The sequence below is a fragment of the Neoarius graeffei genome, chromosome 2 (assembly GCF_027579695.1).
Source record: "Neoarius graeffei isolate fNeoGra1 chromosome 2, fNeoGra1.pri, whole genome shotgun sequence".
Lineage (NCBI taxonomy): Eukaryota > Metazoa > Chordata > Actinopteri > Siluriformes > Ariidae > Neoarius > Neoarius graeffei.
The window spans coordinates 39,955,567-40,016,514 of NC_083570.1; the positions used below are offsets into that span (position 1 = coordinate 39,955,567).

The window sequence follows — 60,948 nt, forward strand, 5'->3', positions numbered from 1 at the left end:
GTCTGGACAGTGCTTTTCCTTTGAACATAGACATGACTAAGATAAGTATGTGTAAGCAAGAAGATGGAGAAGGTGTGTCAGCATTTCTCGCCCGTCTCACTGCCGCGCATGAGAAAAAAACACAGTGGCCTGACCAGGCCCGTGAACCTGGCTGCAGTGGAGGGCACTCCTGAGCCTCGCCAAGGTCGAGCAGTATGCTGTGCATGCAGAAAGCTGCTGAAAGGGAAGGAGAAGACAAAGGCAACACAAAGAGGCCAAGACCTACACGCCGCCACTCTCACTCTTCTCCAGACTGCTCAGCCTGGACCTAGAGGAAGAGGTCGAGGTAGGGGCCGAGACAGGACGACCTGGAGTGACTTGTCCTGGATAAAAGGTGCAACCTGCTACAACTGCAATCAGAAGGGACACATTGCTTGAGATTGTCTCCACAGTAGCAGGCAGAAGCCCCGTGAGGAGTACAGCAAAGCAGACTGACGGGCGGACTCCGGGAATGGGCCCCACACAGAGAACAGGGGAGGTAACACACACACACACCTGATGATACACATACACATAGACAGGAGCATTCACATAAGGTTAAACATATTAGTAGCAGCACCTGCATGCAACAGCAAGACTACACAGAAATGCCCGATACACCAGCCCAAACCGATACACCTGAAGTTGCATTAAGTTTGTTAAAATACACAACTACTCCCTTTTCTAAACTCCCTTGTATGCCCCTCACTGTATGTGGGCATGTGTTAACCTTTTTAGTAGATTCTGGAGCAGGACACTCAGTGATACAACATGGGGTACTTCCAGTAGACCCACCGCTCAGCTCAAATTCTATTCAGACAGTGGGCATCTCAGGACAACCTGTAACTGAAACTTTCTCAGTCAACCTACCGTGTGAAAGCGAGGGAGGAATAGTTACGTCCCACTGATTCCTCATCTCACATACATGTCCAGTAAATTTGTTAGCATGTGGTTTAATGTGCAAATTAGGAGTAAATCTCACGTCCACTCCAGATGGACTAACTATTGAAGTAAGTGAAATGTGCGGTGTGCAGTATGGGTTTGGAAGCCCTCTGTATGTGTATGTCTGGCGGCTCTGCTCAGATCAACTCACACAAACTCCAAAACACCTTGTACAGCTCGCATACTTGAACACCTCATCAGTTGACACAGATTATATGAAAGAGGAAGATTTGCGTTGCACAGCACATGTTCACCAAGGTTAAGATGTAGAGTTTGAAAAGACTTGGTTTGCAGACCCCCATGTACGTGAAAGATTGACCCTCAAAACTACATATTGGTCTAAACATTATTGCGCTGTGCAGGTCCATTTTACTCGTTGTCCAAACAGCTGCATCAATGTTCACCGCAGTGTTCTCAAACATGTTATACGCAGCCTCATGTCAGAGGACTCTGAGGTCGACTGCTGCCAGCATGATTTCTTTGACATCATTAATTCTATACCCCATGTCTCATTAGCAAAACCGCGAGCCGCCCATTGGAAAGACGTGGGGAAGTGGGTCAGGAAGTGTGCAGCCAATGACAATGAACGGTCCTGAACAGAGGACCCTAGTGTGTTGTTTTGTCAAAGGCTTGGGGTCTACAAGCAAAGTCAGGCTATGTGTGTGCATGTTAAGCACAGCGTAATATTAGCCACTGATGACCAGGGTCTTGGGGACCCCGGCCATAGTGGCCTGTTTGTCTCTGTTTCCACAGGCATAACTCCAGCAGAGGTGCACCCCAAATTGGCGGGAGTTCCAAATTCCGTTTGGGCAAAGGGTAAACATGATGTGGGCCTAATAAAGAATGCTGAACCAGTGGTGATCACCCCCAAATAGACCCAGTACCCACTCAAACCAAAAGCAATCGCAGGTACAAGACCGGTCTTTGATTTGTTGCTGAAGGCAGATGTAATTGTCCCTTGCCAGGACTCTCCAGTGCGCACTCCTATTTTTCCAGTTAAGAAGGCAAGAAAACCGTCCCAGCCCGATGAGTGGAGGTTTGTCCAAGATCTGCAAGCAGTCAATGCTGCGGCTGTCCCGCGTGCGCCTGACGTCCCTAAAGAGTGCTCTGCAGACCACACCCACTCTGGGACTGCCTGACCCCAATAAACCATTTTGTTCAAAGTGTAGATGAAAGGAAGGGTTTTATGACCTCTGTTCTTTTGCAGAAACACGGGGATAGATTGAGAACTGTAGCCTACTTCTCCAGCAGGCTGGATCCAGTGGCGGCTGGACTTCCTGTTTGCCTGCGTGCAGTTGCTGCAGCTGAAAAGGCGGTAACTGCCTCCAGAAATATTGTGGGGTATTCTAACCTCACCCTTTTGGTCCCACATGCTGTCTCCCTGCTTCTGTTGGAGAAAAGACGTCACATTTGTCAGCACAGAGATGGTTGAAGTATAACACCGTCATACTTGATATGCCTAACATGATTGTGAAACGTTGTTCTGTTCTGAATTCTGCCTCTCTTCTCCCTACAGAGGATGATGGAGAGCCACATGACTGTGTTGCTCTCACTAACAATTTTTGTTCCCCCAGGGCAGATTTAAAGAGCGACCCTTTGGAAAATCCAGACATGATCCTCTATGTGGATGGTTCAGCCTCCAGAGACCCAGAGACAGGAAAGAACAAAGTAGGTTTTGCCGTAGTCTCAGATCATGAGGTCCTCAAGGCGTCGTGTCTGCCCTCAAACCTGTCGGCGCAGGCCGCAGAGCTCTGTGCCCTTATTGAGGCATGCAAATTGGCTGCAGGGCAATCTGTCAATATTTTTACAGACAGTAGGTATGCATTTGGCGTTGTGCATGATTTTGGCACCATTTGGAAACACAGAAATTTTCTCACTAGCACAGGATCTCCCATTGCACATCATAAACTGTTCTCTGAGTTGTTGGATGCTATTCTACTCCCTAGAGCCATTGCTGTGTGTAAGTGTGCTGCCCATACTAACAATACTGATCTTGTGTCTCAAGGGAATGCCAGGGCGGACGCGGCAGCTAAGTGTGCAGCCTCGGCTTCCAGTTCACCCTCTAACCTTGCTTTTCCTCAGGTTTCTACCCCTTGTTTACAGCTAGCGGACCTTCAGAGCACTGCCACTCAGGACGAGAGACAAGTCTGGAAACAGGCAGGCTGTATCTTTGCAAACTTGGTCTGGGTTTGTCCCTTGGGCCGTCCCTGTCTACCAAAATACATGTTCCCTTTCTATGCAAAATTGGCACATGGGCTCACCCATGTGTCAAAAGGGGGGATGGTAGCAGAAGTAACAAAGAGATGGTTCACAAAGGGGTTTTCAAATTATGCTGCGAAATTTTGCAAGCAATGCTTGATATGTGCTCAACATAATGCAGGTCAAGGTATCAGACTAACTCAAGCAGCACACTCAATACCAGACAAACCATTTGATCACCTCCAAATGGACTTTATTGAACTGACACCTAGTGAAGGGAAAAGGTATTGCCTGGTAATAGTTGACGTTTTCAAAATGGGTTTGTGGCAGCGGGGGCGTGGTCAAGCGCCGGTCTGTGACAGGAGGGTGGAGCCAGGGAAGGTGAGTGGCAGAATCGCTACACCTGACAGTAATTAACCTGTGTTTTGTGTGTGTTTTCCCCAGTAAACCGCTCCCTATTTAAGGAGGCTGAGATAGAGCAGAGGGAGCGCAACCCGGGACCAGACGGAGAGAGTGTGTGTGTGTGTGTATGGGCTTACTCCGACTGAAAAGTGGTGTAAATAAATAGCCTTATCTGCCTCAAAACGTTGTCCTGCCGTCCTCTGTGCTCCACCCACACAGTATTCGCGCTACAGGGTTGAAGTATTCCCCACAGCTAAACAAGACTCAGAGGCGGTAGTCAAAGCACTCCTGAGAGATGTAATTCCTAGGTGGGGTATACCTAGCAAAATCTCAAGTGACAATGGAACACCCTTTGTTAATGCAGCCCTAAAGAAAATAGGAGCATTCCTAGGGATAGACCTGAAACAACATTGTGCCTATCATCCTGCCAGTGCGGGAGCAGTAGAGAGGGAAAATGGGTCACTTAAAAATAAACTAAGCAAAGCTTGTGCAGAAACAGGGCTAGGATGGACAAAGGTCCTCCCTGTAGTACTCACACAAATGAGGATGCAAACTAGACCTAAACATGGGTTAAGCCCATTTTGAAATTCTGTTTGGACGAGTACCCAACACGGGGATAGGGCCAGCTCAAGGAACACTGCCGGACACCACACTGTGTGATGATGCAATGTTGAATTACTGTGCAACGTTGTCCTCTGCTTTGAAATCTATCCACAAACAGGTAAAAGAAGCACTTCCCAAACCCGCTGAGGGACCTCTGCACGATCTACAACCAGGGGATTGGATTGTGGTGAAGGACTTCCGACGAACCAAGTGGAACAAGCCACGGTGGAATGGCCCATTCCAGGTCCTGCTCACGACCCCAACGGCAGTGAAGGTCACAGGCAGAGTGATGTGGATCCACGCTAGCCACTGCAGAAGGGTTCCTGAACTGGCTGAGCAGGAGGAAGAGGAAGGCCTAAGTGACCAGATGCTGACTAAAGCTCTTGAGGAAGAAAGGCATCACTACATGGAACAGTGCAAGTATCACATCAATCACGTACGCACCCTCAATAGGGAAGAGTATTTCAGTGTCTAGCCGATAGACAAGTCTTAGGGTTTCGAGTTTCCTCCAAGTCCCGGTGAGGTGGGACGAGGGCTGATAGGGCGTGCCCGCCCTCTGAGCACCAATACACATCAAGAAGGGCAAGGGTTAACTCGATAACATTACTGAGGCACTGAACAAGATGCGCAAGGTTGCTGAACAATTACGAGCAGATGAACATGGAGGAGTTGAAGACAGCTGATCGTGTTAGTTCAGTGGATGGAAGACTCTGATTCTATCTACCATACCGGTCCTGGGCTTAGTGATTGTGATGCTATGTTTGCTACCTGTTTTCTATCAATGTTGTATGTCTGTGTTTCAGAGGCAGCTGACAAATATTGGTTACCAGATGGTGAAAATAGACTCAGACGACTTGCCTGACTGGCCTCCAAACCCACATGAAGACTATAACCCACCGTTTGATGACATCAGCACAGTTGACATGAATTAGTCCTAACTTAAAACACTTTCATTTATGGTTGTTTCCTGTTCTATTATTCCTGATCTATGTATATAGCTTGCTAGCGTTAACTTAAGACATCTACGTCTTACAAAACAGCCTTAGCATTATCCCTGTACACTCAATGACGTGTTAAGTCGAATCTCTCTGAGAACTCTTATCACTGAAACTGTGTACAGTTATTTTCTTTCCTTTTAGCAATTATTATCCTATAGGATAAAAAGGGGGGAGAATGTGAGGGAAATTTAATGGACAAACATTATTATTCTCTGTGTTTCTGTATGTTGAGCTCAAGTGACTTAATGGATGAACATTATTATTCTCTGTGTTTCTGTATGTTGAACTAAAGTGGCTTAGTTACTGAGAAGAGATGTTTTCCACATGCTGTAATCACTTTTCTGTGGCCTTGGTGGTAATGAGCAGGGTGCTTGAGTTCGTCCTAACTACGCATCTTTTCATGATGTAACCACCTTTCCTGACCTCGGTGGTGATAAGCAGGGAGCTTGAGCTCTCCCTAACTCACATCCGCCTGCACATACCAGAGCACGCCAGGTGCACGCTTTAACAAAGCTTCATAGAAAATCTTGAGCCAATCATGTGAAGACACAAGCAGTGAGCGAATGCTTTCAGAGTATAATAGATAACATTCCTAAAACACAACTCAGAGTGCACATACTCTTGGCATCATCAGAAGTGGTGTCTTCTTCTATTCTTCTCTTTCCTTTCCTATTTTATATATCTGTTATATCAGGGCTTTTCAAAGTGTGGGGTGCGCCCCCCCTGGGGGGCGCCAGAGTTCTTCAGGGGGGGCGCAACGTGAGGAAAAATAAACCAGAATAAGTTACTATTGCGGACATTTAGCGAACTTCAGCTAGCCTTTACCAGAGACAAAATGGATCGATTTTTAGTACCTAAAGCTACAGTGAGTGAGAAGGCAGAGTCTGGGCCAAGCAAAAAAAACAGACCCTCCAGGATGTTGCAATTTGCAACTTCAATGCAAATTCAACCAATCCCCGCGAATTCAGGGCAGTATTGCAATTATATCCAATCACCGCAACTTTCCCGCAAATTTGACCAATCGTTGGCGTCGTCTTGAGGTGACGTCGACAAACTACCTTCCGCCTTACTTCCGTGTATACGTTCAAGGGAAGCAGCATGCGCAGTGTTGCCAGATTGGGCGGTTTCAAGTGCATTTTGGCGGGTTTTGAACATATTTTGGGCTGGAAAACGTCAGCAGTATCTGGCAACATTGCATGATGTGAGAGTCAGTGTTTATGTAGGCTTAAATTCTGTTACTGAAAGTGTGTTATGTTTACAGTGAAGGACTGTGTGCACTTTACATTATTTTTTTACTTAATACAAGAAATTAATGGATGCCAACATTTTTGCCAAAATGGTATTTTATTTTCCATTGTTTAGGCAGCTTCAGCATCATACTGTGAGATTCTGTTCAATTTTTTTTTTCTTCTATGAAGCCTGAGCCATTTATTTTATTAGTTTATAATTATTGTTTAATTTAGTCTTCAGGAGAGACTGCCTGCACACAGCACTAGTATTAATAGTTTTTTTTTTCTTACATGAAAGCTGAGGCATTTATATTATATTTTAAGGTAACTTCATGTTGTGCTGTGAGGTTCTCTGCACTTTAACTTTTGAACCAACAGGTGCATTTGGATAAGTAAAGCCTATTTTTCTGCATTTTTGTAGTCCTGGTCATCTTTTATATTGGTAAAGTTGTTTATAGGACCATTTCTCAGTGTCTTTGTTTTTTTTTAATCAATAGTTTTTCAGTAATAACTTAATATTTAAGATATCACTCAATTTTAATCACAAAAAGAGAAAATCGCAACAATTTCTCGCAACTTTCACTTCCTCCCGCAATATAATCGCAACAAAAACCTAAAAAACACCGCAACTTTCATCGCAATTTTTTTGGAAAAAACCCCGCAACATCAGACATTTTAGCCTGCAACAATCACAAAAAAGGCCCGCGGAATCCTGGGGGACTGAAAAAAGAAGGAAGTATGACCACGATTATTTAAAGTTTGGATTTTCATGGACTGGATCTGAAGATGCTCCACTGCCACAGTGTGTTGTCTGCCAAGAGGTGCTAGCTAATGATGCTATGAGATGTTTAAAATGTGTAAAACAAGATGATTTAAAATGCACAGATGTTTAAAATGTGAAAGAAAAAAATAAAAATGTGTACAACAACCATTTTTTAAAAACACGAATGGAACATTAAGTATAGCAACAACAAAAATTGTAAGGGGGGTCGCTGTTGTTTATTTGCTCTCCGAGGGGGGGGCTGACTCTCCCACACTTTGAAAACCCCTGTGTTATATGATCTACTGAAAAGACAACAAATGACTGAAAAGACAACTGTTAGCATTCTGAAGTGTTTATTAGAAATTTCCATTACATCCCTCACGCCATCAGACTGTACAACTCCTCTCTAGGGGTGAGGAGGGGTAACAGGAGGACAGAGGATGGGAAGGAGCAGTAGCCTAGCCTAACAATAAGCAATACTGGACAATGTGCAATATCTCTTCTGAGATCGTTGTGTCGTCTACATATTTCCACATGTCAATCGGTGCATAGAGGTCTCATCTCATCTCATTATCTCTAGCCGCTTTATCCTTCTACAGGGTCGCAGGCAAGCTGGAGCCTATCCCAGCCGACTACGGGCGAAAGGCGGGGTACACCCTGGACAAGTCGCCAGGTCATCACAGGGCTGACACATAGACACAGACAACCATTCACACTCACATTCACACCTACGGTCAATTTAGAGTCACCAGTTAACCTAACCTGTATGTCTTTGGGGGAAACCGGAGCACCCGGAGGAAACCCACACGGAAACCCACATGCAAACGCCGCACAGAAAGGCCCTTGCCGGCCACGGGGCTCGAACCCGGACCTTCTTGCTGTGAGGCGATAGCGCTAACCACTACACCACCATGCCACCTCTCCACATATCTTATTTTTTTATATTCGTATATGTAAATAATTTATTTTAATTTATCTAGAAGTTTTCCTCTATTTCTTTTCTCTGTTTATCTGTAATGATGCTGCTGGAATCTTAATTTCCCTGAGGAAACCCTCCCAAAGGGATCAATAAAGTTTTACCTAATCTAATCTAATGTGGAATAAAACAATCGGTGCTTTGGATATTGGATTTTGGTAACTAAAGGTTGATATGTACGTCTTTGTGTATGCTGCTTGAGTGTACTGTTTGATGCACATTGATTTGGAGGGAAACAAACCCACTCTGGTATTCGAAAAAGTCCAACCCTTTCCGGTGAAACATCACCAGTGACGTGGTGTCCTTGTTTAAACGAGCTTCGACACACTGTATCGAATCACTTGGGCTTTGATGCTTCTCTGTGTGTCAACCGTCCCATTGAAGGAAACGCTATATATCACGCCACACCGCGTCATCACGGAGTTTCCTTATGCCGGGCTGGGAGTCAGAGCGGAGAATAATGCAGGGCTCATGCCTTTCTTAGCGCCCGGTTTAACTCCCGCACTACTGGATGAGCTGAGATCGATTCCCGGATGTTACAATGACGCGCGCGTGTTTAACTTCTGCTTTTTAAACAGGCACTACTGGATGAGCTGAGATCCACTCTTAAAACACGTGTTGAAAATAACATAACTTGCGTTGTTTTTTAACACATCTCTATGTCCAGATTGGGACAACAGAACTTTTGTTCATTTTAACACATTATTTGTTATTTGTGCAATTTTGGTGTTAAACATTTCTGAAATATAACACACCTCTTGTTGAAATTAAACTTGCACAAAAGATGTGTTGATTTCCAACACATTCGTTTTAAGAGTGTCGATTCCCTTATGTTACAAAGACGCGCGTGTTTAACTCCTGCTTTTTAAACACGCACTACTGGATGAGCTGAGATCGATTCCCGGATGTTACAGAGAAGCGCGTGAGAGAGAGAGAGCATCATAATGGTGGCGGGTGAGTTGATTCAGGAAGCAGTGAGGCATGGAGACACACCGGCTTCCCCGGATGAATACGACAGTGTAACGGAGTGCAGCGCTGTCAAAGTCACCGTGAAGGAGGAGGAGAACGAGTCGGAGAGCCGCGCCATGCTTCCTGCGGAACAGAACCCTCCTCCTTCTCCTCCTCTTCTCCAGGCCAGACTGTACCGCAGGCGCTTTGCCGTGCTCCTCATCTTCAGCCTGTACTCTCTGCTCAACGCCTTCCAGTGGATCCAGTACAGCATCATCACCAACATCCTCACGCACTTCTACGGCGTGACGAGTGTGATGATCGACTGGCTGTCAGTGGTGTACATGGTGACCTACATCCCGCTCATCTTCCCCGTCACTTGGCTGCTGGACTGCAAAGGGCTGCGCATCACGGCGCTGCTCGGCTCCGGCCTCAACTGCGCAGGCGCGTGGCTGAAGTGTGCGAGTGCCGCACCCGGGCTCTTCTGGGTTACCATGACGGCTCAGGTGGTCTGTTCTGTGGCTCAGGTGTTCATCCTCGGCCTGCCCTCCAGGATCGCGTCTGTGTGGTTCGGGCCCAGAGAGGTGTCCACTGCCTGCGCTGTAGCCGTACTGGGAAACCAGGTGATGACGTCATAGCGTTCATGTCAATGATCCCTGTCCAGGACGCAATAAACTAAGCTCAAACAACTCCTCATATGTGATGGTGCAGTGATTATCATTATTAACTCACAGCAAGAAGGTTCTAGGTTCGAATCTCACACTTTTCTGTGCTCATGTTCTCCCTGTGTCTGCACAGGTTTCCTCCCATTCCAAAAGTTGTCTGGAGCTGGTCAAGCCCAGAAAGTAATCTCATCTCATCTCATTATCTCTAGCCGCTTTATCCTGTCCTACAGGGTCGCAGGCAAGCTGGAGCCTATCCCAGCTGACTACGGGCGAAAGGCGGGATACACCCTGGACAAGTCGCCAGGTCATCACATGGCTGACACATAGACACAGACAACCATTCACACTCACATTCACACCTATGGTCAATTTAGAGTCACCAGTTAACCTAACCTGCATGTCTTTGGACTGTGGGGGAAACCGGAGCACCCGGAGGAAACCCACGGGGACACGGGGAGAACATGCAAACTCCGCACAGAAAGGCCCTCGCCGGCCACGGGGCTTGAACCCGGACCTTCTTGCTGTGAGGCGACAGCGCTAACCACTACACCACCGTGCCGCCCCCCAGAAAGTAATTACTAAAGTAAATCAATCAGTATGTTTTATGGCCAGAATTTCCATGTATCTGGATAAGAAGGCTATGTTGACCTTAGCAGGCGCTATAATTCAGCCCTACTATGATTATGCCTGTTGTTCTTGGTATAATGGCCTTACTAGGTATTTCAAGAAGAAGCTCCAGACCTCACAAAATAAATTAGTAAGGACCATTTTGGATTTGCCCTCAAGAACTCACCTTGATCCTCATCATTTTAAGAGGCTGGGATGGTTAAGGGTAGAGGATAGAGTCTCTCAAATTGAATTGAGCATGGTATATAAGATTGTGGCGGCACGGTGGTGTAGTGGTTAGCGCTGTCGCCTCACAGCAAGAAGGTCCTGGGTTCGAGCCCCGGGGCCGGCGAGGGCCTTTCTGTGTGGAGTTTGCATGTTCTCCCCGTGTCCGCGTGGGTTTCCTCCGGGTGCTCCGGTTTCCCCCACAGTCCAAAGACATGCAGGTTAGGTTAACTGGTGACTCTAAAATTGACCGTAGGTGTGAATGTGAGTGTGAATGGTTGTCTGTGTCTATGTGTCAGCCCTGTGATGACCTGGCGACTTGTCCAGGGTGTACCCCGCCTTTCGCCCGTAGTCAGCTGGGATAGGCTCCAGCTTGCCTGCGACCCTGTAGAAGGATAAAGCGGCTAGAGATAATGAGATGAGATGAGATATAAGATTGTAAATGGAGATGTCCCTAAATATTTAAATAATTTCTTTAGTAGAGTGAGGGACGTTCATAGTTACTTTACTAGGGGGTGTTCCACAGATTTTGTTCCTCCACGAGTGCAAACTAAAATAGGGAAGGATTCCTTTTTATATGTTGCAACTAGTTTGTGGAATAAGTTACCAGGTAATACTAAGGTAATTATTAGTTTGGATGGGTTTAAATGTGCTGTGAAAACATGGCTTAGAGATCAGATAATGTAGGGCTTGTACTTATATAGTATGTATACAATGTTAATCTGATGTGTATACTATGTAATTTTGTTTTACAATTTTAGTAATGTCACAACGCCACTCTTGTCATTTTTACATCTGCTGCCATCCAACATCAAAGGACCACAATGGAAATAAACTTTCGAGCTTTATTGTGTTATCCTGACACTCTGTTTTTAGTTTAAGTATGTGGTGTGGTTTATTTGAAACTAAATCATGTATTTTATTTTTTATATAAATAAATAAAATAAAAAAATAAAATCAATCAATCAAAAAGGCATGCAGGTTACGAAAAATACACAGCCACGAGCCAGTGCATGCTTAGTGCCAGTCCCAAGCCCGGATAGTTTAGGAAGGGTTGTGTCAGGAAGGGCTTCGGATAGTTTGCACTTTAGCAGGCGCTGTACTTTACCGAGCCTAGAAGGGGTTCGGGGGCTGTATTATCCATTATCTGTAGCCGCTTTATCCTGATCTACAGGGTCGCAGGCAAGCTGGAGCCTATCCCAGCTGACCATGGGTGAGAGGCGGGGTACACTCTGGACAAGTCGCCAGGTTCTAGATAGATGGATACTTTAGTTACTAAAACATTGCAGCCATATTGGATGAATTACATTTGTTAACAAATGAAAAATAAATAAATGAATATAAAATTATTAATTTAAAATTTGACTAGAATTGAAATATTAAGATGTAAATGCAAAACAAACTATTCTTAAAATGTTCAGTCTTGCAAGGAGAGCAGGCAAACTTCCTAGAGTTCCTTAATGTGTAAGTGCAATTGTTCCTTGCACGGAGGAGCTTGTAAATCCTATGTCGCGGGTTAGAAATAATCTCACCAAACAGTTTGGATGCCATTGCTTCTCTTCTTTCAACAAGTGTGCAAAGACCGGATTGCCCAAGGGCTTCTCTGTAAGACAAACCAGGGTAGATGATTTTAAAAGCCCGTTTCTGCAACCTTTCTAGGTCGTCACTTAGGTACTCCGGTAGGGCACGGTGATATCCTTGGCAGGTGTATTCAAGGATTGATCGTATACAAGTGACGTAAAACAGTATTAACTCACTGGGTGCAGTGGGCCTGAGGAGAGCCTGGAGGAAAGGAGCCTGTGACTGAAAAAGTTATGCACTGTTGCCATCAAAGAGACAAACTTGTAGCAGACCTGTGACGCAAAAGGTTTTTCAGTCCCATCGCAAGAACTGGCAGTGCAATTCACAGTATGTAGTTAGGTAAAAGATCTTGGTTTAAATAAAAGGCCAGTGTCTAAGACGATCATCAACAAGAGGACCAAGCTCCAAGTCACTGATTCCACCCACACTTACACAACTGTGTGTATTTAAGATGCAAGCTGTATCTGAAATACATACAGTTGTGTCCTGAATAGCTCTCTTTTATTCAGTCTTTTACCTGATTTAAATCATATGACACTAGGTATCAGAGAGATATTGCAGTTGAGGTCAGATAATGTGGGATATAGGGCTATTTTTAGGTTTTTAAATGATACAGGAATTATTAGGAGAATTTAGCACAATAGGATAGTAAACATTCTGGTTCACACTCCTGTCCAGAAGGTGGCGGTAATGCACCTAAAAGCTGTTTGCCAACTGCCATAAAACAATATAAAAGAAGAAGAAAGAAGATTTACCTGATGTGGAAATCCCGCTCTGGTCATTGGTACGCAAGTCTCGCTCTGCCACGAAATCATGGTGCGCCGATCACCGTTGATTGAGAATTCGTGCTCTGTGCGAGGCTTACGGCTAGTTTGACGAACCTGGAACAACATGGGAATGGTGCAGATTTCGCGCCAATTACGAGAAATGCATGCTAATTCTTGCTAATTTGGGTGTTTTGTTAAAAAAAAGTCAAGACATTGATTTTTATGCAGCCAAGTATATTTAATCAACTTTTTTTTTTTTTTTAACGTTTGGTAGCATATTTTGGGTGCCTTTTTAATTTGGGCACCTACGACGTTATCCGTCGCAGGTTTCATGTTGAAAGGCCTGCTTACATTTGGTTTCATTCAACTGCAATCTTTCAGAGCTAGATTGACTAGAAATGGTGTCCACAACAGATTGAATGTTGCTCTCCTGGCCTTTCTCAACTATTTCTGAGATCGTTGTGTCGTCTACATATTTCCACATGTCAATCGGTGCATAGAGGTCTCATCTCATTATCTCTAGCCGCTTTATCCTTCTACAGGGTCGCAGGCAAGCTGGAGCCTATCCCAGCCGACTACGGGCGAAAGGCGGGGTACACCCTGGACAAGTCGCCAGGTCATCACAGGGCTGACACATAGACACAGACAACCATTCACACTCACATTCACACCTACGGTCAATTTAGAGTCACCAGTTAACCTAACCTGCATGTCTTTGGACTGTGGGGGAAACCGGAGCACCTGGAGGAAACCCACGCGGACACGGGGAGAACATGCAAACTCCGCACAGAAAGGCCCTTGCCGGCCACGGGGCTCGAACCCGGACCTTCTTACTGTGAGGTAACAGCGCCAACCACTACACCACCATGCCGCCTCTCCCCATATCTTTTTTTTTTTTTTATATTTGTATATGTAAATACTTTATTTATTTTAATTTATCTAGAAGTTTTCCTCTATTTCTTTTCTCTGTTTATCTGTAATGATGCCGCTGGAATCTTAATTTCCCTGAGGAAACCCTCCCAAAGGGATCAATAAAGTTTTATCTAATCTAATCTAATGTGGAATAAAACAATCGGTGCTTTGGATATTGGATTTTGGTAACTAAAGGTTGACGTGTACGTCTTTGTGTATTCTGCTTGAGTGTACTGTTTGATGCACATTGATTTGGAGGGAAACGAACCCACTCTGGTATTCGAAAAAGTCCAACCATAGTTCGAATTACGGGGGGTACTGGGGGGTACTATACCCCCCCAATGAAGACCCAGTACCCCCCAAAGAGACAAAAATATAAGTTTTGGGGGGGTCCGATATTTTTTCTGATATTGTGAAAAGGAATATATAATTCAAACCAACTCCTATTCGGCATTCTTATTGTAGGAACATTTTAATGTAAATTGATTTCAGACAGACACCCCTATTGTGGACCGTACCATTTTTAGTCACCGCAGCGCTAGAACGCGCTAGAGCAGGGGGTTTCAAAGTGTGGGAGAGTCAGCCCCCCCCCCCCCCCCCCCCCCCCCCCCCCCGCAGAGAGCAAATAAACAACAGCGCCCCCCCTTACAATTTTTGTTGTTGCTATACTTAATGTTCCATTCGTATTTAAAAAATGGGTGTTGTACACATTTTTATTTTTTTCTTTTACACATTTTAAACATCTGTGCTTTTTGAAAGCATCTTTTTTTTTACACATTTAAAACATATGAGCTTTATTAAAACATTTTTTTACACATTTTAAACATCTGTGCTTTGTGAAAACCTCTTTTTTTTTTACATATTTTAAACATCTGTGCTTTTTTTTAAACATCTTGTTTTACACATTTTAAACATCTCATAGCATCGTTAGCTAGCACCTCTTGGCAGACAACACACTGTGGCAGTGGAGCATCTTCAGATCCAGTCCATGAAAATCCAAACTTTAAATAATCGTGGTCATACTTCCTTCTTTTTTTGCTTGGCCCAGACTCTGTCTCCTCACTAACTGTAGCTTTAGGTACTAAAAATCAATCCATTTTGTCTCTGGCAAAGGCTAGCTGAAGTTCGCTAAATGTCCGCAATAGTAACTTATTCTGGTTTATTTTTCCTCACGTTGCACCCCCCCGAAGAACTCTGGCGCCCCCTAGGGGAGACGCGCCCCACACTTTGAAAAGCCCTGCGCTAGAAGCAATAGCTTCTAGTCCACACCGTATTCAGTTGATTCATCAGATACAGTCCATGGGTTTGCAGCAATTTATAGAGTCTGTGGTTTGCAGCAGAAGACGTGCATTGGTAATGTTAGTTGCTAACCAACTTTTAGCCTGTTGAAAATGTGTTATTTTACAACTTTCATTTATTAAAGTGATTTGTTCTTTCAGCTCATGTCACATCTCCAGAGGTGTGACCAGAATGGCATGTGTGGGTGGGCAGTTAGCTCATCTGGGGGGGCAGAAAACAATACCTGAAAAATCGGTGGAAAACCACTACTACAATTACTAGGCCTAATAGTCCAATAATAATAATAATAATAATAATAATAATAATAATAATTCAATTCGGTAATCAAAATATGGTCACACTAGCATAAATCATGACCGTCAATTTTGTTAACAGTGTGGAATTTTTTTATGAAGTTTTTTTTTGTTTTGTTTTTTTGTTTGTTTGTTTTTTTTGTAAAGAAAAAAAAACTATACTAACTTTTTTTGAAAAGCCTGGCTATGCTGAATGGAAATTTAAATGTTGACATTGAAAATGTTGGGATGCACCATCTACTGGTCTTCATGAATAGCTGACCTTTGACCTGGACCATTATCTACAGTACAAGTCTGCGGTTACACTTAGCAAATTCTGAAACAAATTCATTCATGTCTAGATTTTCTGTGATTTCCTTCTCTTGTGCCAGAATGACTAAATTTTTCTTCCTTGAATGCAGCATTGTTCTGCGTAGTGGAGTGAGGATGCGGTTCAAGGTGGAGAAAGAGCTTTCGCATGCAGCTGAAGACACGCCAATGACAAGTGCTGTGACATATATTGAATGCAATATGGGAAAGGCCTCTTTGTACTGCTGAATGCATTAGCATGCTTCAGAGAGGTTAGCATCAGTTGACAATTTATTGAGCAACATTGCTTTTGCCACAGAAATTTCATTTTGCAAGCTTATGCTGTTAAGCTCTGTGCCTGCAAGCACCTGAAGTGGTTTCAGGAGAGAGGGCTCAAGAAAGGACTTTGATTTTGGCAGGAGAAATGATGTGGACCTCATCAGTTCAACATTTCTCTGAGAGAATCTTGTCTCCATCTCTACAATAGCTCTGTCAAGAATGTTTAACATGGCCTTTTTAAAAGTTTGATTAGGAGCTATTTGGTCATCAGAATGCCCAAGTGTTGACAAGACAACGTTATCACCAAGCTGTGAATTAACTTTGCGTTTTCTTTTAGGTGGGGGCGAATTGGTAGGCCTACTTCCACCCTGAGAGAAATGCTCCTGCCAGAATGAGTCACTCCTCATCTCCTTCAGAGTAGCCAGTGAAGCTGTCACCACCTCCCCAGCAGTGCACATATCCACTGCTTGGGCCTGCAGAATGGCATTAGCTGGTTTCAGTGCACCAAGGACCTGAAGGAGGAACTTTCCTGTGTTAAAGAAACACTGTCGTTTTAATTGGGTCGAAAGACCCAATGCCTCTGTGCTGATGTCAAAAGGAGCAGTGTCATCCTCTGCTACATCTGAGAGAAGCCCTCTGATTGTGTCCTCATTGGTGACAATGGACTTCGTGACCTCATAATGACTGGTCCACCGTATTTCCAGTAGTCGTTTCAGTGTAGGTGTGTTGTATGTGTGTGCAACATAATGTCTGTGACAAAATGTGTTTAAAGAATTTGACCAGTCAAAGAACTTCTTTGCCAGGGGTTCTGCTTCCATTGCGTGAACCACTGCCAAATGGAGCTGGTGGTTGTAGCAGTGCACGTATGGAATGTACTTCCCCACTTTGTTTTGCAACAAAGCTTGGACACCACCCCTTCCCCCAGACATGACAGACGCACCATCATAGCACTGACACACTAAATTGTCTGGTCTGTAACCCAGGTCAGTCAAATGTGAAAGAATGTGGTCGGAAATGTACTCAGCATCAAGCTGATGTAGTTCAATTAATCCAATTAGGTGTTCCTTGGGGACAGAGTTTTGGACAAATCTAATTACTACAGACAAATTCTCTATGTTACAGTGATCTCTGGTACCATCACTTTTAATGCAAAGTCCAGGAGAGTCTGCTTTCTCGTATCTGGCTTGGATATTGTTTAGCACCATTTTGGTGAGGGTTTCAATTATTTCATTTTGTATTACGTTTGACGTGTATTTTGCATTGTCTGGGATATGTTTTACAATTTCTGCCAATTTCTCATCTTTTTTGACTGTATATTCAAAAAACTTCAGGAAAAGTCCCTCCTCCCCACCCTCGTGATTGTGACCACGCAGAGCCAGTTCATTGACAGCCAGGAACTGAACGGCCTCCCCAATGCTCTTCACATAGTACCTGTTTTTTTCTATCTGCGTTTGACCCAGCAGGTGAGCTACTGTATGCTTTCACCCGTCTCTGCCCGACGCTGGTGTTCCTGCCACACAGACATTGATCTGACGTGCGGGAGACTCGACACATGTTTCTGGAAGCCGGCGTCTTTTTCAAGGGCTTTTTTCCAATTTGTGAAGCCACGTTTGGTAAATATATCCTCGCGGTCCGAATGTGAAATGTTAAATTTGCGGCAGGCAAAGCAAAAGCTGGCATCGCGGATAACGGAATACTCGAGCCACGGTCGAGAATGATACCAGCTTGCACTAAAGCACCGAAGGGTTTGTCCAAATGGGCGCTTGGGGTAATTAGTTAAAATAGGCTGGGACGGGCTATCCATATTTAAGTTGGAAGGGACGTGCACATCAGAGGTTTGGGAGGACTGCGTACTTTGTGAAATGCAGGGGTTTTGAGTTCCTGAAGCGGCCACAGAACTGCAGGATGGTGCAGACCTATTCAGATCCTGTGAAGGGCTTTGCTCCGCGTTGGCAGCAGCGGTGCTGGGCTCAACAGCGGAGTCAGAAGCTTGCCCAGCGACAGGGGTGGACGAGGTCTGCTTTTTAATGAGCCACCTATGCATGTCTTTTGGTGTTACGTACTAGTTAATAAAATGTTTTAATAACGTCTGTGTGGGTTATGCTTAGTGGCTGGCTGCCTGCCTAGGCTGGCAATTCAACTAGCTAGCACAATCTCCTAGTCTTAATAATAGCAGGCTAGCACAGGCAGACTGCTGTAACTAGCTGACTTATCTACACAAATCAACAAGTAAATGAAACGAACAAGCTCAACTCAACAAAAACTACTACCACTACTTTGTGAAAAGATGACAGAGAAGAACGAAATAGGAACTGTATGGGTGCAAAGTAAACTCCCGCACAGCGTTGTGCTTGCTAGTTGAATGGAGGAGGACTGACACGCCCCCTATTCAAACGAACCAACTGGAAAGCAGTTTTGACTATTGTTCTGCCCCTTAAGGTTACGGAGGGGGGAAACACGATAACAAAAAATAATTAAAGCTATAAACTTTGCAGATATATGCTGTTTTTAAATCAACACCAGCATTTATTCTACCAATACAAGACACAAACAGAGATCATAAATCGTGGCCTTTTTTCTAGCCAGTTTTCTTTGGATGGACAGGGCATTTCTCAGGGGGGCAGGACTTGTCCCTGGCGGGGCAGTGCCCACCCCAGCCCAGCCCAGCCCCCCCCCCCCCCCCCCCCCCCCCCCCGTGGCCACGCCCCGGCTTTATACATTGAATTACTTACCCACTGAGGCCAGAAGGCTACAGTGGACGGACATTAACGTTAGTTACCAATGTTAGTTAGCAAGATAAGCTAAGTCTCTATTTAAATCAAGCTTATTACAGTGTGGTACAGAAACAATTCTCATTTCAAAGGAGAAGAACTCCATATGTTTCCATTCTCATTTTATCATGAATAAATTGTGCCCTTCTGAAATTCATTTGGCACATAGGCCCATCCTGTGTGTGTGATTAGGCACAAGAAGTTCTGATGTAGGCCTAGCTAAGCCTATGTAAAATTACAATCAGAACCTCTGGGGACTGGGGGCAACATAAAAAGAGCCAGGTAGTAGGCTAGCCTAGGCAAAATAGCCTAGTACATGGATGTTTTCTATTGTTTTTACTTACATTCCTTTTGTATTATTTTTAAGATAGTCATAGTTTCATCTCAGTACCCTGTTTGAGTTTATTCACAGAGACAGTAGGCCAAACATGAGGAAAAGAAAAGGGCCAGACATCAGGCATTTTTTTGGTGCTAAAAGAGTAAGTAGTAAATATTAGCACTAAGATCTACAGACAATTACAGTACAAGTGTAGGTGCAGTTAGGTTTTATACACTGTTCATGTGAATAAAGAAAATGGGTTCCCAGCAGACAGGAGAGGCACAGCAGGACGAAAGAGAGCAAGACATTCAGCAGGACTGTTCTGCCTGTGTGTATATACTGTATGTGACTCATTTGTAGTGTTGATACCCAGTTTGTTCTGACAAAGAAGGTTATCAGGTTGCACTGCTGTTTTTCTTCTGTGGTAGTACTGTATGGTTTGTCATGCTTCTTAATGACATTAAAAATTATTGTTCAGAGTTATTGTGTTGAGTTACTGACACCGACTTCCATAGACGAGACGGGACAGGACCGGGGGGGGGGCGATTGATATGATAGTGGACCATGGTGGGGTAATTTGCACTCTGAGTCCAACCCTTTCCGGTGAAACATCACCAGTGACGTGGTGTCCTTGTTTAAACGAGCTTCGACACACTGTATCGAATCACTTGGGCTTTGATGCTTCTCTGTGTGTCAACCGTCCCATTGAAGGAAACGCTATATATCACGCCACACCGCGTCATCACGGAGTTTCCTTATGCCGGGCTGGGAGTCAGAGCGGAGAATAATGCAGGGCTCATGCCTTTCTTAGCGCCCGGTTTAACTCCCGCACTACTGGATGAGCTGAGTTCGCTTCCCGGATGTTATAAAGATGCGCGTGTTTAACTCCTGCTTTTTAAACACGCACGACTGGATGAGCTGAGATCGATTCCCTTATGTTACAAAGACGCACGTGTTTAACTCCTGCTGTTTAAACACGCACGACTGGATGAGCTGAGATCGATTCCCGGATGTTACAAAGACCCGCGTGTTTAACTCCTGCTTTTTAAACACGCACGACTGGATGAGCTGAGATCGATTCCCTTATGTTACAAAGACGCGCGTGTTTAACTCCTGCTTTTTAACCCTTTGGTGACTGACCCCTTGAAAATGGTTCCTCCAGGAACTATGACTTTTCAGTTGTCAAGACAACAGAAGAACTAAAATACAAAAACAGAAAGATACGTCACAATGCTCTTGTGCACAAAACAAAATGCTCTTGTATTTTAGTTTTTCCGTTGTCTTGACGACTGAAACGTCATCGTTCCTGGAGGAACCATGTTCAAGGGGTCAGTCACCAAAGGGTTAAACACGCACTACTGGATGAGCTGAGATCGATTCCCGGATGTTACAGAGAAGCGCGTGAGAGAGAGAGAGCATCATAATGGTGGCGGGTGAGTTGATTCAGGAAGCAGTGAGGCACGGAGACACACCGGCTTCCCCGGATGAATACGACAGTGTAACGGAGTGCAGCGCTGTCAAAGTCACCGTGAAGGAGGAGGAGAACGAGTCGGAGAGCCGCGCCATGCTTCCTGCGGAACAGAACCCTCCTCCTCCTCCTTCTCCTCCTCCTCTTCTCCAGACCAGGCTGTACCGCAGGCGCTTTGCCGTGCTCCTCATCTTCAGCCTGTACTCTCTGCTCAACGCCTTCCAGTGGATCCAGTACAGCATCATCACCAACATCTTCACGCACTTCTACGGCGTGACGAGTGTGATGATCGACTGGCTGTCAGTGGTGTACATGGTGGCCTACATCCCGCTCATCTTCCCCGTCACTTGGCTGCTGGACTGCAAAGGGCTGCGCATCACGGCGCTGCTCGGCTCCGGCCTCAACTGCGCAGGCGCGTGGCTGAAGTGTGCGAGTGCCGCACCCGGGCTCTTCTGGGTTACCATGACGGCTCAGGTGGTCTGTTCTGTGGCTCAGGTGTTCATCCTCGGCCTGCCCTCCAGGATCGCGTCTGTGTGGTTCGGGCCCAGAGAGGTGTCCACTGCCTGCGCTGTAGCCGTACTGGGAAACCAGGTGATGACGTCATAGCGTTCATGTCAATGATCCCTGTCCAGGACGCAATAAACTAAGCTCAAACAACTCCTCATATGTGATGGTGCAGTGATTATCATTATTAACTCACAGCAAGAAGGTTCTAGGTTCGAATCTCACAATTTTCTGTGCTCATGTTCTCCCTGTGTCTGCACAGGTTTCCTCCCATTCCAAAAGTTGTCTGGAGCTGGTCAAGCCCAGAAAGTAATCTCATCTCATCTCATTATCTCTAGCCGCTTTATCCTGTCCTACAGGGTCGCAGGCAAGCTGGAGCCTATCCCAGCTGACTACGGGCGAAAGGCGGGGTACACCCTGGACAAGTCGCCAGGTCATCACAGGGCTGACACATAGACACAGACAACCATTCACACTCACACCTACGGTCAATTTAGAGTCACCAGTTAACCTAACCTGCATGTCTTTGGACTGTGGGGGAAACCGGAGCACCCGGAGGAAACCCACGCGGACACGGGGAGAACATGCAAACTCCGCACAGAAAGGCCCTCGCCGGCCACGGGGCTTGAACCCGGACCTTCTTGCTGTGAGGTGACAGCGCTAACCACTACACCACCGTGCCGCCCCTGCATAGAGGTCGTTGATCATAATGAGAAATAACCAGGGGCCTAATTTGGTCCCCTGAGGAACGCCAGCAGACACAGAGTGCCATTCAGAAAAACAGTCTTGTGCTAATTGCAGGTTATCGCAGGGCTCCCCATATTATCAATAATAAATAAAGAAAAGCTTACCTTGTTCTATTATATGTTGAAGTCATCAAAACTGGTGTTTGTCTGTGCTTTGGGATTAGTTGTTTGAGGGTTAGGGCTAGCGTGACTTTTCGTGTATTTTAGCACCTGCTAAAGTACAGTGGTCCCAGGGCTTCCAGTGTAAAAACCTATGCCAGATCAAATATGCAGAACAGATCCGTTGTGGTGACCCCTAACAGGAGCAACCGAAAAAAGAAAACAACTCCTATATCAGGGGTATATATATATATATATATATATATATATATATATATATATATATTAGTTACATCATAAAATACTGATACAGTTCCATCATTCTGTCGCTAAACGAACAGCTGATCACACCGAGGTGCTCGCTGAGCACCGATATTTATTAGTTTGGTCCTGCGTTTCCTTTCCTTCACAACATAACATCCTTTTCTTCTCGCTTTCTGTTACTGTTGCCAGTTTTCCATGTTTCATTCACGTCCTCCATTTTCCTCTCCTGTTTCAAATTTGTATGCCACAATAACTTGCATGAACAGGGAAAGCCCACCATGTAATGCATGACATAGTATCTTGAATTGCGTCATGGTGAAGCAGGAAAAGATGGTGGAGAATTTAGGGCCACTTGGCTCTAAATTCATTAATTGTTCTATTAAAAAAAAAACGAATAAAATTGGAAGTCTGTAATTTGAATTCAGCAACTTTCGGTCCACTAAACAAAAATAACTGGCTGTCAGTGAAAATTCTTTTTATGACCGACACTTGAAAAATCAGAAAGGCAGTCTAACTTTAAAATTTGTTGAATTTTTTTTTTTTTTTTAGACTGGCTCAAAAGCACAAAGAAGTTTGAAAGTTACAGGACTGAAATGTCCGATGAAGAATTAAATAAACGTTTAAAGTTGTTTTATACCTCGGCACGACGGCACTTTCTACAAAAAAAAGCCAAACCAACCACTGCTAAAGTCAATTTATACAGCCATTGATAGGTTAAGAAGTCACCTAAGACGTTTTGTATAAAGTTATTTTTTAATTTTGCAGAAAATAAAAATGCTTTGTTTCTCAAAATCCAGTGAATGTGGATAGAATAAAACATTTATTCCACTCAGTTTTGTCCTGCATGGCTTATAGCAGACTCTGTGCTACACGCCTCGTTGGCTATCAGCTCATGTATGACTTGGTTTCATGGAATAATTGTTAATTATTTATTTGCACCCAAACACAATCACACTTAATCACTGGGCTTTAAATAGCCTCTCGAAGCTATTCTTAAGAAACGATGTTGTGTTCATTGGAGACGTAACAAATTGAATGAGGAGGTGCATGTTCTTGGTGGGTGTTGAATAATGTGTATGGAGGCATGTTTCGTTTATTGGCTGTTTATTTATTTAATGCTGTAATTAAGCTTAGGTTAAAATATTGCTTAGCACGATGTGTATAAAGTGCAATAGAAAACTCCTGAGGCTCAGTTTTGATAACGTGAAATCTTGTTTAAAGTGTGATGTGACGTGACTCTCTTTCTCTCTAACACACAGCTGGGCGTAGCTATAGGGTTTCTGCTCCCGCCTGTCCTGGTCCCAAACACACAAGATGATAAAGGACTGATGGGCCACAATATAAGCATAATGTTCTACGGAACAGCTGCCATCTCAACCTTGCTGTTCATTTTAACAATCATTGGTAAGTTTGCAATCCATTCAAGTCAGTTTGTCAACCTGCCATACCAGAGAGCAGAACAAATAGGATTGCCAACATAAAAATCAAGATAGTATACAGTGGTGCTTGAAAGTTTGTGAACCCTTTAGAATTTTCTATATTTCTGCATAAATATGACCGTAAGCATCATCAGATTTTCACACAAGTCCTAAAAGTAGATAAAGAGAACCCAGTTAAACAAATGAGACAAAAATATTATACTTGGTCATTTATTTATTGAGGAAAAGGATCCAATATTACATATCTGTGAGTGGCAAAAGTATGCGAACCTCTAGGATTAGCAGTTAATTTGAAGATGAAATTAGAGTCAGGTGTTTTCAATCAACGGGATGACAATCAGGTGTGAGTGGGCACCCTGTTTTATTTAAAGAACAGGGATCTATCAAAGTCTGATCTTCACAACACATGTTTGTGGAAGTGTATCATGGCACGGACAAAGGAGATTTCTGAGGACCTCAGAAAAAGCATTGTTGATGCTCATCAGGCTGGAAAAGGTTACAAAACCATCTCTAAAGAGTTTGGACTCCACCAATCCACAGTCAGACAGATTGTGTACAAATTCAAGTCTTGTCTGCTTGTCTGCTGCACAAGGGGGTCACACCAGTTACTGAAAGCAAAGGTTCACATCCTTTTGCCACTCACAGATATGTAATATTGGATCATTTTTCTCAATAAATAAATGACCAAGTATAATATTTTTGTCTCATTTGTTTAACTGGGTTCTCTTTATCTACTTGTGTGAAAATCTGATGATGTTTTAGGTCATATTTATGCAGAAATATAGAAAATTCTAAAGGGTTCACAAACTTTCAAGCACCACTGTACAAGAGTGATTTGTTAAGACTTATTACATCTCTCTCTCTCTCTCTCTCTCAGTCATTCAAGACAGACCCCCTTTACCGCCGAGTCAAGCTCAGGCAGTGTTACCCACAGGCCTAGCTGAAGATTATTCCTATAAGCAGTCCATCATTAATCTATTCAAGAGCAAGCCGTTCATCCTGCTCCTGCTGAGTTACGGTGAGATTTGTTGAGTTTTCTGTCTTTCACCTGCATTATGAAGAGCAGTGTTCATCAGTGTCATTCCCTCAATACTTTTACTGTGACTTTATGAAACAGGCAAAAGTAGTGTACTCATCTTTTTATCTTTAACACTCTAGTGTCATTTTAAATGCTTTATATTTTCTTATCGTCATTTGTTATTGCTACACCGTCCCACTCACACCTGCATGTTTGCGTGGAGCGGTGCGGCTGCCTGTGGCTTAGTTATTGCTAGTGATTCTGTATCATCTGAAAATGGTTTTTAAATTATTAATCATGGGGGAAGCTATGGCCTAATGGTTAGAGAAGCAGCTTTGGGACCGAAAGGTTGCCGGTTTGATTCCCTGGACCAGCAGGAATGGCTGAAGTGCCCTTGAGCAAGTCTTCAGGCTTGTACTACTCAAGTCCAGGATTCCGACTCGTGCCCTAATTTTAAGGACTCTTGACTTGGACTTGAGCACTGATGACTTGGACTCGGACTCGTGCATTAACTGCATTTGGACTTGTAAACTGAAGACGAGGACTCAGATTTTTTCTTTATTTTTTGTAACATGCCATAATAATTTGGCATATTTTATATCTACATTAACTTTTATACTAATTTAATGCAAGAGAACGCACATTCACCTGTTCATACGTGATGTTCAGGAACAAACTAACGTTAATGGCGCTACAATGCCTGGAGAGAACGTCCCGAGGATTGTCCGCTTTGCTTATACAGACTTCTCATTCAGTGGGGAAAAAATGCACTGCTATGTGTTCCATATGTAGAAGAACTACTGAGGAGACGACGGGGACAACCTTGAACTTCAGTCGTTATTTGGCAAGACTCCACCCAGAGAAGGAAGTGACACGCTATGTTCATTGCTCTATTGATAGTGGGCGGGGCTTGCTGAGCGATGAACAAGCTTTTTATCTGTAGCCTATTAACTAAAACGGGGCGGTCGAGCAGTAACGTTAGTCCAACACAGTAGCAGAGACGCTTTCACATAAACGCAGCAACAGCCACCGTCACATGGTGTGGGTGGAGTCTTGTTCTTGGACTCGACTCAGTTTTTTTTAGTGACTTGGACTTGAACACTGGAGACTTGAGACTGGACTTGGACTTGAGGTTTAGTGGCTCGACTACAACATTGCAAGGCACCCAACCCCCCAATCAGTTGGCGAATGGAAGCAGTGAATGAATGTTTGTTTGTTTTTCAGGCATCATGACCGGATCATACTATTCAGTGTCCACGCTCCTCAACCAAATGATCATCACTCATTATCAGGCAAGGGTTTTTTTTCATTATTCTTCTAGTTTATGATGGATTGGTGTGTTTGTGTCATCTGTCCATGCGTGAGATTCTCCTTAGCGAGTAGTTGAATGTGATTTTATAAGGAATTATAATTGTAACCAGCAGATGGTTGGAGTTGGAATTGATTTGGACAGGATTAAGGTCAGATGGCTGGAATAGTTTTTAAAGTTTTCAGGGGATTTGATGCATATGAATTAATAACAAGCAAGGCTAGTCTTTCATAGATCAGATTCTGGAGCCAGGAGACCAGCCAAGAGCCAGAAGCACAGGAAATATATTCAAGTGCACAAAAAAAAGTGAACTAAACAAGACGATGTGATGTGCAGTAATTTACAGGGTATGTTTGGTCAGATTCGGTCTGATCTGTTTCTAAAAACATGCAGCTTAAAGGAGAACTAAAGGCAATTAAAAAAAATCAAAATTCTATTTCTCATTTTATTAAATATAGGAATGCATTTTTGATAGCTATTTTGTCACTGTTATAGCAAGTTATGAGTGTTTGAAATATGCTATGTAATATATCAGTCCATATGTCAAAGCGATGGCCATAAACGAGATTCGCTGAGACCTGTGCGAGACATTGTAGGACGGAAGTAAAACGTACAGCGGAAATCAAAGCAACCAACGTCTGCCAACATTGTCAAAAGATGCGCGCGCCCTCCTTCAAATGCTGATGTAATCAAGCCAGAAGTTTTGTTTGTTTTGATAGCAATCAGGAAAGTTTGAAAAAAGTAGGCAGTAATCATCATTTAAGCTTGTTTTTGTGCAATATTTCGTTTGGAGGGCCGCACGGTGGTGTAGTGGTTAGCGCTATCGCCTCACAGCAAGAAGGTCCGGGCTCGAGCCCCATGGCCGACGAGGGCCTTTCTGTGCGGAGTTTGCATGTTGTCCCCGTGTCCGCGTGGGTTTCCTCCGGGTGCTCCGGTTTCCCCCACAGTCCAAAGACATGCAGGTTAGGTTAACTGATGACTCTAAATTGACCGTAGGTGTGAGTGTGAATGGTTGTCTGTGTGTATGTGTCAGCCTTGTGATGACCTGGCGACTTGTCCAGGGTGTACCCTGCCTTTCGCCTGTAGTCAGCTGGGATAGGCTCCAGCTTGCCTGCGACCCTGTAGAACAGGATAAAGCGGCTAGAGATAATGAGATGAGATTTCTTTTGGAAAATAGTTTTTAAAATGGCAGCACTTACACCTGGCTGACACTTCACGTTTCAAAGTCTCGCACAAGTCTCGTGAAGATCGCGCGGATAAGTGACGCCTGCCGTGGACCAAACGAACTAAATTCAACATGGCTAAAAACCGAACAGGCTGAAAAGTATAATATTTAATTGCAATTAGTTGCCAGTATGAGTCATGATACAAGGTTACTAAAACCAAAAATGGAACTGAATAACACAATTAAGAAATAAAGCAAGTTTAAAAATGACTTCAGTTCCCCTTTAAATACAACATCTTCGGGTACACAATAAGATGGACCCCAGTAAGATAGGCCGAGATTTTTTTTTTTTTTAAAGCACTTTTTTTCATACAGCAAGGTCATAATCATATTCTCAGAATAACAGATTTATGTGTCAGTTATTGTAATACTTCAAAAAAGTCATCATGATTAATTTGGATAAAACTCAAGTGAACATAATTGCATGAACTAAAGTAAAGTAGGGAAACATCACATAGTGGTGGAGATGGAGGTATCCCTGTCCACACTGTTTAATGTAGTTTTCAGAATTATCTTTTTTTTTTTTATGATCGATCATTCTTGTTTGAAGTTTCTATGTTCATTTTATTTGCTCAGGAATCTTATCTCAACCTTTTACACATAACTTTTCTTCCTCCTGGTGTGTTACTGAGAGGAAATGATGCAACTTCCTCTTCAATCTCAAAAGCTAAACCCATGGAAGTGCACTGCTGCCATGCTTTGCCGTCAAAAGAAGTTTGGAAAAAAAAATAGGATGTGTTCTCCTATTACCACAGGCAATGGACAAATGATTAATTTCAAGCTCTAAAAGTTATGATTTTATTAGTACCGTGTGCCTTTATTTATTTTATTTTGCCATCAAGAAGCCATTTTTTCCAAAAGAAAAACCCAGAAGATGCAAAAATGAAACGTTATGCACATTCACATACAGTACCAGTCAAAAGTTTGGAGACACCTTCTAATTTATTGTTTTTCTTTATTTTTATTAATTAAAAGACACTTCATGTCTTAAAGTAATGATGAATGTTGTTTCTTTTTACTTAGTTGAGCGGTTCTTGACATAATAGGAATACTACAGTTGTGGAATAGGGCTACTTACTGTATTTATTATTTTATTTACTATTTGATGAGTCCAAACACATTAAGAAGGCAAGAACTTGCATTAATTAGCTTTTGACGAGGCACACCGGTTGATTGAAAAGCATTCCAGGTGACTACCCCATGAAGCTGGTTAAGATAATGCCAATAGTGTGCAAAGTGTCAAGGTAAACGCTGGATACATTGAAGAATCTAAAATATGAAGTATGTTTTGTTTAACACTATTTTTGTTTGTTTGTTTGTTTGTTTACCACAAAATTCCAGATACATTCCATATGTTATTTCATAGTTTTGGTGTCTTCAGTATTGTTCTACAATGTAGTATAAAATAGTCAAAATACAGAAAAAGCTACGAGGGTACTTCAAAAAGTTCTTGGCCTCATCCGGAAACAAGGGGCGTCACTCCCATTTTGGGGCATAACTGTATACTATAAAACCTTTCTATTACCGTCCACGAAAACTCAAATGAAAGGAGCGATCACAGAAAAAAAATGAGAGGAACACTTCGAGCTGGCGTGATGTTGCTCTAGGACGATGCACCCGTCCACACAGCACAGTGGCACAAGCAGCCAAATGTGGCTTTGAACTGTTGCCCCATGCACTTTTACTCACCCGATCTGGCACCATTGGACTTCTATCAGTTTCCCAAACTGAAATCCCACTCGTGTGGTCGCCATTTTCAGAGTGATGAAGTCATCCATGATGTTGAGGATCTGGAGGCTCAAGATGTCATCATCTTCTGTGAAGGGTTAAGGTGGGCTTTTTTTTTTTCTCCCTTCCTTTCCCAGTTGTCATTTCAACCATACAGTTGGTACAGTACACAGTTAAAACAACGTTTCTCCAGGACCATGGTGTCGCGTTAAACATCACAGTACTACAAATCTACAATACAACAAAGTGCAAGAGTGCAACACTGCAGACAATGAACGACACAACATAAGGTGCAGCATAAGGGATAGTGAAACTTGAACAGTGGTGGACTAAGTGCATTGAAGTTAAAGGAGACTATGTTGAAAAATAATGCAAGAACAATCTTTCACCCATGATGTTTTCTGGGTGAGGCCAAGACCTTTCTGAAGTGCCCTTGTATGAATGAGTAGGTGTGTCCAAACTTTTGACTGGCACTGTATGTATTAAAAGTGACCTATTATTTCTTGTTTCAACAAGTTGACGCAGTTTAGTGTAAACAATCACACCTATTTGCATGTTTGAATGTACACCGTGTACAATGGTGCTTGAAAGTTTGTGAACCCTTTAGAATTTTCTATATTTCTGCATAAATATGACCGAAAACATCAAATTTTCACACAAGTCCTAAAAGTAGAGAAAGAGAACCCAGTTAAACAAATGAGACAAAAATATTATACTTGGTCATTTATTTATTGAGGAAAATGATCCAATATTACATATCTGTGAATGGCAAAAGTATGTGAACCTCTAGGATTAGCAGTTAATTTGAAGGTGAAATTAGAGTCAGGTGTTTTCAATCAATGGGTTGACAATGAGGTGTGAGTGGGCGCCCTGTTTTATTTAAAGAACAGGGATCTATCAAAGTCTGAGCTTCACAACACGTTTGTGGAAGTGCATCATGGCACGAACAAAGGAAATTTCTGAGGACCTCAGAAAAAGTGTTGTTGATGCTCATCAGGCTGGAAAAGGTTACAAAACCATCTCTAAAGAGTTTGGACTCCACCAATCCACAGTCAGACATTTGCGTACAAATGGAGGAAATTCAAGACCATTGTTACCTTCCCCAGGAGTGGTCGACCAACAAAGATCACTCCAAGAACAAGGTGTGTAATAGTCGGTGAGGTCACAAAGGACCCCAGAGTAACTTCTAAGCAACTGAAGGCCTCTCTCACATTGGCTAATGTTAATGTTCATGAGTCTACCATCAGGAGAACACTGAACAACAATGGTGTGCATGGCAGGGTTGCAAGGAGAAAGCCACTGCTCTCCAAAAAGAACATTGCTGCTCGTCTGCAGTTTGCTAAAGATCACGTGGACAAGCCAGAAGGCTATTGGAAAAATGTTTTGTGGACGGATGAGATGAAAATAGAACTTTTTGGTTTAAATGAGAAGCGTTATGTTTGGAGAAAGGAAAACCCTGTATTCCGGCATAAGAACCTTATCCCATCTGTGAAACATGGTGGTGGTAGTATCATGGTTTGGGGCTGTTTGGCTGCATCTGGGCCAGGATGGCTTGACATCATTGATGGAACAATGAATTCTGAATGATACCAGCAAATTCTAAAGGAAAATGTCAGGACATCTGTCCATGAACTGAAACTCAAGAGAAGGTGGGTCATGCAGCAAGACAATGACCCTAAGCACACAAGTTGTTCTACCAAAGAATGGTTAAAGAAGAATAAAGTTCATGTTTTGGAATGGCCAAGTCAAAGTCCTGACCTTAATCCAATCGAAATGTTGTGGAAGGACCTGAAGTGAGTAGTTCATGTGAGGAAACCCACCAACATCCCAGAGTTGAAGCTGTTCTGTACGGAGGAATGGGCTAAAATTCCTCCAAGCTGGTCTGCAGGACTGATCAACAGTTACCGGAAATGTTTAGTTGCAGTTATTGCTGCACAGGGGGGTCACACCAGATACTGAAAGCAAAGGTTCACATACTTTTGCCACTCGGATATATAATATTGGATCATTTTCCTTAATAAATAAATGACCAAGTATAATATTTTTGTCTCATTTGTTTAACTGGGTTCTCTTTATCTACTTTCTAGGACTTGTGTGAAAATCTGATGTTTTAGGTCATATTTATGCAGAAATATAGAAAATTCTAAAGGGTTCACAAACTTTCAAGCACCACTGTACATTAGCAGCTTGAAGTGACTCAAATTTTTTTTTTTGCCTTAATGTGGCACGATTGGTGCGTCAAACATATCACACGTCCCTCTCAGTGAGGGACAGGTCAGTTCTGTTATCTGTCAGAGCGCAGGCAGATGCAGGGGAGAGCGAGTGAGGCACAAATTGTAGTCAGGAAACGAGCAGAGGTCGATTGATCAGCAAACAGGGTCATACAGGAAAGATGAGGAAATGAGGTTGAAAAAGTTAACGAGAACGGTGGTCTTTATCAGGAAGTCAGCCAGGAAATCAAACAGCTCAGTGTAGTCAGGTACAGGACACAGAACAATACTTCACGAGGTGTGTTTGTGACTGCTGAGCTTATATAGGGAAGGTGACTGCGGGATAATTGGAGGCAGGTGATGTAGTTAATACTCTGGGGGGGGCTGCAAATTGTGGGAAGTGTAGACTGGAGCGGCCATGTTTAGAGGCTGCTCCGAACTCCGGTTTTCATTTAAATATTTAACAGTCAAATTGAAGAGAATTGGTCAATTAATAGTTATTGATTTTGATTAAAATATCTGATGTCAGATTTTGGGATGGTGTATTTTTATTTATTTATTTAATAAACAGATGCATTTGCCAAATATGAATCTGTTTCAATGAATTTTGTCCTGGATAAATTTTTATCCTGGTCTTACTTGTGTTTTTAACTAAAAACTGGTTCTCTGGTTAACTGTCAGGGTTTATTTTATTACAAATGAAAGGAAAATGCTGTAGGTTTATCATGCACAGGATTTGTAAAACTTAACATGTTTCATGAGTGAAAATGGTTATGGTGGTTATTTATAGATATTTGATTTGCGTCTTGTCCAGATTAGGATGTCAGGTTTTGGCCAAACAAGTGAAAAATAGATGGCTCTTGTGTTCTGTACACTATATTAACCAGCTTTCTTGCAGGGCGAGGAGCTGAATGCAGGCAGAATTGGCCTCACGCTGGTCATAGCTGGAATGGTCGGCTCCATCATTTGCGGGCTGTGGCTGGACCATACGAAAACCTACAAGTATGTGAACTCTTGGATGAGCAGATTTCTTACATGGTGTTAAGAGCAGTTAATTAGAGCAGGATTAGCCCTCATTGGCTTCAATACCATTGCTATAATCATTGTTTAATGGTTCACGAAGTATTATATTTCAGCTGAACTTGGCAAAATATCAGGGAGCCTTAACATGACTTTACAGTAATGTAGAATATAATGTGGCGATGAAATGAAGAATTTAAAACTCAGGAAAGAAAAGAGAAGTGCTTTTAGCAGTTAGTTACTGTGTGTAGGTTATTTCTTGTTACTTTTTTAATCAGTTTCACCAGTGATCCAGATAACACATGCAGCTTTACTCAGATATCACCACAACATGGCTAAATTAGGTCTCGATGACCTTTTTAGATCGTTTGCTAATTGTGACGACGTCAGTACATCTCCACTTTGATCGCTATTCATAACTTATTTGGAATTCAGGTGCTGACTGTAGTTAGTTATAATTTGTTATTAATTAAACAAGACATTAAAAAACTAGGTCGTAACAATTAATCATGGGAGGAAGGTTACGTAACAGGATTATCAGCTGAATCTGCTTATGACGGTGTGAAGATTAAATCAGTATCACCAAGAGAGGGTTCTGTCTTACAGGACTAATGGGATTAAATCACACATTACAGTCAGCTCCAATGTTTATACATAGAACATTGGAGTCTTCTTCTTACTAGGCTTTTTAACATCATCAAATGTTTCAGACACAATTGTCAAACCTGTAACATTTTTCTGCCCACACAGAATGACTACGCTGATTGTGTACATTCTCTCCTTCCTCGGCATGCTGGTGTTCACCTTCACACTGAACCTGGGCCATCTACTTGTGGTCTTCATCACTGGAGGGGTGCTTGGGTATGTTGGGAAGATACTTGAATAAGTCTTTGAATCGTCATCTGTACCAGATGTGACGAACTGCAGATTTCTTTGCAGATGAGCAGTAGGTTTGCTCTTCACAATGCATTTCTAATACATCACCATTTCTATAGCAACAGTTAATTACAGAGACTTGTATAATGAACGTTTCACATAATTGAACACTAATAATACACAACAAATAATGTTTTTGGCATTTAAAAAAAAAAACACAATTGTTTATGGTGAAGAATTTTTGTAAGAAGCTGTTTTTATTTAGCATGTTTGGAAGGAGTCTCCAGTGTCAGATCTTTCCTGGGCTAACATACATGGAGCCATGTCAGTTTGGGGAAATTCAAGCACAAGTGCCTGAAGAACAGCAAATACTCTTTCTGATTAAAACCAGTCTCTGACGGCAGTCTCCCAAGTGGCAGAACAGAACAGCATTCCGCCTGTTATTGAGCGATCAATCACATGAGATCAAATCCTGGCCATCCATTGCCTGGAGTCAAGAGAGCAAAATTATCCATGCTCTGAGTGGGCGGGGCATACTCTCTCTCCCCGTCAATCACAGTGACCCTAACCAGTCTTAGGTGTCAGTGGGTGCGTTTGAAACAGGGGCGCAGATAGGATTTTTGAACTGGGGGGGACTGAGCTGTCAGCAAATGATTCCATTTTGTGTATGCATGTATGTGTGCGTATATATATATATATATATATCATCTCATTATCTCTAGCCGCTTTATCCTTCTACAGGGTCGCAGGCAAGCTGGAGCCTATCCCAGCTTGTTAGGGTTTTGCTGGGATTCGAACCTGGTTCGTTGGTGTGATAATCCAGCAAACCCCCACTAGGCCACCAGGGGGATGACTCAAATGCAGAGGCGTGAGGCGGAAGTAGAAAAAGAATCAAAAGGTTTATTTAAACTATATACACTATATACAGGGCAAAACAAAAGACAAAAAAAACCCAAAGAGTATAATCCAAAAGAAAAGCAAAGTGCAAAAATACAAAAGCTAAGAAGATCAAAAAACACAGTACAAAGGAAACTGGAGATAAACATAACAGCACAAAGACTCCGTGACAAGAGGACTGAACTCAGGGGTATAAATAGACAAACTAATTAAGGACACAGGTGAAGATAATTAGGCAATTAACACAAACACAAAGCACAGGAACAGTGGCGGCCTCTAGAGGCCAAAATAAACACGACATGAAAAGGAAATAACAGCGGCCTCTAGAGGCCAAAACAGTCCTAGTCCTAACAGGACCCCCCCCTCTAGGAGCGTCTCCTGACGTTCCCAGGGCGATCCGGATGGGCCGAATGGAAGTCCCGACATAGTTCTTTATCAAGGACATCCCGAGCAGGAACCCAGCAGCGCTCCTCAGGACCATAGCCCTCCCAGTCCACCAGATATTGCAACCCGCCGCGGACCCGGCGGGAGTCAAGCAGGCGATTCACAGTGAACACAGTCTGCCCCTGGAAGATGCGGGGGGGTGGGGGGTTCCTAGGGGCAGGGGCATACGTAGATGTCAGTACGGGCCGTAACAGGGAAACATGGAAAGTGGGGTTGATCCTCAGAGTCCGGGGCAACTGGAGCCGGTAGGAGACAGGGTTCACCCTGCGCACCACCTTGAAGGGGCCAATGTAGCGAGGAGCAAGCTTGCGGTTCTCCACCCGCAGTGGAAGGTCCTTAGTGGACAGCCAAACACGCTGCCCAGGGCGGAAAGCGTGTGCAGGTCTTCTATGGCGGTTGGCCTGAGTCTGGTTGGTTCTGGAGGTCTGTATGAGGGTCTTCCTGACCTTGCTCCAGGTCTTGCGACACCGTCTCACATATTGGTTGACCGAGGGCACCCCCGCGTCCTCCTCCTGGTCCGGGAGCAGAGGTGGCTGGAACCCGAATTGGCACTGGAATGGCGACAGCTTGGTGGCCGATGACTGCAGGGTGTTGTGGGCGTACTCCGCCCATGGCAGCCAGGTGCTCCACGATGTCGGGTTATCCATAGCCAGGCCTCGCAGGGTGGTTTCCAGGTCCTGGTTGAGCCTCTCCGTCTGACCATTGGACTGTGGGTGAAACCCAGAGGAGAGGCTGGCAGTGGCTCCGATGACCTTGCAGAACCCGTGCCACACTCGGGAGGAGAACTGGGGCCCTCGGTCTGAGACGATGTCCTGTGGAAGACCAAAGACTCGGAAGACATGATTAAACAAAAGTTTCGCAGTTTCAAGAGCAGAGGGGAGTTTGCACAGTGGTATGAAGCGGCAGGCCTTGGAGAATCTGTCAACTAAGACCAAAATGACCGTGTTACCTTGTGACTCAGGGAGACCCGTGATAAAGTCGACTGCCACGTGGGACCAGGGACGCCGGGGAATGGTCAGAGGATGCAGGAGACCCTGGGGACGCTGTCGTGGGTTCTTGGTTCTGGTGCAAACCTCACAGGACAGGACAAATGACCTTACTTCCTTCTCCATGTTAGGCCACCAGAAGCGTCTTTTCAGGAAGTCCAGGGTCCTCCGAGCTCCCGGGTGGGCGGTGAGAGGGGAAGAGTGACCCCACTGGAGAACCTTGGCCTGGGCTTGATGTGGGACGTACAAGAGGCCTGGTGGCCCCGTCCCAGGACCGGGGTCCTGGCGTTGGGCTCGTCGGACAGCCTCCTCAATACCCCAGCGGACAGGGGCCACAATCCGGGACACAGGGATAATAGGCCCGACTTCATTCTCCCTGTTAGTGGCAGAGAACAGTCTGGACAGTGCATCAGGTTTGGTGTTCTTGGAGCCGGGGCGGTATGAGAGGGTGAAGTCAAACCGACTGAAAAACAGGGCCCACCTAGCCTGTCGAGGGTTCAGTCTCTTGGCTTGCTGGAGGTACTCCAGGTTCTTGTGGTCAGTCCAAACCAGGAATGGATGTTGTGCTCCCTCCAGCCAGTGCCTCCACTCCTCAAGGGCCAGTTTGACCGCTAGCAGTTCTCGATCCCCCACATCGTACCGGGACTCAGCAGGACTCAGGCGGTGGGAGAAGTAAGCGCAGGGGTGCAGCTTTCCTTCCGAACGTTGAGAGAGCACCGCGCCGACACCACTGTCCGAGGCGTCCACCTCCACGATGAATGGTTGGGAGGTGTCCGGGAGAACCAGAATGGGTGCCGTGCAGAAGCGGTCCTTGAGGTCTTTGAACGCCTTTTCTGCCTGAGGAGACCAGCCATAAGATCCACCTGTCCCTTTGGTGAGGTCAGACATGGGTGCTGCCACAGAACTGAAGTTCCTGATGAACTTGCGGTAGAAGTTAGCGAATCCTAAGAACCGCTGAACCTCCTTAACGGACTTGGGAGTAGGCCAATCCCGGACGGCCAGGGTCTTGGCAGGGTCCATTTGGAGTTGGCCTGTCCGTACAATAAATCCCAGAAAGGAGACCTCGGGAACATGAAATTCGCATTTCTGGGCCTTGGCGAACAGATTGTTCTGTAGCAGCCTCTGGAGAACCTGGCGGACATGGTGGCGGTGCTCCTGCACGGTCTTGGAAAAGATAAGGATGTCGTCGAGGTAGACAAAAACGTATAGGTTAATCATGTCCCTTAAGACGTCGTTGATTAGGGCCTGAAAAACAGCTGGTGCGTTGGTGAGTCCGAAGGGCATCACCTGGTATTCGTAGTGCCCAGACGGGGTGTTAAAGGCAGTCTTCCACTCGTCTCCCTGTCGGATACGGATGAGGTGGTATGCGTTCCGTAGGTCCAACTTGGTGAAGACGGTGGCGCCTTGGAGCAGGTCGAAAGCTGTGGACATCAGCGGAAGGGGATATCGGTTGCGCACAGTGATCTTATTCAGGCCCCTGTAATCAATACATGGTCGGAGCCCCCCATCCTTCTTGCCGACAAAGAAGAAGCCGGCTCCAGCAGGTGAAGTGGAGGGTCGAATAAACCCAGAGACCAGGGCATCTTTGAGGTATTCCTCCATGGCCTTGCGTTCTGGCTGAGAGAGTGAAAACAGTCTGCCACGAGGAGGGGTAGTCCCAGGGAGCAAGTCGATGGCACAGTCGTAGGCCCGGTGCGGAGGAAGAACGGCGGCCCTGCTCTTGCTGAATACCTCCTTGAGATCCCAGTACTCTGTGGGAACTTGAGATAACTCGGTGAGACCAGGGGGCTCGGCAGGAGACACAGGAGAGCTAGAGAGCAGACAAGAGGCATGGCATGCAGGGCCCCATTCCACAACCTGGCTTGTTACCCAGTCTATGCGAGGGTTGTGGCGAGTAAGCCAAGGAAGGCCTAGAATAACTGGGAACTCAGGTGAAGGAATCAGGTGCAGGGATATTTCTTCCTTGTGACCTTGAGACTGGAGGAAAACAGGAGAAGTAACTTGGGTGACTCTTCCATCACCTAACGCTTGGCCATCGAGGGCAGACACAGACAGTGGGACTTCAAGAGGTGCAGTCGGAATATTGATGCTTTGGGCGAAGTGAATATCCATAAAGTTCCCAGCCGCCCCTGAGTCTATCAAAGCTTGACAAGAGTGGACAGACTCACCCCAGGAGATGGAGACCGGGATGTAGATTCCTTGGCCAGGGAGTCCGGGAGAGAGGGTAGGCCCCGTCACAACCCTCCCTCGGCTGGACGGGGCGGTCCTTTTCCCAAGAGTTCGGGACATGATGCTCGGAAGTGACCAGGCTTGCCACAGTAGATGCAGCACTTGTCCCTCCTTCTGCGCTCCCTCTCAGATGCGGAGAGGCGAGTACGACCCACTTGCATGGGTTCTGGACAGTCACTGAAGGAGGTAGACGGTCTCCAGGTAGAGGTAGGGAGGCTGGGGGGGTTCAAGGCTTGGTGGCGTTCTCTCATCCTGTTGTCCAGACGAATAGCATGTGAGATGAGGGTTTCGAGGTCACTTGGGCATCCAATAGAGGCCAGACCGTCCTTGATGGGGTCAGACAGACCATGGTGGAAGGCTGACACCAGGGCAGTCTCGTTCCATCCACTTACTGCTGCGAGTGTTCGGAACGAGATGGCGTAATCTGCGACGCTTCCTCCTTGCCGGATGGACATGAGCTTTCGGGCTGCGTTGGTACTGATGTCTGCCTGATCGAAGACCCGAAGCATCTCTTCAGAAAACAGCTGGAAATCAAAGCACTCAGGTCCCTGTCTTTGCCAGATAGCAGTAGCCCAGGTTCGCGCCTTACCAGCTAATAAGGTGATCACAAAGGCAATCTTGCGGCGATCCGTAGTGTAGGTGGTAGGCTGAAGCTCAAAGGTGAGTTGACACTGGGTAAGGAACTCTCGGCACTCACTGTGCTTGCCGTCATACCTCTGTGGTGCAGGAAGGCTGGGTTCGCGAGGTGAAGAAGGCAGCATTGCAGGAGGCACTGGAGCAGGAGTGGGAGCTGGATCAGGAGCAGGAACTGGATCAGGAGCAGGAGATGCAGGCAGAGATGTCAGCTGTGCCAGGGTTTTCCCAATTTGCTGAAGCAGTTCCTCGTGGCGAGCGAGGGCCTCACGTTGGCTGGTGAGCGTACGTCCATGAGCGTCCATGGTCGCTCCGAAGCGTGTCAAAGCTGCCATAATTCCCTGAAGGTTGGCCGGGTAGACAGTTGAAGCAGCCTCTGCTGAGTCGGTCATGACGGAGTCTTTCTGTTAGGGTTTTGCTGGGATTCGAACCTGGTTCGTTGGTGTGATAATCCAGCAAACCCCCACTAGGCCACCAGGGGGATGACTCAAATGCAGAGGCGTGAGGCGGAAGTAGAAAAAGAATCAAAAGGTTTATTTAAACTATATACACTATATACAGGGCAAAACAAAAGACAAAAAAAACCCAAAGAGTATAATCCAAAAGAAAAGCAAAGTGCAAAAATACAAAAGCTAAGAAGATCAAAAAACACAGTCAAAGGAAACTGGAGATAAACATAACAGCACAAAGACTCCGTGACAAGAGGACTGAACTCAGGGGTATAAATAGACAAACTAATTAAGGACACAGGTGAAGATAATTAGGCAATTAACACAAACACAAAACACAGGAACAGTGGCGGCCTCTAGAGGCCAAAATAAACACGACATGAAAAGGAAATAACAGCGGCCTCTAGAGGCCAAAACAGTCCTAGTCCTAACACAGCTGACTACAGGCGAAAGGCGGGGTACACCCTGGACAAGTCGCCAGGTCATCACAGGGCTGACACATAGACACAGACAACCATTCACACTCACACCTACGGTCAATTTAGAGTCACCAGTTAACCTAACCTGCATGTCTTTGGACTGTGGGGGAAACCGGAGCACCCGGAGGAAACCCACGCGGACACGGGGAGAACATGCAAACTCCACACAGAAAGGCCCTCGACGGCCACGGGGCTCGAACCCGGACCTTCTTGCTGTGAGGCGACAGCGCTAACCACTACACCACCGTGCCTCTCTCTCTCATATATATATATATATATATATATATATATACCGTTCAAAAGTTTGGGGTCACTTTGAAATTTCCTTATTTTTGAAAGAAAAGCACTGTTATTTTCAATGAAGATCACTTTAAACTAATCAGAAATACACTCTATACATTGCTAATGTGGTAAATGACTATTCTAGCTGCAAATGTCTGGTTTTTGGTGCAATATCTCCATAGGTGTATAGAGGCCCATTTCCAGCAACTATCACTCCAGTGTTCTAATGGTACAATGTGTTTGCTCATTGCCTCAGAAGGCTAATGGATGATTAGAAAACCCTTGTACAATCATGTTAGCACAGCTGAAAACAGTTGAGCTCTTTAGAGAAGCTATAAAACTGACCTTCCTTTGAGCAGATTGAGTTTCTGGAGCATCACATTTGTGGGGTCGATTAAATGCTCAAAATGGCCAGAAAAATGTCTTGACTATATTTTCTATTCATTTTACAACTTATGGTGGGAAATAAAAGTGTGACTTTTCATGGAAAACAAAATTGTCTGGGTGACCCCAAACTTTTGAACGGTAGTGTGTATACATGTTATTTCACCTCCCTCACTGCCATCACCAGGAACTACCTGCAGGCCAGGACAATGATAACATTTTAACATAGCCTATGGAAATCCAAAGTTTGCACATTATCATCACGCACAGAAATTGCAAAACTGCAAAACTAGTTTTAAAACCACTAAGTTCCAACTGTTAAACATAGCGAGAGGCTGGGCTACGTGTGTGTGTAAAGTGTAAACCAGTGCATCCTGACTTTCTAACTATGCCTGTGTGTTGCGTGAGCGGCAGTCAGTCAACAACTCTTCACAAAGTTTCCTTATGAAACAATATGTTCGCTGAAATTATGGCAGGGAACGCCAGACTAAACATTAAAACTGCCTTCTGAGCACTGTATCTACAGGCTACCACCGAAAGAAGGAGGCTACCAGAAAGGCATCTCTACGCCGTACGATTTTACTTTCACTATGACATTACTTTGAACAGACTATCAAAAAATTGCAAGGTGATATGATAAAGTAAGGCACAGTTTACTTACAGTCGTTTTTTTTTTTTGAAAAAACGATGCAATCGTTTTCTGCCTTTTGGCACCCTTCATCATGCCGTGTTGGGGTCCTGAACTAGGAGGCGCTGTCCCCGAGATGCCTGTCAAACTTGTTGTGGGTAACCATAGCAACAAAGCTCGAGCTCACAACCTGTGCAGTCTGCGCAGTTGCAACTACGTCTGTACTGCTGTGCACCTCAATAAACCGAATGGTAATTAGTCTTTTGATTTTTCCGTGAGGTTTGCCTTATGCAAAGAAAGACAGCGTAGACGTTTTTTCCTCCCTATAAGTGGGGGGGACCGAACAAGGTGAATTTAAATCTGGGTGGGACGAATCCCCCCCGTCCCCCCCTCTATCTGCGCCCGTGGTTTGAAACAGGGAAAATGCTGCTTCCGGAGGATGTCTGACAAAACAATGAGAAATTAAGGACCGTTTGAAATGAATCATACTTTTGTTTCCTGTTTTCTAAGATGCCTACAAAATGCCCCCAGTTGAATGCAATATTGATGTATCATCTGCTGCCTATTACCCATAAATCTGTGTGGCAACTCCTTCAAACAACAGGGGGAAAAAAAAAGATGGCAGACCAAATCTTATAACCCCATGACTGTAACAAAATAAATTTATTTGATATGATGTGAGACCTTCTCCAGGGTGTACCCCGCCTTTCGCCCATATAGTCAGCTGGGATAGGCTCCAGCTTGCCTGCGACCCTGTAGAAGGATAAAGCGGCTAGAGATGATGAGATGAGATGAGATGATGTGAGACCTTCTCCAGGGTGTACCCCGCCTTTCGCCTGTAGTCAGCTGGGATAGGCTCCTGTAGAACAGGATAAAGCGGTTAGAGATAATGAGATGAGATGATGTGAAACATCTGTTAGCCAAATATCTAACTCTTTGGTTTAGTTACACGGCGTACTGACATCACACATTACCGTAAATACTATCCTAAAAGATTGTTCCAAACAAACGACCTGAAAAGATGCCTTCATTCAAAAGTCCTGCCTTATAAGATGCTCGTCTATCTTGGCAGCAGTGTAACGAGGCAGCAACCTTCTGTTTCAAACACAGCCTGTGAGCTCATATATGAGGAAGTGGGTGGATAGCGCTTTCCTCTCAGTGTGTAATGCTGCCCTGTGATGCTGCATGAATTTGAAAAAAGTGGCTGGCTTCGTGCGTATTGGAAGAAGAGTTGGCTTATTGCTCACATGACTTTTGCTGAATTTTTGTCCAATTTTTTATTGAATCGTATTAAAATAAAAAAAATGTATTTTATCCATTCTTGCTCAATACAAAACTTAAGCTGCTCAACAGTCCATGGTTGCCGTCGTCCAATTCTCTTCTTCATGATGCATCATACATTCTCAATAGGAGACAGATCTGGACTGGCAGCAGACCAGTCAAGCACATGCACTCTATCTATGAAGCCACGCTGTTGTAGCCTGTACAGAATGAGGCCTGGGATTGTCCTGCTCAAATAAGCATGGATTTCTCGGGAAGACACATCGCCTTGATGAATGTCTCTCTAAAATCCCAATATATGCCCCAGTATATCAACAGTACCTTCACACACATGTAACTCACCTATGCTGTAGGTACTGATGCCCACAATCTTTTCTTGAACCATAGTGAAATTATTTATTTATTTATTTTTTACTGTGTTTATCACTTGATTTTCTAGATTTGTTGAGCTATGTATCTTCCATTGTGTTTAAAAGGTTTTTTATGACTGGTTACCTGCCCATTGGTTTCGAATTTGCTGTTGAAATCACCTACCCAGAGTCTGAAGGCACTTCATCTGGTCTTCTTAATGCATTCGCTCAGGTAAAATGATCACTCTTTTAATAGTCTTATTTGAATAATCGGTCTGTTTCATTTCCGCACACACCATCACTTGAATGTCACAAAGTTGCCGTGGTGCTGAGTAGCTTTTCCTACATGTCCAGATGAGTAATGGTCATGTCTCCATTCTATATAGCCTTCATTTGCCTTTATTTGATTAAAGAAATAGTGAAGGAAATGCATCAGATGACTGCTGCTGCTGCCTCTGGAAATGGAGCTGTCCTTTATCTGCTGGCATTGCTCATAAATTATCCTGTTTGTGTGTCTTTATCTAATGCAGTTGTTTGGAATTATATTCACATTGATTCAAGGGAAACTCACCACAGAACACAACCCACTGATTGGAAACCTCTTCCTGTGTGCCTGGATATTCGTCGGGATCATTTTAACAGGTTCCTCTTCCCAGTGTTTCTGATTATATATTTATTTAAGTTACTGCAAATTACTAATCCCATTTCTGGAAAAGTTAGGATATTTTCCAAAATGCAATAAAAACACAAATTTGTGATATGTTAATTCATGTGCACCTTTATTTAACTGACAAAAATGCAAAAAAGTTTTAAGTTTTACTGACCAGCTTAATTGTATTTTGTAAATATAAATTAAGTTAGAATTTGATGCCTGTAACACACTCAAAAGTTGGGACAGAGGCATTATTACCATTGTACTACACCAACTTCCCTTTTAAATGACACTTTTTAATCATATGGGAACTAGGGCTGGGTATCACCAGATACCTCACGATACGATACTATGGCGATATTTTACCCACGATAACGATAATATCACGGTACAGCGATTCTGCAATAATCGATATATTGCAAGAAATTTCAACCACATCACGATATCTGTGTCACTGAAGAAAATCAGAATTTATTGACCACTGTAAAATTACATTTCACATACATAACTACACACTCTTGCCAGACATGTATTTGTCTCTATTCCACTGCTGGCAAAACCAAGAGTTGCTTCACTACAACATACAGAAAATTCCCATTTCTGTGCTAGTATTCTCAACTTTTTTGTAAGCATGGACACATCAGTGCTGCTTAACAAGCAGAATCAAATTGTTTTATGAAAACTTAAAACTTGTACTGCAGACTGCACATACATTTCAGTACTGACACTAATATCAATTTGTCCTTTGTAAACTTGAGAACATATACCTGAGAACATTTAACTTGTGCTTATTTTGCAGGAACAACACACTGTCTGAAACACATTGAAAAGTGCAGTGGGCATCTTAGTCTCCCTGAGCACAATTATGAAACAAAGTGCAGTGTGGGTCAGTGTCCACACACTGAAACTGAACTGAAACCTCAGTGAATCATGTTTCTTCTGAACTTAGAGTAAATACTCAAAATAAAATGCAGTGTCTCACACACACTAAAATTGAAAATGCAAGATAAAGTGCAGCTTCTTGCCTTTGGCCTTAAATGACAAAATTAAGTTCACAGTTACAGTAAGTCACACATCACTGAAGTAGACGGGAGGACTTTGGCGCTGTCCAGTGTAGTTTGCTTTGGGTTGGGTTTCAGCGGCTCCGGCTGAGCTAATTTGTCGGGGTGGTGTCGTGCTAAGTAAGTTCGCAAGTTAGTTGTGTTACCTGAATATCTAATTGGAGCGAAACAGGTTTTGCAGAGTGCGTACTCTTTGTCCGGCTCATTGTTTTTTCTCCTTTCCTTTGGAATCCAAAGTGCCTCCAAACATCTGCCTTAAAGTTCGGCGGCATCTCTAGGTTTACGTTAACAGCCATGCTTGCTTGTTTTTTTTCCTCACTGCAACCGCCGGGGAAAAAAGAGAAGATGAAGAGTGCCTTGCAGTGAGGGAGCGGCACAGCGACACCTCGCGGAGCGGAGGTGCGGTAGTCGTACTGGATTTACAACCCGTCTGAAACATGATTTATTATTTGAAAAAATATCGATATTCAAATTTTGAGTATCGATATTGAATCGGAAGACAAAGTATCGCGATATATCGCCGTATCGATATTTTTGCACACCCCTAATGGGAACTGAGGATACTAATTGTTGCAGTTTTGCAATTGGAATTTTTGTCCATTCTTGCCTGATACAAGACCTCAGCTGCTCAACAGTCCGTGGTCGCCGTTGTCTGATTCTCCTCTTTGTGATGCACCATACATTCTCAATAGGAGACACATCTGGACTGGTAGCAGGCCAGTCAAGCACATGCACTCTGTGTCTACGAAGCCACGCCGTGCAGAATGAGGCCTGGAATTGTCCTCTTGAAATAAGCATGGACTTCTCGGGAAGAGACATTGCCTTCATGAACATGTCTCTCTAAAATCCCAATATATGCCCCAATAGATCAGTGGTACCTTCACACACATGTAGCTCACCCATGCCGTGGGCACTGATGCACCCCCATACCATCACAGATGCTGGCTTTTGTTCCTTTCTCTGATAATAAACTTGGGTGGTCGTGTTTACCTTTTGGCACTGAGAATGGGACGTCTGATTTTCCCCGAAAACAAGCTGAAATGTGGACTCATCTGACCACAGCGCACATTTCCACTGTCTTTCGGTCCATCTGAGATGAATTCGGGCCCAGAGAAATCGGTGGCATTTCTGCCTAGAGCTGATGAATGGCTTCATCCTTGCATAATACGGTTTCAAGTTGCATTTCTGGATGCAGCAGCGGACTGTGTGAAGTGACAAGTTTTCTGAAGTACTCCCGAGTCCATGTGGCTATATTTGTCACATTAGTATGACAGTTTCTCAGGCAGTGCTGCCTGAGGGACCTTGCCCTTTACGCACTGAAATGTCTACGAATTCCCTGAATCCTTTCACAATATGATCTACTGTAGATTTTGAAAGACCTGAAATCTTGCATTGAGAAATGTTCTTTTTGAATTGGCTAACAATTCTCTCATGAATTTTGGCACAAAGGAATGAGCCATGACCCATCCTTGCTTGCAAAGACTGAGCCTTTGGCGCTGCTCCTTTTATACCCAATCATGTTAGCAGTTAACCTGCTTATTGTGGAGTCTTCCAAAATGGTGTTGCTTTGAATATCCTATAAATGTTTCAGTCTTATTTTGCCTCTGTCTCAACTTTTGAGTGTGTTTCAGGCATCAAATTCTACCTTTTTGTTTCTGTTTACAAAATACAGTTAAGTTGGTCAGTAAAACTATTTAAAATCTTTTCTTTGTCCTTTTGTTTGTTAAAGAAAGGTTCACATGAATTAACAAATCACAATTTTTTGTTTTTATTGCATTTTGGAAAATATCCCAACTTTTCTGGAAATGGGGTTAATTTTTACTCACATATCAGAATTATGCAAAGTGTTTCAAACATATATATTTTTTTAATCATCTTTGCTTTCAGCATTGATAAAATCAGATCTGAAGAGACATGAGGTCAATATGGGTAACAACAAATGTCAGGCGGTATGTATCAACTTATTTACCTGAGTTTAACCATAGCTTGCTTGTTTTGTTTGTTTCTTGTACTTTCTCATTACCTTTTCTTTGCACAGAAGATTGGACCATTGTTTATCAGTTCAGGTTTTTAAGTGCATCAGGAGAGCTTTAAAAGTAGTTAGTATTTCATAGTGCATGTATAGAACACCTATTATGCAGTCATGATGAGGCTTTTGAAGGAAAAATTCCTTAAATAAGAAATTATTCACCCCCCCCCCCTCCCCCCCCAAGCCTCACTTCAGAATGTTTTTAGTTCTTGGGCCTCCTGGTGGCCATCTATCAACGTATCAAAAATCCTCCAGTTTGCCCAGGGCATTTACTTGTTGTTTATGACTAAAAAGTCAAATAGAACCACATGAGAAATGACTCCCTTTATAATGACTCATAATACAGCAGCCATAACCTTCCAGAAGAAGAATAACAGTTAGTCCTGCATTATTGATCTGCTGCTCAAACCTTTTGAATCCTGTTCAGATTTCCTTTCTCTTTTACCTTGAGAGAATGTAAGGATGCCGCATCAGTGCATCTTTCATGCATCGTGAGCATGGTGACATCACTAGTGTGAAATGGGGATGGGGTGGTCTTTCAGAGAGCGCAAGTTAAAGGAGGTACGCAGAACCATGGCCTCACTTTTTGTTTATAAATGTCTTGAGACCTCAAGAATGGCATAGGAATAGTTTTAAGCATTAACAATAAATCTAATATAGTAATTTTTACGATTAAAGTGATTCATATAGGTAGTGGTCTGAGTGAATGACCTTGACGTCTGTGACATCACCGCAGGAAGGCTATCAGTCTCATCGCCATTTCCGCTATACTAAAACAGAGCTAACTGCAACTTCGAGCTTCTATTTTGAGCTAATTTATCTTCATGCCACATAGATGTGTTGCTGGTGGGTGCAGCAACATGACAGAAGGTGGATTTACGTTGCATTCATGACCCAAGAATGTTCAAACTGCAAAGATTTGGACACATTTTGCAAGAAGTTCATGGGCACATTGGGTGCCTATGAAGTGGTCTCTCCTCTGCTCTGCACATTTTCCTGAGGACTCGTATGAGACCTCTGATCTGTTGAGGAGCGTTGGCTATAAGCGCGTATTGAAAGAGGGTGCGGTACCAACAATTAAAGGAAAAGAAAACTACAAGAAAAGGAAAGCAAGTTCAGTTGCACCAGTTCTCCTGGAGTGTGAGCTGATGGTTGTTGCTAAAACCCAGGAAGGGACGTGACCTTATCGCTCGGGTAGTGACCTCCCTGTAGTTGTTGCTGAAACCAGTGACGTCTCATCCCGGGTTTCAATACTTGCCTGAGCTGAGCAGTAATGGCGGAGTACTTGGTATGGAGAAAATGGAGAATGAGTAGACCAGCCATCTTATTTCTCCGCTGGATATGCTTGCCTCAGCAGCAATATCTCGCCCTTACGTGGAAGAAGTGAATGAGCGGAGAACTGAACGAACAACTGAAAGTCAGATTGTTTCAAAACAATTGGCCACAAGGCTGGCCTTCAAGAAGCGAGAACACAGACTGGTAAGATGTGACTCTCATTTGGATACAAAACAACAACACTCGTTGTTTACCTGCATTTAGATTAATACATGTAACTTGTATTGTGTGTTTTAAGTTACCGGTATAAGATTATTTAATTTGCCTCAGAATGTGATTGTCTCAGTTAATCTGATTATTTAATTAGCCTTTTACGTTTTATCAGTGAAAATGCATGCATGTACAGTACATGTATGTTGCATAAGTTAATAGCACCTATCCTGTTTGATTGTGGGTTGACTCTCATTAAATCAATGAAGTCAAATCAGTCTTAGTTGAGCAAGTCGGTAATAGTATTTCTTACTTTCACCATAAATTTTTATTCATATGACTTCGGTCTATATAAATACATATAGATTTATAGACTTTGGTCTAAAGCTGTCAAAGGCCTCGGCCTTAAAACTGGTTCCTGCTGTGACATCACGCACTCAGGGCTGGCTGGCTCAGAAGGGCAGCTCGAAAGCCAACTTTGCGGTTGATTTTAACTCTCAAAAATGTATTTTTTTTTTTAAATTCCCATTTGTGCAGCATACAAGAGTCAAGGATGGAAATACTATCCACTCAGAAATGTATTTAAAAATAAAGGTTCTGCGTATCTCCTTTAACATTGGAGAGTTCTCCTGCACAGAGGTCGATTGTCTCATATGCTGTTTTATGGGCGGGTGGAGATAGTTCTTTTGGTTTTAAAATGTACACAAAATGAGTAAAGATCAACAGGTCTAATAATACAAATGTTTAAATATTCATTTTTGGGGTATTTTTCATTTCAACCCTCACCTGCTTGTAAGTCCTTCCTTACAGATTAAACACTTCTGCCTTAAACCTTATTGTGTGACATTTTACCAAAAAGCAATTCTAAAAAGTTCTGCTCTTTTAAGGTTCCTACTGAGTGTCCTGTGGAGAAGGTATCTAATGGTGTAAAGGTGGATTTGTCGTCAGATTTCTCACGTGAGACCACACTGTAACACAGATACAGTGCTCCACTCTACCTCCACAATCATCACAATCCCAACTGAGCTTACTTGAATTTTCTGTACTGGAATTCCTTATGGAGTTTTTGAAACTGCTGAGTAAGCTTTAATGTCGTTATCTGTTTCGTGCTCAGAATATTCGTATCGGCTTTGTTTTCTGATTTAAACCAGAAGTTGGTATGGTCCTTACCAGAAAGTGGGTGGTTTTTAATTTTTTTTATTTTTTAAAATCTATAAAACAATGAAAAAACAAACAAGGCTGCTGGAAAAAGATGCTATTTTTAAAATTCAAAAATTATAACTTTTTTTTAATTTATTTATTGAAAATTATCCATCACTTGAATTCTGTGAAAACTTTTGGAAAGCTTTCTATCTAAAGTAAAGAAAATGAACCATGTTTCAAAGCCGCAGTGTCCTTCCCATATCCAGAAATGTATTTACAGTGGTGCTTGAACATTTGGGAACCCTTTAGAATTTGTTTCTATTTCTGCATATGACCTGAAACATCAGATTTTTGGGGTCTGGACATGGGCTTGGGGTCTAGACAGGACTTAGGTTCTGGACAGGGCATAGACTTGGGCTCAAGCATGGGCATGGACCCAGATGTCAGCATGGGCTCAGGGACAGATACAGGCTTTGTCTGAGTAATGTTCTTGTCTTTGCTGAAGCCCAGTGGCGTGGTAACCACATCCTTGAAGCTGGGCGGCGTGGCAGCAACGTCTTCGAAGCTGGGCAGCAGGACGAAGAGGTCATCTGCGCTGAAATCTGGAGTAGAGGCCGCCTTATCAGCCTCTGGCGCAACAGCATCCTCTGCTGTCACTGTGTCGGCTTCTGGAGCGACGGCCTCCTCTACTGCTGCTGCATCGGCCTCTGGAGGGATCTCTGGAGTGACTGCCTTCTCCACTGCATCAGTCTCTCGCATCTTAGCTTCCCTATTTCATGGGGGTCCTACTTCCCTAGAGCTTGAAACAGGTGCCTGAGCATAGCACTGAATGACTGGGAGTTTCTGATCATGGATGTTTGACTGAGCCCACTGGCATGCTCACCCAGTGAGTCAGAACATCATGCAGCCTACCCAGATGTGCTTGGGCTCCACCAGGTCAGAATAAAAGGGCGCACATTGTAGTAGGAACCCATTTGAGGAATACTCCGCCCCATCATCAGGTGCTGATATGTCCAGCCCTAGCCATTACAAAAAGATTACCGATCCAGGCTGAAGCATGGAAACCTGGGCATGGCGTTGAGCAGTGTGCCGGCTCTCTTCTACTACATCCATAACATGGCGAAGTATTCTGTCAATAGAGACTGAGGGAAATGGATGTATATGCAGGAAGAGAGACTTTATTATAAAAGAAACAAACAGGCAAAAGGGTCAAGCAAGGAGCAAACAGACTAAACTGAGCAAGACAAGTTCAGAAACCAAAACGCAGAACAAGAGTCAATGACCAGAAAGACAATGCAAAAGCAACAGCTCAGTAATGGTGGTAAACAGCGCAATACATCACACCATCTAGATGTGGGCAGCATCCTTTTATGCACGTGCTGATTGCACCTTAATCTGGGGCAAGTGCTTGTCATTAGAGGCACGTGCTCTGAACAGTGATAGTTCGGTGTGTGCACAAATGTGCGCAGGTGTGACACAATGACAAGCACACAAATCATTCTACCAAAAAATAGTTAGAGAAGAAAAAAGGTAACCTTTTGGAATGGCAGAATCAAAGTCCTGACTTTAATCCAATAGAAATGTGTGAGCAGTTCGCGTGAGGAAACCCACCAAGATCCCATAACTGAAGCCGTTCTGCCGAGAGCAACGGGCTAAAATTTCTCCGAGTTGATGTGCAGGACTGATCAACAGTTAGTGCAAATGTTTAGTTGCAGTTATTGCTGCCCAAAGGGATTATACCAGATACTGAAAGCAAAGGTTCGCATACTTTTGCTACTCACTGATGTATGTAATATTGGCTCATTTTTCGCATTAAATAAATGAGAGTATAATATTTCTCATTTGTTTTACTGGAGAGAAATAGAAAAAAAATCTAAAGTTCACAAACTTCCAAACACCACTGTACAGATGAAAACAGCCATCTAATAATATTTGATCAGACTGACTATAGATTTGGGTTTGTTACATTTCAGAAAGATCAGAAACCTTTATCTGGACATGTGATCAGGATATGTTCTAAATCTGGATGTCCCCTGCATGCTTCTGGGACTGTTTAAGCAGCATTTCATTACAACGACCGGATAATGTTTTCCGCAGTGAGCACGGACCGTACAAGTTAATATTTTTTAAAATTTATTTTTGGAGACCCAACAGAGATGTGCCACTCTGCTCACTGTGCTCTGTCTTCATCAACACTTTCAATAAAACCATTTCGATTGTTTGTACAGAAATATGAGTTTATTTTGGCGCTCAGTAAGGATAGTGTTTAGGTCGGCCAGCTGGAGCAAACCAGTGATTGGGGGGGGGGGGGGGGGAATTAATAGTCCACCTCTTATGAGCAGTTTTACAGTCCTGGGGACAGAAGTGTTTCACAGGGGCTTAAAAAAAGCTTAACATACCAATCAGCCATAACATTTAAAAACACTGACAGGTGAAGTAAATGACATTGTTATTGCAGTGGCACCTGTCAAGGGGTGGGATATACTGTATTAGGCAGCAAGAGAAGAGTCAGTTCTCGAAGTTGATGTGTTGGAAGCAGGAAAAATGGGCAAGTGTAAGGATCTGAGTGACTTTGACAAGGGCCAAATTGTGATTGCTAAAACTGAAAGGTGTCAGCATTAACTTTTCCAGCAGTTTGTGCTACAATAGCACTTCTGTGGGATTGGATCATATGGGCTAACCTTCATGCCCCATGTGAATCAGTGTCTCTTCGACACCCATGATCCTGTTGCTGATTCACCGGTTTTCCTTCCTTGGACTACTTTTGGTAGGTACTAACCACTGCATACTGGGAACACCCCACACAAGGTGCCATTTTGGAGATGCTCAGACCCACCCTGTGTCTGAAATCACTCCCTACTCACTATATAATGAGGTCGCCATTTTGTAGTGCTATGTGAATGTATAGTGAGAATTATTACACCCTATCAGTACATTCAAAGTATCCCACAATGCATCATGAAGAGTAGTGTACAACCAATGGTCACTAACCAAGCAATATATACCATCATGCATTGCGGTTGCACTGAAAGAAAAAAAATTGTTGGGGGTGAATAGACGGAGAAAGAAACGTATCATAAACAGACATTCAAGTACAATTAAACATTAAAGTACAATCAAGCATGGAATTGATAAACTGGTCTCCTAACGAAATTGACACAGTTTTCTCGACGAGAAGCCTGGGTTCGGGGGAACCCGTATGTCCTGCCGGAACGTTTGCGGATGGTTACACGATGGACGTGTGGGAGCGGTGGCGGGTCGTGTGCCTGGCGATTCTTTCTGTGGAGGACATTGAAGATATCTACCTATTCAGAACCATGATTACAGGACTTTTGCTGATTTGGATTAGGTATTGCCCTGGTATATCGAGGAAATCAGACAGCGGTGACAGCTGTTCAAAGTCCCACAAAGCTGCCCGATATGATTGGAGTGGTGGGCAAAGCTGTTGGCACTCGGACTGTGGACATTCAGAACTTCATCTCATTATCTCTAGCCGCTTTATCCTTCTACAGGGTCGCAGGCAAGCTGGAGCCTATCCCAGCTGACTACGGGCGAAAGGCGGGGTACACCCTGGACAAGTCGCCAGGTCATCACAGGGCTGACACATAGACACAGACAACCATTCACACTCACACCTACGGTCAATTTAGAGTCACCAGTTAACCTAACCTGCATGTCTTTGGACTGTGGGGGAAACCGGAGCACCCGGAGGAAACCCACGCGGACACGGGGAGAACATGCAAACTCCGCACAAAAAGGCCCTCGCCGGCCCCAGGGCTCGAACCCAGGACCTTCTTGCTGTGAGGTGACAGCGCTAACCACTACACCACCATGCCGCCACATTCAGAACTTTAACCACAAAATGGTTGTTATCTTGGAGCAGCTTTCAGCTTTGCAAGGAATACATTTTTCGGAGATCAATTTGAATAAAATGGACGGAATGACAGATATGGACGAGCGGTGTGGACGTGCAAAGACTGCGTCTGGAAAGACCAAACAATTTATATCTTATCGACATTCGGCTCCCTGAGACAGCACCGGCCTCGGTTCAGGCCATTGCTGAGGCAACATTTCCCCCTGAAGGTCACTCCGGGAGACACTCTCGCATTCCTTCTCTAACTTTCCGCGGTCACCATTTTTACCCCCAGTGTGACAAGTGGGTGCGTGACCAGCGCCTTCATGGCTGCAGGAGCGGACGGCTGCTTGCTTGCGCTGGATTACCTCCTCCCCTCCCCCCCTTACCCCCTATTCCTGATTCCCCCCCCAAGTCCCGTGTTTAAAGTGTACTTGTGTTGTTGTTGTGTGCTTATGTGCAAAGGTTTTTTAAATGTTCCCACACTGTACTCCTGACAGGAGCATAGTGAGGGGGTTGTTCTTTTTTTTCCTTATCTCTCCTCTTGTGTTTCCTTTTTATCTTCATCCCTGTCTTCCTGTCCTGTCTACCCTATGTCAATTGTATGTTGTATATGTACGGACAGGTTGACGGCTAATTTTGCTGGTACATGTGACTAGTGACAATAAAGGGCATCATCAATTAAAAATGGTAAGAGAATAGAAAATAAGCTAAAATAGAATGAGATAAAATACAAGAATAAAAGTTAGTCCAGAGTGAGGAATTAATCAAAACCCTCATTTGATTTGATAAAAGGCAGTGGCAAAGAAGGTTATTCAGCCTTGATTTAAAAGAACTGAAATATGCAGCAGACACAAAGTACTTTTTATATTTATTAATGTGGGGAAATACGCTCAGTATAATATGGATTTGTCACAAAAATACATGCATGTATTTATTTTTGAAAACCCACCAGGCGACTGATCTGGCACGTTTTAATTGTGCGACAGTAGTGACATAAATAACGGCATGGCGGAGTAGTGTCCGAAAGCTTTTTTTTTTTTCCTTCATTTTACCAATGAGCTCACTATATAGAGGACTATATAGTAATTCCCTAGATAGTGAGTAGGGAGTAGTGAACAAGCAAGTGGTTTCGGACACAGGGCCAGTCATCTTGCCATCACAATTTGTCAAGGTCACTCAGATCCTTCCACTTGCCCATTTTTCCTGCTTCTAACACATCAACTTCAAAAACTGACTCTTCTCTTGCTGCCTAATATATCCCATCCCTTGACAGGTGCCATTGTAACAACAATCAATGTAATTCATTTGACCTCCCAGTGTTTTTCATTTTATGGCTGATCGGTATACGTATATGTTCCTTTTATCAGACAAAACCGAAAAGATAGTACCGTAGGTTTATTTTAGGTTTAAATTAATTTAGATAGAAGTACATTGTGCAATTGGTAAAATATCATCATGACTGAAAGGACATAATCAACTAAAGTGGGTTTTGAAATATTTAACTTGGTGTCGGAAAGGACTTATTTTTTATTTTTTGGGGCAGAAATGTCATGCAATTTTTAAAACCTCGATGTCTGCAGTACAGCTCCAGCTGGAAAGTTAGTCTTAATAAATATGATGGCATGATCTATGGTAAAAATACTTTTATTGCAGATATAACTTCCACTTTCCAAATTTTTTTTTTCAAATTTTTAAATTAAATTTGTCAAATGAGGAGGGGGGAAAAAGCATAAATTTTGCACTTTAAAATTTACACTGCATGACACTGGGAGAAGATGAGATTTCCGTTCCCTTTTCAATTTCCGTCTCTCTTTTTACTTCACTGCATCAAAGACACTGAAATTTAATTGGATCTGTTTGTTTAAATTTTTTGAGGAAGCTGACAGTATGAAAATTGCAGTTGTCCCCATGACCTATAAAACTTCCTATCTAATGATATTTATTCTGTGAGCAGGGTTGGTTGCCAGATTCATTGTAGAATGTGCAGTTTGTCAGTACATATTAAAAATCAGAAATGTTCACCTCCTAACTTTTCCCATAAAAAGACTGAGAAACCGAAGAGAAAAAAAATGTCTACCTTTTTCTGTGTATGAACATTTCAGGGCTCATTTCGAGTCTCTGGTTTTGAACGGTTGTTAGGATGAGAATTTGTCAAACCTGGCAACCTGATCCACAATCTAACTCTTCAAAGCACTTCTTTAAAACTGCACATTTCAATAAAAACCCTGAATAACCTTTTCATTTGTCTCATACTGTGTGATCCAGATGAATTCTCACGGGTTGAAGCTGGCAAGAAACAAAAAAGAGAAAAGATTATTAAATTAATTAATTATTAATGTTGTTAATGGCATTAGGTAGTTAAGTATTATTGTACCTAATCCTTATTCCTCATGAGTTTACATTGATGACGTTTACAGTGGTGCTTGAAAGTTTGTGAACCCTTTAGAATTTTCTATATTTCTGCATAAATATGACTGAAAACAACATCAGATTTTCACACGTCCTAAAAGTAGATAAAGAGAACCCAGTTAAACAAATCTCGTCTTCATCCGCTTTACCCGGGGCTGGGTCGGGGAGGCAGCAGTCTGAGCATGGAAGCCCAAACTTCCCTTTCCCCAGACACCTCAGCCAGTTCCTCGGGAAGAACACTGAGGTGTTCCCAGGCCATCCGAGAGACACAGTCCCTCCAGCATGTCCTGGGTCTTTCCTGGGGCCTCCTCCTGGGGGGACATGCCTGGAACACCTCCCCAGGGAGGCGTCCAGGAGGCATCCAAAAGAGATGCCCAAGCCACCTCAGCTGATTCCTCTCGATGTGGAGGAGCAGCGGCTCTACTCCGAGCTCCTCCCGAGTGACTGTGCTTCTCACCCTATCTCTAAGGGAGCGCCCAGCCACCCTGCGAAGGAAACTCATTTCGTCCGCTTGTATCCGCAATCTCAGTTAAACAAATGAGACAAAAATGTTATACTTGGACATTTATTTATTGAGGAAAATGAGCCAATATTACATATCTGTGAGTGGCAAAAGTATGTGAACCTCTAGGATTAGCAGTTAATTTGAAGGTGAAATTAGAGTCAGGTGTTTTCAATCAATGGGATGACAATCAGGTGTGAGTGGGCACCCTGTTTTATTTAAAGAACAGGGATCTATCAAAGTCTGATCTTCACAACACATGTTTGTGGAAGTGCATCATGACACAAACAAAGGAGATTTCTGAGGACCTCAGAAAAAGTGTTGTTGATGCTCATCAGGCTGGGAAAGGTTACAAAACCATCTCTAAAGAGTTTGGACTCCACCAATCCACAGTCAGACAGATTATATACAAATGGAGGAAATTCAAGACCATTGTTACCCTCCCCAGGAGTGGTCGACCAACAAAGATCACTCTAAGAGCAAGGCATGTAATAGTTGGCAAGGTCACAAAGGACCCCAGGGTAACTTCTAAGCAACTGAAGGCCTCTCTTACATTTGTCTAATGTTAATGTTCATGAGTCCACCATCAGGAGAACACTGAACAACAATAGTGTGCATGGCAGGGTTGCAAGGAGAAAGCCACTGCTCTCCAAAAAGAACATTGCTGCTCATCTGAAGTTTGCTAAAGATCATGTGGACAAGCCAGAAGGCTGTTGGAAAAACATTTTGTGGATGGATGAGACCAAAATAGAACTTTTTGGTTTAAATGTTTGGAGAAAGGAAAACACTGCATTCCAGCACAAGAACCTTATCCCATCTGTGAAACATGGTGGAGGTAGTATCATGGTTTGGGCCTGTTTTGGCTGCATCTGCACCAGGACAGCTTGCCATCATTGATGGAACAATGAATTCCAAATTATAGCAGCAAATTCTAAAGGAAATGCAGGACATCTGTCCATGAACTGAATCTCAAGAGAAGGTGGGTCATGCAGCAAGACCACGACCCTAAGCACACTAGTCGTTCTATCAAAGAATGGTTAAAGAAGAATAAAGTTAATCTTTTAGAATGGCCAAGTCAAAGTCCTGACCTTAATCCAATCCAAATGTTGTGGAAGGACCTGAAGCGAGCAGTTCATGTGAGGAAACCCACCACCATCCCAGAGTTGAAGCTGTTCTGTATGGAGGAATGGGCTAAAATTCCTCTAAGCCGGTGTGCAGGACTGATCAACAGTTACCGGAAATGTTTAGTTGCAGTTATTGCTACACAAGGGGGTCACACCAGATACTGAAAGCAAAGGTTCACATACTTTTGCCACTCAAAGATATGTAATATTGGATGATTTTCCTCAATAAATAAATGACCAAGTATATTTTTGTCTCATTTGTTTAACTGGGTTCTCTTCATCAGATTTTCACACAAGTAGATAATGTTTTAGGTCATATTTATGCAGAAATGTAGAAAATTCTAAAGGGTTCACAAACTTTCAAGCACCACTGTAGCTTTCTCCCATCCCCCCTGTAATGCATGTGATTTTAGGTTGGTTTTTTTTCATATTTGTCCATGCCTTGCATTAAATCAGCAATATAAATGCCCATGATTACTGAGCAATTAAAGCACAAATCAGTGCTGTATACAGTGTCATCTGTAAAACAGAGCACATGATTTTCCACCCTGCAAAAAGTGCAATGCATCAGCTATGGTGACTAATGAAGGAGTTTATTTACAGTTAAAGATGATTATGGTTTAGTCGTTATAGCTGAGAGACCACATGAACACATGTTAGTTTTAACACTGAAAAATGGCCCTTTGCACATTGAATGAATGGTTTTCCATGATAAAGTATAAATGATGTATTAAGTAAAGTACAAAGCCCTGTGTGTTAATTAGCTGATTAGCAAGCAGACTACTTAGCGACTGAAGAGGCTGCAGCACAGTTAAAGCCGTGTTCAGAACGAGAAGTTGCTACCCTGTTGCCTCACTGTTGTAATAAACGCACTGAGAGGAAAACGCTATCCGCCCACTTCCTCACACAGGAGCTCACAGGCTGTTTGAAACAGAAGATTGTTGCCTTGCTGCCAATATAGACAGGTGTCTCAAGGCAAGACTTTTGACTGAAGGTATCTTCTAAGAACATTCATTTTGAGTGACCTTTTAGGATAGCATTTACGATAACATGTGAGGTCAGAACACCAGAACTAAATTTAATCGTTTCGAGTGAGCTAACAAACATTAGCTAGTTGGCTAACAGATGCCTCATGTCAGAATGCAAGCACATACAGATGCAAGCGCAGGGGAGACCAGGGGCTTTGCAAACTGCAGACTGAGCCAAATTGAAGAGCAGGAATCATAGTCAGGAAACGGGCAGAGGTCCGATCGATCAGCAAATGGGACAACGTAGGGAAAACAATTTAAGTCAAGACTAAACGTAAACACTGGTCATACACGGAAAGTTAGGCAGAAATCAAATGGCTTGGTAAAGTTAGGCACAGAACACTCAACAATACTTTGCAAAGTCAGAGTGTGAGAGCTGAGCTCATATATATAGGTGAAGTGATTATTGTTGAATGGGGGACTGGTGGTATCATTAGTAGTCAGGTGACAGAGGGTGATGTGACTCTTGGGGTTTGTAGTCCAGAGCATTTTCAACGCCATTACTGACACCTCACAAATCCTAGCAAACATACATCGGTTAGAGCTATGGGGTTGTAAGATAGTACTCTGTTCACTTTCACTGTTCATTTTCACTGTTCACGCTTTGAGGATACATCAGTGATGTCTTCAACTGGGAGCAGGAGATCAGTTTTCGAGTGGTCCTTGCTGTCTTGTTAGACATCCTTCTGAGACGGCATTTTCCCCATTTCGAATCTTCCTTTTAACATCCTGATGCTCATTTGCTCTTTTAACACTGTGCCTTGTTACGTGTACGTTACGTTTTCTACACAGACAAAACATTGATCTAATTTAGCCACTACAAAACATGTTAGAATAAATTCTAGCATGAACTCTAATAATAACCATGAGTGTGGTCCAGACTTAAAAATACAAGCAAGTCTATGGCACATGTTTTTAATATTTGATGAACAGTCATGATTAACGAGTGACATGAAGGTTTTCTGTGATTCTGTTGTGAAATAGGATAAGCATCAATGGAGTTGGTGGGTTAGTAATAATAAGTTCAATTTACATAGCGCCTTTCTCAAAACCCAAGGTCGCTTTACAATTATAGGGGGGGAAAAGTCAACCAAATAAAGGTCAGGATGTCATTCCAATGATCATAACAATAACTGTTATGTAGTAAAGACTGAACTGTTTCATCCTTTAAAACAGCACAACTATTTACAGTACTCTGTAGAAGTCTTAAGCACCCTATTTTTTTTCCATACAAACTTTGGATTTTTTTTTTTAGAAAAATATTTCTATTTTATGACTTCTACATTATCTAGTTGGTACAAAAACATTTTAGAGTCCAAACATTCGTTTTCCAGCACAAAATTAAATGTTACAGAAAAAAAAGTTTGTATCTGAGCAGCGTAGTACATAAGAGAGCACTTTTCAGATTAAAAAAGAAAACATAATGAAGGGTACTGGGTTTTGGTGCAAATTTAAGAAGCAAGATAATCAAAGTGTCCAGAAGAACTGTGACTGGTTCTGTAAGATGCTCAGTAAAACCTACAGCTAATTTCCTTATAAAACTGCACTCACTGTACCTGAGACTGCTATTTTTTTTTTAAGTAAAGAGTTGTCTCACACCAAATATTGACTTTGTTTCATTTGTTATGGCTAACTGCTGGGTTTGTTTGTTTGTTTGTTTGTTTGTTTGTTTAAGGTTGAAACAATTTCATTTCATTATTTTTAAGCCATTTTTGGTCTGCAGCATTTCTTTACATGTGCCTAAGACTTTGGCACAGTACTATAGTTGTTTGATTTGCTGATGTGTTCTAAAAGTTGTACAGTTTTGTCTTTTGTGGGTGTGTCGTGGTGTTTTTTAAACCTCAGAAGTGTGGTACCTAGGAAAGGACATGTTTTTTTTTAAATTAATTTTTGTATTCTCAACACCTACGTATTTATGTCCGTTTAATGGCTTATTATTTGAGTAATGTACACAACTCACACTGAACACACTGCAGCCTTGTTGCTGACTCCACCTTTATTTTGTTGTCTAATTGATGTTCGTGTACTCAGGTTGCTATTATGCAGACATCTGGAAAATAGCCTGAGGTTTCAGCGGTGTTGTAAAACTGTTACTGACATTCCTGTACGAGTCAGAAACGTGTACCTGTCGTGTAATGTGAGTGTCTTGCAGGCCAATATGGAGGAACTAAATCTTTCAGACAGAACATGTTTGTTTTGATGATATTTAAGCCTTCCTGAGGTTTTGAAAAATATTTGTAAGAGCTTCATTGCCATAATTTGCTGTTCAGATCGCAATCGCTTCTTGGTAAATTGTCAGTGAAGTCTGTAGGAATGATGACTCAATCTCTTTGGCCTCCAAGAGGCAGTGTAACCAACATTTACTTTGGCTAATAAAATAACTGAATGTCTTTTGAGAGGTTGTTTTTCAGGATGTTGTTAAAAACAACATGAGCATCTGTGTCTCAGTAATTTATCAGAATGTATGTTGATTTTGTTCTACACTTTGTAAATAAATAAAGGAAGAATCATCATCCATGTTGGCATTTGTTAATCTGGCTAATTATCATACAGTGGGTACGGAAAGTATTCAGACCCCTTTAAATTTTTCACTCTTTGTTTCATTGCAGCCATTTGCTAAAATCAAAAAAGTTCATTTTATTTCTCATTAATGTACACTCAGCACCCCATCTTGACAGAAAAAAACAAATGTAGAAATTTTTGCAAATTTATTAAAAAAGAAAAACTGAAATATCACATGGTCATAAGTATTCAGACCCTTTGCTGTGACACTCATATTTAACTCACATGCTGTCCATTTCTTCTGATCCTCCTTGAGATGGTTCTACTCCTTCATTGGAGTCCAGCTATGTTTAATTAAACTGATTGGACTTGATTAGGAAAGGCACACACCTGTCTATATAAGACCTTACAGCTCACAGTGCATGTCAGAGCAAATGAGAATCATGAGGTCGAAGGAACTGCCCAAGGAGCTCAGTTGTGGCAAGACAGAATTGTAGCAAGGCACAGATCTGGCCAAGGTTACAAAAGAATTTCTGCAGCACTCAAGGTTCCTAAGAGCACAGTGGCCTCCATAATCCTTAAATGGAAGAAGTTTGGGACAACCAGAACTCTTCCTAGACCTGGCTGTCCAGCCAAACTGAGCAATCATGGGAGAAGAGCCTTGGTGAGAGAGGTAAAGAAGAACCCAAAGATCACTGTGGCTGAGCTCCAGAGATGCAGTAGGGAGATGGGAGAAAGTTCCACAAAGTCAACTATCACTGCAGCCCTCCACCAGTCGGGGCTTTATGGCAGAGTGGCCCGACGGAAGCCTCTCCTCAGTACAAGACATATGAAAGCCCGCATAGAGTTTGCCAAAAAACACATGAAGGACTCCCAGACTATGAGAAATAAGATTCTCTGGTCTGATGAGATGAAGATTGAACTTTTTGGTGTTAATTCTAAGCGGTATGTGTGGAGAAAACCAGGCACTGCTCATCACCTGCCCAATACAATCCCAACAGTGAAACATGGTGGCGGCAGCATCATGCTATGGGGGCGTTTTTCAGCTGCAGGGACAGGACGACTGGTTGCAATTGAAGGAAAGATGAATGCGGCCAAGTACAGAGATATCCTGGAAGAAAACCTC

The 60,948-nt window shown here is 43.3% G+C and overlaps 2 protein-coding genes across 3 annotated transcripts; both read left to right on the forward strand.

Annotated features, from left to right (window-relative positions):
* Positions 1-8,471: 8,471 nt before the first annotated feature.
* LOC132872688 (heme transporter FLVCR1-like) lies at positions 8,472-18,101 on the forward strand. 2 transcript variants are annotated; one of them, XM_060907675.1, is made up of 2 exons: positions 8,472-9,701; positions 16,331-18,101. In XM_060907675.1, the coding sequence occupies exons 1-2, from the start codon at positions 9,075-9,077 to the stop codon at positions 16,346-16,348; spliced, it is 645 nt and encodes a 214-aa protein (XP_060763658.1). In that variant the 5' UTR covers positions 8,472-9,074; the 3' UTR covers positions 16,349-18,101. The 2 variants fall into 2 exon arrangements, with proteins under 2 accessions (XP_060763658.1, XP_060763664.1); XM_060907681.1 differs by lacking the exon at positions 16,331-18,101 and adding an exon at positions 15,828-15,934.
* Positions 18,102-20,433: 2,332 nt separating this feature from the next.
* Positions 20,434-50,622, forward strand: LOC132881580 (heme transporter FLVCR1-like). Its single transcript, XM_060914202.1, has 10 exons — positions 20,434-21,142; positions 23,424-23,568; positions 24,481-24,621; positions 25,846-25,913; positions 31,992-32,095; positions 32,864-32,974; positions 42,158-42,263; positions 42,562-42,673; positions 45,632-45,693; positions 48,146-50,622. Exons 1-10 carry the CDS (start codon positions 20,507-20,509, stop codon positions 48,230-48,232), a joined length of 1,572 nt encoding a protein of 523 aa, XP_060770185.1. The 5' UTR covers positions 20,434-20,506; the 3' UTR covers positions 48,233-50,622.
* The last annotated feature ends 10,326 nt before the right edge of the window (positions 50,623-60,948 follow it).

Coding starts and splice junctions, on each gene's coding strand:
- LOC132872688 (XM_060907675.1), top strand. CDS start 9,075: ATGGTGGCGGGTGAGTTGATTCAGGAAGCAGTGAGGCATGGAGACACA.
- LOC132881580 (XM_060914202.1), top strand. CDS start 20,507: ATGGTGGCGGGTGAGTTGATTCAGGAAGCAGTGAGGCACGGAGACACA. Junction 23,569..24,480: donor GTTCATTTTAACAATCATTG/GTAAGTTTGCAA, acceptor TCTCTCTCTCAG/TCATTCAAGACAGACCCCCT. Junction 24,622..25,845: donor CCTGCTCCTGCTGAGTTACG/GTGAGATTTGTT, acceptor TTTGTTTTTCAG/GCATCATGACCGGATCATAC.